We start from the raw sequence: 72,089 nt of genomic DNA, 5'->3' as shown, positions 1-72,089 counted from the left end.
GGACTCAATTGAGCCTAACCAGAGTTGTGTAGCAACTACAGAGATATGTAGAGCACTTGGAGGAACCCCATAAAATGGAAGATGAAGCCAAACAGTTACATATTGCCCAGGAAAGACTAAGAATCCATTTAGTCATAAATCTCTGGCAAATCAAGGGGCATGGCATCCCTACCTGGCAACTGTACAGAATCCTGGATCAGGAACAGGTTGTCTAAGATAGACCCAAGATTATGTAGCTGTAGTCAGATGGATCAAGTCCTCAAGAACTGACCCTAGACACAACTATGTAGACTTCACCAGAGGATCAGGTCCATAGTGGGAATTTCTTTTAGGTGCCTAAGTCCCATTGATTTCAATGGAATGTGCCTCTGTCCTATTCAAAGTTTGGCCCTTCTTTCTCTGCCACAGGTTTGTTGGGGGGGGGGGGGTTGTGCTTTTTTTCCCAGCTCATAAAGAGATATGTGGCCCTTCCTTGCACAGCTGTTTTGAGGATTAATTCATTAAAATACTTAAGAGTTTAAAACAACGACAATGTGTAACATTGACCCATCACAGACCATTATTTCAGTACAAGTTTATTTTTGGTTAAAGGAACCATGAATGCATGATCATTTTTGCACACAAGAGCTCTGATATTCCGTATGTATGGACAGAGTGCATCTTAAGAGTACTGGCACCAATCTAATGATTGCTGGAGGCACAACTGGATTATTTTCTATAGGAGGAAAGAGGGAAGAAATATGTCATGTAGACATGCAATCAAAACAAGTTAAGGACAGGTGAGAATCTATCGCAGCACAAATGACATGCTATAAGTGTTTGTATGTGTAAAAGAATCTCTTCATAAAAGGAAAGTAAATCACAGCAGCTTACACTCAAATGAAATGGGGCTATACTTTTCTGGTTTAGCATTCACTTAGCAAGAAGCAATCAGAGCATTTGAACAGCTATTAGCTCTCATCTCCCCTGTAATACATTCCAAATTTATATTCACTCACTTTAATGTGATTTCTTGTGCACACCTTGCCTGTCTGTCTAGCTATCTAGTGAAACAGATGGAGACTGTGTGTAAGTACCAGTAATTGAAATGGAGACTGTGTGTAAGTACCAGTAATTGAAGTTACACGGATTTGTGTATGTCATTCATGCATGTCAAATTAACAAGGGTTTAACACATAGTATATACTGTATGTCGCTTGTTGCTGATGGTATTTTACAGAACTAATCAATCTACTTTTAATATAATGGATTAGAGTTTTGAATGTATGATGGTATTACAATAAACAATAGTGAACGCTACTTTACTGCATTCTAACTTCCCCAGGTCTTTATTTCAAGAGAGTTACTCTTCATTTACTTGGGTCTAAGTTCTTACCCAAATGTCTTTCATATCTCTGAAAGGTTTCTGTAGGCTCCAGAAAGATAGTCCAGCTTTTGTTTTTGTTATTATGCAAAGAACTGGGTCTAGATGATGCAGTGCGCATTTACAAAGTGATTACAATTTGCTTTCCAGTTCTTTGCACTCATGTTTTACAAAGTCCACCTCTTCTCATTGTTTCCCCCCTGATTCAGTTGCCAGAATCACAGCCTGATAGGATATACAATGAGCTTCCTTAAGGATCTCAGGGATGAGGTACTCTCTGCTGATTTTTAAAGGCAATTGAATTGGATTACCAAACTTCTTGAATGGTCTTTCATGGAGGATAGGATTGTTGATAAGCCACTGGATCAAAATATGATCTTTTATTCTAACAAGTGAAGATTCAGGGAATAGTCATGTGTCTTGAATTAATTAGTCAACTGTTTGAAGTCTTCCTTCTTCTCCAATCTCTTCTACCTGCCTGTCTCTCATGTATGGAAATCCCATCATACGATATACAAGGCATGTCATAAAGGACCCTTATGTCTGCAGTGTTCACTACCCATTTAATGTCAAAATAATCTCAGCTCTTAAGCTTCTAAGCACCATTTCAAGGAGGACATGTGTTAAATCTTATTACCGACATATGCCAGAAAATCTATACGCAGCCATTTTTGGGTGGGCAGAGCTGTCATAGCTTAACTTGACCCAAGCACAGCCTGTTTTCAAAGTCTAGACAAAATCCTTGTAGTGTTTTTCTTTCCTTGATAATTATACATTCAATGGCACCTACAACCCAGGATAGTTTTTACGATGATATTTATTGACATTTGTTTTCCAGTATCATTCAGGTACATGAATTCAAAACACCCAAAAAGTCTACATGCAATAATATTATTTTTTAAATTATATATAGTTAAGCTTACTCAATTATTCAGAATTGTAAAATCAGTTTAAATACTTTGAGAACTTGATCGTTTTAATATTCTACCAAGAGCTATTTTTACTTCTTTGCTTTTCAGACTATAGATGATGGGGTTTAACATGGGGGTTAAGATACTGTACTGGATGGAAAAAACTTGATCTAGGACCAATGATGAAACATAGCTGGATTTCATGTACTGGACAAGGGCTGTTACATACAGTAAAGTTACCACAATGAGGTGGGAGCTGCAGGTGGAGAAGGCTTTTCTTCTGCCTTCTGCAGAACGTATCCTCAGGATGGTGGAGATTATATGGATATAGGAAACAAGCATGAGAAGGAAGCTGCCTAAACCAATGACCAGAACAGAAGAAAGAAGGGCTATTTTGTTGGCAAGTGTCTCAGTGCAGGAAAGCGTTAGTATTTGGGGAAGCTCACAGCTAAAATGCCGAATTTCATTTGGCCCACAGAACTCCAGCTGTAATACAGGAATTGTGTTGAGCAGTGAATGCATAATACTTATTGTCCAGGAACCACCCACCAGCTGCCTGCACACTCTTTTGTTCATTGTTCCCACATAATGCAGGGGATCACATATGGCAGCATAACGGTCATAAGCCATTGCTGAGAGGATTAAACTTTCACAACTAGCTGAAAAAAAAATGAAAAACATCTGGGTAAAGCAAGCATTGACGGAAATAGTTTTATTCATTGTTAGTAAATTCACCAAGATCTTGGGGATGGTGACTGAGGAATAGCAGATGTCAACAAAGGATAGATGAGACAGGAAGAAGTACATGGGGGTATGAAGCTGAGAATGAGCTCTTATCACCAGCATGATGACTGTGTTCCCTGCTAGAGTGATTATGTATATCACCAAAAACACAAAGAACATTACAATTTGGAGCTGTGGATCACTGGAAAGTCCCAAGAGAATAAACTCAGTCACAGTGGTTTGGTTTCCCATTCTCAGAGAGTGACCTGTAAGAAGAGGAATTATCATAACGACAGTCAAAGAATGTACATGAGGTGAAGAGAAACAGAGCTAGACAGATGAATGAGGTGACATTTTTTAACTGCTGAGAAGCAGGTTTCTACCTCACCAGAAATCTCACTTTTAAATAATTTGTTTTTACTTCCAGTTAAAAAAGAATAGCTCCCTGATTTTTCCAATCTCAATGTGCTAGGAAACCCAGGTTTGATGCCTGTATGCACATATGATTATAGCCATTGAGGTTCCAAATATCCAAACTCAGTCTGGCCTTTGTATTCTGAGTCAATGGTCTAAAGTGGGGAGATGCAAGGCCTGGACATCCTCTAGAGTCATGCTTAGGCGCATGTGACAAAGGTCCTGTTGAAAGGTCCGGGGCATACTCTATGACCTAGAAGTCTAATAGTTGCCTACTACTAAAATGAGCTTGGTAGCATCATCTCGGCATACAAATGGCCTAAGACAGCGGTGCTGAAATCCCTGTGTCACCTGGACATGCAAGTTTCAACATAAACAATAACTTGTCTTTCACAAGTTTCCTTCCATGCATGTTAAACACATCAAATATGAAAATTTATAGCTGTTCTTTGTTTCTGAAAAAAGGTTACAGGCTAAAACTTTTCAAGATGTTGGTGACGCTGTTGTTTTTCCTACTTTTTGGAAGGTCTTCTCAAGACACGATAAAACAGTGGTGCTCATCTGTTTGGTGCTGAGAGTTGGAGTAATGATGACAGTCAGTCCATAGACCAAATTCCACAAGCAGGGTTGATCAATAAGCAGAATCCAGCATTGGGATTCTGGGGCAAGTCTATGGGTATGATCCGGGACACTGTCTCAGCCCTGCATGCTAGATATGGCCCTGGAGCAATCCCATATGCTGGTCTGTCCCTGTGCATTGGCATGATGGGCAATATGATCTGGCTCACAGGGCTCCACACAGGGCCAGTAATTTGGCAGCAGGGGAGTGCTGGTGACATAAATTATTGAGTCTTTGGAAGTCAAAGCAATTAATGATGCAACTTCTTCCTCACCACCATGTTTTTAGGCTTATTGGCAGGCTGGATTTGGCCCATGTTCTCGAGGATGGGCACCACTAGTAAGAAAGATCCTTATTTTCCAATATTCCTGACCTAGAACTTTCTTTTAAAAAAAAATCTCCTTTTTGTCTAATGTTTAGCATCTACAACTGAGAGGCACCTAAGACTTTTATCTTCAGCAATACAGGTTATCACAAACTAATCCGGTCATCTGTTTGACCCCATTGCCTTTTTTTCCCCGGAGTCAAATATGGGTAACCCACTGGTTCCCATTAAGGCTAAATTTGATTTATTATAATATGTACTTCTTTATGTACAAGAAGAGGAAGAATACATTTCCAAATCCATTAATATTGTTGACTTTCCCTCCTTCCTTTTTTCTTAAGCCTTAGCTGATTGTATTCCTTATGAGCAAAGAAAAGGGATGTTTGAATTGTAAATGTTAGTTCATGTGAATACATTTCACAGTAGAACAGCACTGGAAAAAAAAAAAACAAACAGCTGACTGCACTGGATTTACACAGGTAGCTACTGTAAATATCTAAAAGCATGCTGAATTGTAAATAGGTTCCTGCATGGATTTTTGGTGCAGGATTGGGATCAAATCTATTTGAAACCACATGATTTACCTTGGTCACCTAACTGAAAAAAATGATGATACCCAAGATGTGTTTATTACATTCTCAAGACAAGTTATTCATTCAGTCAACCATGCATTCTTCCTTCTTTTCACTTCCGTTCAAAAAATCATATCTGCATATCTTAACTTGGGATATCCATTCTTCGAGTCATTGCCAGTACTTTGGAATAATCTCTAGTCATACTGATTATATAACAAATAGCATGAATATATATTAAATTCTTAACTTAAACCCTCAGTTTTTTGCCTACAGTTAGGCAATGAAGTAATTTAGTAGAGAACTCAGTGCTTGTTTTAGCCACATGCTAGCCAATAGCTCCAAAGGACCACCAGGGGGGAAAGAGGCTGAGAACCGCAGAGAAGCAGAGTCTGTAAATGGATTTTGTATGGAAGAATCCTTTTCATTGACATTGTCAAAAGTCTTAATAAAAAGCTAAACTAAATAGGCAAGGTTCTATGAGAAGATGTGATATCTTTTACCAGACCAACTGAGTAGTTGGAAAAAAAGTTCTTAGCAAGCTTTCTGGTGCAGTCACCCTTCTTCAGGTATAGGGAGTCTATGCTATTCTGAGACTCCAAGAAATGAGAGGAGCTGAAAGTGTGGCAGGATGCCATTGAAAATGTAAATAGGTAGAAATTAGGAAAGCAAAAGGTAAAGCAAGGAAAGGAGAGGAAAAGCTGGGAGAAAAAAGAAACCCAAGGTGAGTAAGGGAGGCTCTACAGTAGTAGTAATTCAAAGTAGGAAAGAGGCTGTCTGTGAAAAAGGAAATACCTAGAAATTAGGAAGACAAAGGGCAGTTGCCACATTGCAAATGCGATTACAGGCAGTCCTCATGCTTACGGTGGGTTATGATTCTGGAAAAAAGTGGCACTGCACAGACTAGACTTTAAGGATTATAGGGCCAGAGAAAAGAAAAGGGAACTTGACTCACCTGTGAGGAGGGAATCCTTGATTATGGCCTCTTCCCCAAAAAAAGCTTTTCTATTCTATGTTAAATGTACTTGGGGTGGCAGGGAAGAAAGTAACAGAGAGTGAGGCCCAAACTTGAGGAGACACCTATAAGGTGATTGCCCTTAACATTAAGCTCCCGGGTGCTTACTTTGCTAGTTCGGCACTTTCCTAAGATGTGTGAATTTTTGCTCCTTCACTCACAGGAGGGAATTGAATACAAGTATCATATATCCTGGATAAATGTTCTAAAAACTGAGCTATTGATTGAAAGAAAAGTGACATGACCTCCACCACTGGATATGTTTCATAGATTTCATAGACATTGGAGCTGGAAAGGACCTCGCGAGATCTTCGGGTCCAGGCCCCCTGCCATAGGCAGGAAGTCATCTGGGGTCAGATCACCTTAGCAAGATAAGCATCCAAACATTTCTTAAAGGTATCCAGTGTAGATGCTTGCACCACTTTTGGGGCGGAGTCTGTACCATACTCTGGAGACTCGGATAGTAGAGAAGTTTTTCCTCATGTCCAGTCTAAAATGGTCTTCCAGCAGTTTGTGACCATTAGATCTTGTCTTCCCTTGGGATGCGCTGGTGAACTGACGTTCTCCCAGATCCTGCTGCACACCCCTTATGTACCTCTAATCATGTGTGTGGCTCTCCTCTGGACACTCTCAAGATTCTCTACATCCTTTCTAAAGTGTCAGGCCCAGAATCGGATGCAGTACTCCAGCTGTGGCCTCACCAAGACTGAGTAAAGTGGGAGGAGAACTTCTTGGGTCTTGCTTGAGTTGCATTGGTAGATGCAAGCCAGAGTTTTATTTGCTTTGCTGGCTGCACCATTGCATTAGTGGTTATTTGGTGGCTATGTTTAAAAAGATGGGGGACAATATTGCTTATTTTGAGAAAAAAATAATGTGTGTGAGTGAATGAAGCAACACTCGGAGAACCATCAGTTGTAGTTCCCCAGGAGCCTTAAGTAGAAAAATACACCATTTCTGATTCATTGCAGGGTTCAGGCATGGGCCAGGTGCAGAACTGATTGTCACTATCGAAGCTGGGGCTGTCAGGGACAGCACATCCCCAAGGACTCATCATACATCTGTACAGAAAATATGGAATTGCATTTTTGTCCCCAGCATAGACAGACATACAGACAGTCTCAGGAGTTCTTGCTCTTGCTAGGATTCTGCACTACCTAACCTGACGAGTGAACTACTGATGTGAAGAGAATTATTGGAAGGACTTTGTCAAGAGGAACAAGAGCATCACAATATACCTTCAGTGAGCCATCAATGGGTTAATCTGTTTTCCTATCACTCCCCTCTCAATTGTAATCTTCCTTTTAACTATCTAGAAAACTCCAGGTTTTCTATGATTCAATGATTCTATGATTATAAACAAAGTAAATTCTCAAGACTGATCATCTTAATAGCACTTTGTATCTGAGACTTTTTTTTTTTCCCCTTGAAGATTGGTAACCAGAATTGTACATATTGTTCTACCTGAGGTCTTTTCAATATGCTAAACTACATTTTCTTTGACTACTTTAAATATATTTTTAAAACATACACACACATACTCTTATCATTCACACATAGATCCCCCTCACCCCAAAAACACAAAATAAAGAATAAAATAATAATCCACTCACCATGCATCCATACAGAAAACATGGAAATTATTTTTCTGTCCCCAGCATAGACAGAAAGGATTCCTTGATCTTAGTGGAGCTCTGTACTACCTAACTTCAAGTGTGAACTGCTGATCCTAAGAGAAAGGTTAGGATGGAAATTGTCAAAAGGAATAAGAGCATCACATTATACCTTCAGCAAGTCATTGGTTGGATCATCTCTCTGCCTTGCACTCCCTTTCACTTGTAAGCTTCTTTTTTTCTTTCTGTCTCACTAATAAAGCATATAAAAATACATGCTTGTCTTGGCCCTGGAAAAAAGTATTTCCATGTGTTGGGGATATCACTTGTAGATGCAATATATATACCTCCCCTGATTGTCCCTCCCCTCTTGGAAGTAAAGAATCAGTATCCTTCTGACTGACAATGAAAGATAATGTGGAAGACGAAATATGTTGCTACTACCTTGGGTATAAGGAGCTCTTCCATAACAAGCTAACAGTGCTTGCTCAACAACAGTTAAGGCACAGACCTAGATTTGCATAGTGAATCTCCAGAACTGTATCAGGAGATTTATGTGATATCTTTTTAATGCAGAAGTATCTGTGCATGCATCAGCCATTATACCTTTTGCCCCTTTGATGTCCTTCCAGAAGAAGGGAGTAAATCTGTTCAGTGTGTATGTGTTCATGTGTGTATTCACAAGGGGACAGATATGCCCCCTCCTGTCCAGGAAATGACTCAATTCATTGTGTGCATGTTTCTTTCCCACGTGCTTTATGTTCGTGTATGGGTAATAGAGAATAGAACATGTCATGTGAAGACTTGAGAAAATGTGGACTTATCCCATCCTTTGCCAGTCAGTTCTATACTTCTTGGATGGGATTCAATAGTTATTCCAAGCTGAAGGATGGCTAGTAAGGGCCATGCTTAATGTAGTGCTACAGGTTGCTTCCAAAACTGTCCGCAGTCCCTGGAGTGGACCGACACAGTGTTCAGGCCACAGTTGTACTGAAACAGTTCAGGGGCTAGCAGCTTTGTAAGCTGTGAGCTAGAACAGCCTGGCACCTGTCTAGTGCAGAGCAGTTGGCTTTGTCAGTCTATCAACAGTGGTGACAGGATGGGGGAAGGTCTGTGCTCATGGCAGTACTGGAACCTGCCACTGCTTCTCCCAGGGACCTTGTCCCCTGACCACTCCCTGGCTAGGGTGCAGGTACAACTGTGCCCACACTGGACCTGAGGGAAAGAGGATTACAGAGAATCTATGACGGTTGACTGGCCCAAGCACATCTCCTTGTGGCCCAACCCTTACCATGGGCATTAGCAACAGGAAAATTGTCCAGCTCCCTGGGCCAAACCCAGTGGCTCTGTGGGATGGATCTAATCCACAGGCTGTGTTGCTGACCCCTGTATTAATGCACTGAAAGAGGTGAAGAGGTGTGTGTGTGTGTGTGTGTGAATATTGGGCATAATGTGGGCAAGACAGGCTGCAGGTGAAGACATTGGACATTGCCAGCCCAGGGAAGAGAGGTCATGAGCAGGCAGTGCAACAGAGTGCCTATAGTGTCAAGACCTCTTGGTGCTTTGTTCAGGATAAGACAGCCATGTAGTGACATGGATGACACTTAGAGCACAGGGGCAGCTGAGACTTGCACATAGTTTCATAGTTGTCTTATAGTTGGTAGGGTTGGAAGGGACCTGAGCAGATCATCAAGTCCGACCCCCTGCCATGTGGGGTTGGACTTGATGAACATGCTGCCCCACAGCCATTGACAACTCCCAAATTGGCACCCAAGGTAATTGTTTTAGTCTCCCCACCCTAGTTCAGCCACTGTAGAGCCTTTGTACAGGCCACATTTTTTGCACTTTCCTGAGCTGCAATTGCATGACTGTTTGCATGAGAAGGCTTTCTGGATGCTTTAAAAATCTTTCTGGCCCATTAAATTAAAACTCCTCAAATGTAGTTTAGTATGGCTTAGGATCAGCAGGAATGAAACCATTGCGTCCATGGATTCATTGCGTGCCATCACAAAGGCACTCAAAGACATGTAATGAGCCTCTTTGTCCACCAGATGGTGCTGCCATTTCTTTTGAAGTTCATTCCTAGGCATTGATTTTGCTTTTGAATTGCTTCCACTTTTTTCTTCTTCTTCTTCTTCCATGGTTTACTGGCTCCCTGCTTCTACAACTGCATAGCAGGGCACAGGCACGTGGTGGGTAGGGTGCCCCTGGCTGGGGGGGGTAGTGCTGGACTGTCCTGCATTCCTGTAGCACCAGCCAGGGACCCAGCTTAATTCATTTGAAAACCTACTACATGTAAACACAGATGTGACGTTCCAAAATAAACAAGTTTAAATTTTATAAACCTATTTAATTTAATGAGTATTAAAACCCATGGTGTGTACAGGTGCCCATAGACAGCAACAACAGAGTGATCTATGGCCCCTGCTACACATTACATGTATTATGATATTTCACTGGTCAATTGCACAATAAATTTAGACTGGCCACATATTCGAAGTATTTAATGCACAATTCACTGCTTAATTCCACAATAAATTTAGACTGGCCACAAGTGCAAAGTAATTATCACATGGTAAAAATGAGTCTGCAGCAATAAAAAGAGCCAAGCAGCTATAAATTTATTCCTTGAAAGTGTGTAATAGCTCTACACCTGGTTTCTCCCCAGCTTTAATTTGAACATGTAGCAGGGCCCTCTGACTCATTGCTGCAATATATTGGCACAGCTGGGAAGCAACTGTAGTCAGCAGTGAAGGTATAAGCTAGGCTGTGATGGAAGGCAGGCTGTAAGAGTAGAGATCTATGATTTGGGGTAGAGAGATATCAGCCTATGAGGCCCCATGCCATGAGACAGCAGGAAGATGTCATCTAGGATTAATGCATACTGGCAGAGCAGAAAGTAGGGGTTGGCAGATAGGAGCTAAGATAACAGGGGGCCATACGTCAGAATGAATTAGCACTAGCAAAACTGTAGGGTAGGGGGGCCATGACTGAGATCTGAGGGGGAACAAAACCTTTGTGTTGGAAACAAGAGATAGCAAAGGGGATGGAGATGAGGACTTATGACACTGGCAGTGCAGGGAGGCAAGATCATAGGTAGGACAGGACTGCTTGTTATAAGGAATGGGCACTGACTGATCTCCATCACTGAGGCCTAGGGACCAGGAAAATGCCTGAAGATCACAACATCTCAGCGTGAAAACCAGTCTTGTGGGAACCTAGACTTTGTTTGTATGTCAAGGTCACTGCATTCAACCCCTGTACATTCCTTCCTTACATATGAACTAGATTAAATTTATGAAGGAAGGTATGTCCTATCACAGGTCTGGGAATAACCACTTGCCTCCTGGGAACCTGGGCTTTGTTTTAAAGTCAAGGTCACTACACTGCACCCCTGTACCTTTTTTCCATTACACAAGAGCTGGAAGGAATTTAGGAAGAAAGGCATCTCCATTCACAGGTCCCCTTTCACTTCCCGCATCAAAAACTCCTTGGCATACAAGCCATTCATTTCTTTCCTTTGCCTCACTGTAATCTTTGTTTCTTGACTTTCTTAGCAGTCCCAGTGGGACTGCACTTATACCTTTATTTCACAACCAAGTTACTAGTCTGATGACCCACAATGGGAACCATTAAAATAACAAGTAATTTTCTTTCTATCTCTAACCTTAGTCCCTTGAGAGGTTTGTCAAAATTCCCCATAGGGTCAAGATTTCAACAACTCGTTCTGATACTCCTCAGGGTTTTTCTTACAACTGATGAAGTTGGAATGAGCGGTGCGACCTGTTGTAAATCTCTGTAGAGCTACATGTATTGCATGGATTATTGAAGAGTTTTTTTGTTGTTTTTTTTCTTGTAGGTATGTTGCTAAGTAGTAGGGATTTAATGAGCCCAGAATATATTTGTTTCTGTATTTATTTTATCCTAAGTAAGAAGTGAAATTAATATGAATCAAACGAAATGGCCCTTTCCTGGCACAGCCCTGTCACTCCAATCTTGCACCAGGCATCAGCAGACATAGGGCCAAGCAACTTAAGGACAGACCCTTCCTTGCAGCATCTCAAATCAGTCACCAGGGGCAAAGCAACATGGCAGAAGTTTAGTAGGGCAGTTAACCAGACAGCTCATTAGAAAGGAATTAAGCAATGGACAGACAGATAGCAAAATGACTGTTTAAGCAGCTGGACAGATGATTATACAAATGGATGATTCCAGAAAGGTGGAAAGCTAGGTTTAGAATTCATAGATTTCATAGACATTAGGGCTGGAAGGGACCTCGGAAGATCATCAAGTCCAGCCCCCTACCTGAAAGGCAGGAAGTCAGCTGAGGTCATAGGATCCCAGCAAGATAAGCATCCAATTTACTCTTGAAGGTGTTCAGTGTAGGTGCTTGAACCACCTCCGATGGCAGGCTATTCCAGACCTTGAGGGCTTGGACAGTAAATAAATTCTTCCTTATGTCCAGCCTGAAACAGTCTTGCAGTAGTTTATAACCATTCGACCTCATCATCCCTTGGGGTGCTCTGGTGAACAAATGTTCCCCCAGGTACTGGTGGTCACCCCAATAAACTTTTAGGTGGCCATCAGATCACCCCTGAGCCTGCACTTTTCCAGGCTAAAGAGCCCCAGGGCTCTCAGCCTGTCATCGTAGGGTCTGCTTCCCTGACCTCTGATCATGCGCGTGGCTCTTCTCTGGACTCTCTCAAGCTTCTCCACATCCTTTTTGAATTGTGGACCCCAAAACTGGACACAGTACTCCAGCTGCAGCCTCACCAAGGCTGAGTACAATGGGAGAATGATGTCCCGGGATTTGCTTGAGAAGCATCTATGGATGCAAGCCAGAGTTTTGCTCACTTTACTAGCCACAGCATTACATTAAAAGCTCATATTCATCTTGTGGTCAATCATGACCCCCAAGTCCCTTTCATCTGTAGTGCTAGCCAGCATAGCACTGCCGAGCATATAAGGATGCTGCAGGTTTTTCCTCCCAAGGTGGAGAGCCTTGCATTTTTGGTGTTAAACGCCATCATGTTCTCATCTGCCCATTTCCTGAGCCTGTCAAGGTCTGCCTGGATTGCACTCCTGTCCTTAGGTGTGGATGCTTTACCCCAGAGTTTGGTATCATCGGTGAACTTGGCCAGTCCGCTTTCAAGCAACCTTGGTTAAATACCCAACAATTCCATTTGCGCCTTTAGGCTAGGGACAGACATTCAAAAAGCCTGAATTGATTCAGTCTTTGCAGGTTAGTCTAACCTGCAAAAAATGAACTGATTTGCAAGTGCACAGACATTCACATTTAATTTTGGAAATGCAAGCACATGCCTGCAGTGGCCCAGGCTAGAAGCCCAGGGCTGCTAGAGCAGCCCTTCTTTCCCCTTGCAGCAGCCACTTAGCTGACTGGGGGGCATGTCCAGGCCCCCACAGGGGCTAAGTATCACTGTGGAGGGGTTTAAACCCACATTCTGGCCTGTAGGGATCCCAGCCAGGCTGGGTGTTTATACACAACACATTTTTTGGCTCCAGAGCCAGGGCACAGCTTCAACCTGTAGCCTAAACACTCTGGGTAGGTGTGTGCAAGCAGAGGATTGCAGCTCTTGCATGGCTTCTTGCAATGGTGACAACCTGGTCTGGAACTGAGGCAGAGGCATGATCCTTTGGCTATGCACCCCTGCCCAGAGCATGCAGGCTACAGATCATGGCTCTTCCCTGGCTCTGGAGCAAGCTGCCCCTATTGCAAGTTCCCAGAGGCTCCAGAGAAGCCCCCTGTGCTTTTCTGCCATGCACACTTCCAGCACAGCTGCAGCTGATCTCCATGACAACCCCAGCCTGAACTTTCTTTCTCAGGTGTGGATGGGGTCTTCATGGAGACTGACCTAAGCCATGCAGGCAGGGGTAGCTGGGAAATGGAGTCCACAGCCAACTGAATCAGGCCCATGGGTTGGACTTTGCCCATCCCTGATCTAGAGTCATACCTTACAAGCTGTGCAAGAAACAAGGAATGTTGCAATTGCCAAACATAATGAGACAGCAGTCTTGTCTTTTTTCATCCTGTCTTTGATGTAGCAAGAAATAGATGGTATAGAGGGATAATAAATATCCCCAAAAAGGCAATGAGGAAATCAGATAGATATGGAAGTTTGTTTATATACCTACTTTGAGGGGGGAAGTTGTTTTTGTTTAACGTTAATATACCTGTCTTTTTAATATTGGTATGCTTGAATATTTTTTTGGTATACCACTAGTTTGAGCAACACTCAGTAGCACTGTAGTGAAGCAGTTAGACATAGCTTAAATATACAGTTTTATTGTACCTTTGAGACAAGCCTTCCTATGGCATTCATTGTCAATGTTTTAGACTTCTCTTATGTCAAAGTAAATAGGACTGACCTAGAAATCGAAAAAATAATTTTTCAACCTCAAGTTAGACAGACACTTGGCTCGGGTATTTGAGACAGGAATGATCCTTCTTTGAGCATGGAGCTAAAATAGAAGACCTCATGAGGTCCCTTCAGGCCTATGTTCCTATCATCTTGAATGAGAGCCAATAATTATTTTCCCTTTCAAAGGGAGTTGGGATCCTAGCTCCCACTGACATATTTGGAAATCCTTCCAAACCCTTTAAAATTAAGGGTTAAACATGAAGAGCTCAAATTTCATTCTCAAAGGTGCCTACTGGGCAGATTTAGATATGTAATTTCCTAGTAATGCAGAAAATAATGTAAGACAAAATTCATTTTGACAGAAGTTAGGTGGCCAGATGCTTTGAAACATTCAGTGGGAGCCAATTTCTGTCTTTGAGCACCTACTTACTTAAAAAAATCTGAGGCAGAAAAAACTTTTGAAAATGTAACTAGCTTTTACAAAATGAGTCAAAGGAACCTAAATACTTCTTTGAATCTCTCATTTTGAAAGAAAAAAATCTTATAAAGTCTCACTCCATTTACTGGTGTGACATACAGGTAGACAGATATTCAAGTTAGGGGGGAGGGAAACATGTAGGACCTGATTTCGAGGTACTGGAGACCCACAGTGGGAAAGCAAAATAAGGGTAAAAAATGGAAGAAGGACATAGCTTCATGTCCCTAATGCATCTCACCAGCCCCTTCCTCAGCTGTATAGGTAGGGGCAGGGGCACATTCAGAAGGAAATATATACTGGCCTAAACTTACTTCATATTGATGAAAGGTTTATGAAGACTCCATCAAAATATTCCCTGTTTTTCTGTTTTGCCCTCCCCCTCCCCTCATTTATTTGTTCACTGTTACTAAATGTGCGGTGGGGGGAAAGTGCACTGGAGGGGCCTGCTGCCATGACTGAGCAAGCTGAGGGCCGGCCAAGTAAGCAGCAGAAGAGACGCTACTTCATCGTTGTGGGTGACTCCTTGCTGAGAGGAACAGAGGGACCCATATGTCATCCAGATTCCACGGCACATGAGGTCTGCTGGCTGCCCAGAGCCAGGATCAGGGACATCATGGCAAGAATTCCTGACCTCATCTACTCCTCTGACAACTATCCCATGGTCCTCATCCATGTGGAAACAAATGATGTGGCCAGGAATAGTCCAGACCATATCATGAGTGACTACAGGGTTCTGGGGACCAGGCTTAGGAAGATGGGGGCATGGGTGGTCTTCTCATTGATCCTCCCAGTCAGCTGTCACAGTAGGCATCACGTCACCTGTGTCAGGGAAGTCAAGCCGTGGCTCTGGAGTTGGTGCCATCATGAGGGTTTTTGCTTCCTAGACCACGATCCACACTTCCATGCAAGGGACCTCCTGGGATGCAATGGGCTTCATCTCTCCACAAAAGATAAGACTCTCTTTTCTTACAGGTTGGCTGACCTCCTACATCAGGATTTATACTAAGTATGACAGGGGACAGGGAGGGAGGAGATGGAGAGAGGCTAGAACCTACAGACTGTGAGACATACAGCAGTACACCCCAGGTAAGTACCAAGGGGCCCTTCTGGCATCAGAATGGGGGGTGGGGCATCAAAGGCACCATTTGGAGGGCTCAAGTGCCTCTATACTAATGCTAGGAACATGGGAAACAAGCAGGAAGAACTCGCACTTCTGCTTGCAGATAATAACTTTGATTTAGTGGGGCTAATGGAAACCTGGTGGGACTCCACCCATGACTGGGCAGTATACATTGAAAGCTACAGGTTGTACAGAAGGGACAGAGTAGGGAGGAAAGGGGTGGGGTGGCTTTCTATGTAAAGGAGCATTATACATCTACCCTAATCAAAATGGGATCAGAGGAGGAGAAAGCAGAGGCATTGTAGGTTAGGATACAAGGAGATTGGGTTGAAAGGGTCTTGGTGGTGGGGGTCTGCTACAGACCACCACACCAAGAGAAAATCTAGACTTGGAACTCTTGAGGCAGCTCTCAGAGGCTGTACAGTCTAGGGACGTGGTTGTCATGGGGGACCTAAACTACCCTGACATCTGCTGGGAGCAGCAGTCAGCCAAATCCAACTGTTTACATAGGTTCTTAAACTGCATGCAGGACCTTCACCCAATGCAGGAGGTATATGGTCCCACTGGGGGGAATGCCTTACTGGACTTGGTGTTGGCTACAGGGGAGGACCTGGTAGGAGAGCTGCAGATTCGTGACCACCAATCAATCAAATTCACCAAATGGCATAGGTTGGGTAAGATAAATAGTAGGGTGGAAGTGCTTGACTTTAGGAAGGCTGACTTCAGTGTCCTTAGGAGTCTAGTCAATGATGCACTGCAGGAGAAGAGTATTGGTGAGATGGAAGTCCAGGAAGGGTGGTCATTCCTAAAGGAATTGATCCTTCAGGCACAGAGGGAGACTATCCCAGTACAAGGGAAAAGTGGGAAAGTAGCCAAAAAACTTCCTTGGCTAAATAGGGAAATCCAGGGGAGCCTAAGGACAAAAAAGAAGGCATATAGGTGGTGGAAGCAGGAGTAAGCTACCAAGAAGGAGTATACCTACTTGGCCTGCACTTGCCGGGAGGCAGTTAGAACGGCCAAAGCAACTACAGAGCTGAGGCTGGCAACACAAATTGAAGACAACAAGAAGTCTTTTTTTTTAGGTATGTAGGGAGTAAAAAGAAGGTGTAAGGCAGGATAGGACCCCTACTGAACAAGGAGAAGCAATTAGTGACAGATAGGGGGGACAAGGCTGAGCTATTCAATGAGTTTTTTGCCTCAGTGTTCCTGAACAAGGGTCAAGACAAATCTCCTAATGGGTTCTTAGATGGGCACCAGCCTACCAACTGTTGATGCTGACTTGGTGCAGTCATTTGGATGGACTGGATGTGTTCACATCTGCAGGCCAGATGAGCTACATCTGAGGGTACTGAAGGAATTTGCCAGTGTCATAGCAAAATCACAGGCATGGCTGTTTGATCAATTGTGGTGCTCGAGTCAGGTCCCAGAGGACTTGAAAAGGGCCAGTGTGGTACCTATTTTCAAGAAGGCGAGGAAGGAGGATCTGAGTAATTGTAGGCCAGTCAGTCTCACTTATATCCTTGGAAAGGTCTTTGAAAAGATTATGAAGGATCATATTTGTGGGAATCTAATGGGAAAAATAATACAGCAGGGAAACCAGCATGCATTTGTAGCAGGTAGATCATGCCTGACCAATCTGGTTTCATTTTATAACAGGGTCAGTAAATGCTTAGATGCAGGAGTAGAGGTGGATGTCATTTTCTTGGACTTTAGCAAGGCCTTTGATACGGTATCTCATTCTGTTTTCATAAATAAATTAAGAGGCTGTGACACAGATGTTTGCAAGGTCCAGTGGGTTGCAAATTGGCTTTGTGGTCACACCCAAAGAGTGGTAGTTGATGGATTGGTATCAGCTTGGAAGGATGTGGGTAGTGGGGTCCCACAGGGTTTGTTCCTTGGACCTGTACTCTTCAATATCTTCATCAGTGACTTGGATGTGGATGTGAACTATACTCTGTCTAAGTTTGCAGATGATACTAAATTGTGAGGTGAAGTGCACACTCTGGAGGGTAGGGAACTGGGCGGTACATATTGAGGGCTATAGATTGTATAGAAAGGACAGGTCGGGGAAGAAAGGGGGGGGGTTGCACTTTATGTCAGTGAGCAATACACATCAACCCTCATCAAGACAGAATCCGAGGTTGAGGAAGTAGAAGGATTGTGGGTTAGGCTACATGGGGGGCAAGGAGAAAGGGATTTGGTGGTAGGGGTCTGTTACAGACCCCCACACCAAGGGGAAGAAATAGATGCGGGGCTCCTGAGGCAACTCTCGGAGACCATAAAAGCTAAAGAGGCAGTAGTCATGGGGGACCTAAACTACCCGGACATCTGCTGGGAGACGCAGACAGCAAGGTCCCATCGCTCACGCAGGTTTCTAACTTGTGTACAGGACCTCCACCTGACACAGGAGGTGCATGGTCCCACTAGGGGGAATGCCATACTGGATCTGGTATTGGCAACGGGAGATGACATGATAGGGGACCTCCAGATCGGTAGTTATCTGGGAGACAGTGATCACCTTATAATAGAATTCAACATAAGACGGCGAGTGGGTAAGGTAACTAGTAGGGTGAAAGTGCTAGACTTTAGGAAAGCTGATCTCAATGCACTCAGGCGCTTAGTCAAGGAAGCACTGCAGAGTAGGAGTTTTGATGGGATGGGTGCCCAAGAAGGGTGGCTGTGCCTAAAGGAAACGATCCTTCGGGCACAAAGCAAGACGATCCCCGAGCGAGGCAAAAGAGGGAAAGGGGCCAGGAGGCTTCCATGGCTGACCAGAGAAATCCAGGGCAGCCTAAGGGCCAAAAGGGGAACACATAAAAAGTGGAAACAGGGTGAGATCACTAAAGATGAATATACCTCCTCTGCTCGTGCTTGTAGGGAGGCAGTTAGGCGGGCCAAAGCTACCATGGAGCTGAGGATGGCAACCCAAGTAAAGGACAACAAGAAATTGTTTTTTAGATATATTGGGAGTAAAAGGAAGGCCCAGGGAGGAATAGGACCGCTGCTAAATGGGCAGAAACAATTGGTGACAGATAGGGGGGACAAGGCTGAACTCCTCAACGAGTTCTTTGCCTCAGTGTTCCTAAGCGAGGGGCACGACAAGTCTCTCAATGGGGTTGTAGAGAGGCAGCAGCAAGGCGCCAGACTTCCATACGTAGATCCTGAGGTGGTGCAGACTCACTTGGAAGAACTGGATGCCTTTAAGTTGGCAGGCCCGGATGGGCTCCATCCGAGGGTGCTGAAGGCACTGGCCGACATCATTGCAGAGCCACTGGCGGGAATATTCGAATGCTCATGGCGCACGGGCCAAGTCCCGGAGGACTGGAAAAGGGCTAACTTGGTCCCCATTTTCAAGAAGGCGAGGAAGGAGGACCCGGGCAACTATAAGCCGGTCAGTCTCACCTCCATCCTTGGTAAAGTATTTGAAAAAATTATCAAGGCTCACATTTGTGAGAGCCCGGCAGGACAAATTATGCTGAGGGGAAACCAGCATGGGTTTGTGGCGGGCAGATCGTGCCTGACCAACCTAGTCTCTTTCTATGACCAGGTTACGAAACGCCTGGACACAGAAGGAGGGGTGGATGTCGTATACTTAGACTTCAGGAAGGCCTTCGATACGGTATCCCACCCCATACTGGTGAACAAGTTAAGAGGCTGTGATGTGGATGACTGCACAGTCCGGTGGGTGGCGAATTGGCTAGAGGGTCACACCCAAAGAGTTGTGGTAGATGGGTCGGTCTCGACCTGGAAGGGTGTGGGCAGTGGGTCCCGCAGGGTTCGGTCCTTGGACCGATACTCTTTAATGTCTTCATCAGTGTCTTGGACGTGGGAGTGAAATGTACTCTGTCCAAGTTTGCAGATGACACAAAGCTATGGGGAGAAGTGGATACGCCAGAGGGCAGGGAACAGCTGCAGGCAGACCTGGATAGGTTGGACAAGTGGGCAGAAAACAACAGGATGCAGTTCAACAAGGAGAAATGCAAAGTGCTGCACCTAGGGAGGAAAAATGTCCAGCACACCTACAGCCTAGGGAATGACCTGCTGGGTGGCACGGAGGTGGAAAGGGATCTTGGAGTCCTAGTGGACTCCAAGATGAACATGAGCCGGCAGTGTGACGAAGCCATCAGAAAAGCCAATGGCACTTTATCGTGCATCAGCAGATGCATAACGAATAGGTCCAGGGAGGTGATACTTCCCCTCTATAGGGCGTTGGTCAGACCGCAGTTGGAGTACTGCATGCAATTCTGGGCGCCACACTTCAAGAAGGATGCGGATAACCTGGAGAGGGTACAGCGAAGGGCAACTCGTATGGTCAAGGGCCTGCAGACCAAGCCCTACGAGGAGAGACTAGAGAAACTGGACCTTTTCAGCCTCCGCAAGAGAAGGTTGAGAGGCGACCTTGTAGCTGCCTATAAGTTCATCACAGGGGCACAGAAGGGAATTGGTATTTATTCTCCAAGGCGCCCCCGGGAGCTACAAGAAACAATGGCCACAAGCTAGCAGAGAGCAGATTTAGATTGGACATTAGGAAGAACTTCTTCACAGTTCGAGTGGCCAAGGTCTGGAACGGGCTCCCAAGGGAGGTGGTGCTCTCCCCTACCCTGGGGGTCTTCAAGAGGAGGTTAGACGAGTATCTAGCTGGGGTCATCTAGACCCAGCACTCTTTCCTGCTTATGCAGGGGGTCGGACTTGATGATCTATTGAGGTCTCTTCCGACCCTAACATCTATGAATCTATGAATCTATGGAACAATTGCAGGCAGACCTGGACAGGTTAGAAAAGTGGGCAGTACACAATAGGATGCAGTACAACAAGGACAAGTGCAGAGTGCTGCACGTAGGGTGCAAAAATGTCCAACGCATCTACTGGTTGGGAAATGACCCTCTCAGCAGCACAGAAGTGGAAAGGGATTTCGGAGTCATAGTGGACTCGAAGATGAACATGAGTCATCAGTGTAACGAAATCATCAGCAAAGCTAACCACACTTTTTCATGCATCAGCAGATGAATGACAAATAGATCCAAGGAGGCAATACTTCCCGTCTATGCAGCATTGATCAGACCACAGTTGGAGTACTGCATCCAGTTTTGGGCGCTGTACTTCAAGAAGGATGTTGATAGACTCCAGAGGGTCCAGAGGAGGATCACTCGTATGGTTAGGGGCTTACAGGCCAAGCCTTATGAGGAGAGACCTGGACCTCTTCAGCCTCCGCAAGAGAAGGCCGAGAAGTGATCTTGTGTCTGCCTACAACTTCATTAGGGGGATGCAGCAAGGGATCAGAGATGCTCTGTTCACCAGGGCGCCTCTTGGGGTAACAAGAAACAATGGTCAGAAACTGAGAGCGCTCAGATTTAGCCTAGATATCAGGAAAAGCTTCTTCACAGTAAGGGTGGCCAAAATTTGGAATGGGCTTCCTAGGAAGGTGGTGCTCTCCCCTACCTCGGCAGTCTTTAAGAGAAGGCTGGATAGGCATCTGGCTGGGGTCATCTGACCCCAGCACTCTTTCCTGTCTAGGCAGGGGGTCAGATTCAGTGATCTGGTGAGGTCCCTATTGACCCTAGCATCTATGAATCATTAATTATCTGACAGTGTAAGAGGGGGACAGCAACTTCTGTTATGCACAAGAAGAAGAATCACCAGAATGACTGCTGTGAGAGTAAAGCAGCAACTGAGATGAGGATTGCAAACCTAAGATTAAGATGCCTCAGTAGGGTGGGGCAACAGATCAGCTTCAAACAAAAAAATGTAACTGAGTCACTGGACACAGGCAACAATCAAAGGACCTGGATAAGGACTTGCACAAGTGTATCGTCAGCTGCCAGGAAGGAAACTGCTGTGAAAAGAACTGTGATGGAAGGAAACTCCAGTGGGAGCCCAACCCATTACATGGAGGGAGTAACTTCTGGGGGACGCGGGCAATAGAGAGAACCCACTTGAGCAGTGTGAGAGATGTGAGTTAGGTAGTGCCATGACAGATATTAGTTCCCTCCGAGCGAGCAGGATTCTGTGTGTGTTAAAGCAATGGCTCTTTTTATTTTTGTTTGTGTCGATGCCCAGGTGGAGCTGCCTCTTTCAAGTGCTGGGCTGACTTCCCATCCCCAGTCAGATTTAGCACTGGGGGAGGGGAACTGAGCAATTGGGCTCAGTTACCTTTTTCAGTCCCAGGCGGCAGCATCAGCTTCCCTCCCTCATCTTGCAGGCGGATTGGGGACCCACAGCCCCAATCTGCCTGCCAGATGAGAGAGGCTGTTTTGAGTTTCCCAGTTATAGCTAATGAGCGAAATGTCAAAATAGCCTCACCGTTTTGACAAAGAAAAATGGAACAGCTGTTTCAAATCAAAATGAAATTCAAATGAAACACTTTCATTGAAACCTCAGAATGGTGCCGTTTCACACAGCCCTACTAGGCACTAGACAAGATGTTCACCTATGGGTCCTGATCATCCTCCCAAGGTTTATTTCTCCAAACATAACATCAAAAGTGTGGCAGGCAGCAGAAGGAGAAAGACCCTAGGACCAAGCAAGCAGGAGTAGATGGGCTGTAGGTGCTGCTACTGTCTTTTGTCCTCCTTATGCTACAGATGGCTTCCACCTACTTTAGTCTGTGCTACCTCTCGTGATAGGATATACAATATGGTTCCTCAAGGATCTCAGGAATTAGGTGCTAAGAATTAATTTTAAGTCAAGAGCATTTCATCTCCTAAATTTCTGAGTCCCATTTAGGAAGGACAGCTTATTACTAAACAACTGAATACATATATTTTGGGATCTATACTCAGCCAGTTTTACTACTACAGGTGTTTCATATGGTGATACATATTGAATTAATTATTATTTGGACTGCTAACAACATAGGCTAATATTCAAAATAAAGTCAGGCTTAACAGAGATACCTTGACTTGATCTACACAAGTTTTAAAGTCTAGCTAAAACACTTCTGTAGGCTCTCTCCATGTGATACTTTCTGCATTCAGTGGGATATACAACCAAGGATATTTCTACCAAAAAAAAAAAAAAAAAAAGGAATTGCCATTTATGTTCTATCATCATCCAGTTACCAGTTTGCCATACCTCTTTATTTTCCAAAGTATTTATTTGAAATTAAAAATGTTGAATATTACTATTTATAATTGCATGTTTTACAAAAGATGGAAACTTGTTTTTTTTTGAAAATTCTGCCCACAGCCATTTTCACATCCTTATTTTTTAGACTATAGATAATGGGATTTAACATGGGGTCAAGATGCTTTACTGGATGGAGAAAACTTGATCTATGATCACTGAAGAAATGGAACTCGGTTTCACATACTGAAAACCAGCTGTTGCATATAATAAACCCACCACAATGAGGTGGGTTTATTATATGCAGGTGGAGAAGGCTTTATGTCTCCCCTCAGAAGAGCTTATCCTCAAGAGGGCAGAGATGATATGGATGTAGGAAACCAACATAAGGAGGAAATTTCCAAAAGCAATGACCACAAGGGAAGAAAAAAGAGCTATTTTGTTGATCAATGCCCCAGAGCAGGACAGTTTTAGTAGTCGGGGAAGCTCACAGCTAAAATGCCTAATTTCATTTTGCCCACAGAATTTCACCTTTAATAAAGGAACCGTATTTACCAGTGAATCCATGACACTCATTGTCCAGGAGACACCCACTAGCATCCTGCACACTCTTATGTTCATAGCCCCAGCATAATGCAGGGGGGCACACATGGCAGCATAACGGTCATAAGCTATTGCTGGGAGAATGAATAATTCACATGTACCTGAGAGAAGGAAGAAGAAGATCTGGGTAAAGCAAGCACTGACAGAAATAGTGTTATGCTTTGCTAATAAATTCACCAGCATCTGGGGGACAGTGACTGAAGAATAGCGGATTCTTCAACAAAAGATAGATGAGACAGGAAGAAATACATGGGGGTATGAAGGTGAGAATCAGCTCTTATCACCAACATGATGACTCCATTCCCCACTAGGGTGATGAGGTATATCACCAAAACCACAAAAAACATTTAAATTTGGAATTGTGGGTCATTGGAAAGTCCCAAGAGAATGAACTCAGTCACAGTGGTTTGGTTGTCATTCCTAGGTAGTGACCTGTAAGAAATGCAAAACATTCAGAATTAATATAGCCACAGTGAAAGGAATTTCTGAAAGACAGAAAAAAAGTATAGACAGAGACAGATTGGCTACATGAAATTTTCAAAAACAGGTGATGGGTTTGAATAACCAAACTGACTGAGAAGCAGGTTTCCAGTTCCTAGGAAATGTCACATTTTAGAAATGTGGTTTTGGTGAAAGTCATAATATTTTTCCACTAAACTTCTCAATACCAACATGATTCCTACCATCCAACATGATGCTAAAGGACCATGGTGCTTCACCTTTGTTTTCCAGAAATCAAGTCTCTTTTTCTGTGGCAGGGAACCTAGAAGCTCTAAGTGACATGGCTGTGGCCAAGGTTCCTCAGCCTTTGTATACATTTTGCTTTGGATCAGAAAGCTAAGCTTCATGTAGAGCCAGACCTCTCACAATTATCAGGATTGTGGGTTTATACCAAGCAACATACAAGATGTATCCTGATGATGGTCAAGAAGTGTGCACCTTAGAATATCTGGGTACCTGAACCACAGACAGTTCATCTGATGGAAATTTCTTCATATCAAGGCTTAAGTGCAGACCCACTGGGAGTACAGTTCTTGGAGATGGACACAGGTATGCTAATGCCTCCTGGCTCACAAGGACGCTGCCTATCTCACAGTAGAGAAGCGTGGAAATATCTATTTTCCCACACAAGTATGACTGACCAAACATATCCATGAGGAACTTGTCTTGGATTCTGGAAAGAGAAATCAACCCTGAGATCATCTTTATAAGTGTTGAGCTGCAATGGACAATGATTTTCCTGTAAAACAATTCAGCAGAAAAATGAAGACAACTCTTTGCCAGTTCATATATTCAGTTTTGCACTCCAAGTAACTGAACAAAATAGAGCAAATTCATTTCATTCTAGTATTTTCTACAACTAACCAGGTGTCACAACTTGCCCAGTGATTTTTCACATATTCAACCTCTTGTGAGCAATCCAAAAAGAAAGCTTTTGGAGACATTGCCCACACAACCATTCCAAAAAACACAATCCCATAATATGTACTCTAAAACCATTGGAAGGGATTGCAAGTGTTGGGGGTGGGAGGGGTTGTGGAAGAAGCTAGATTCAAAATAATCTTCCAATTAGTGTGGTTATACATGAGGAGATGACTTCCTAACCATGCAGAATCAATGCCCAGGTCTCTTCTCTTTTAGTGGGTGGTATCAATAAATATGGCTCATTTTATCATTACTGCAACTTTACAGCAGTACAACTACCAAGATCTAATCACTCTGAATGAGAACCAGCTAGAAGTAGACCAAAAGTTCAGCTACCTAGGCTCCACAGTGACCACCAGCCTCTCACTGGATGAAGAACTTAATGTTCACATTGGAAAGGCTGCCACCACCTTCAGCAGACTAACTAAAAGAGCATGGAACAACTCAAAGCTTATCATCAAGACCAAAATGCTAGTGTATAAGGCCTGCATACTCTGGGATAAATGGAATTATCTCAGAACAAAAGTGGTTTTAAAGCTGAGGTGCATGAAGCTTTGTGTATAATAGGTCTGCAATTAACCAATGCACTGTTTTTCTGAATTAATCTCAAGTGACCCTGTATTTATTTATTTATTGGCTATCTCTCCATTCTTTTTTTCTGTAAGATTAGCAGGCCACATTTGTGATGAATTAAATTAACTTGGAAGCTTAAATAGCAAACTTTTTTTTTTTCATGTGAATACAATTCAGAATGGAACAGCTTTAAAACGCCCAGATCAGTGACCTGGATCTTCTCAGACATCCCCTTGTACACACTGGTTGACCTATAAAATTGAAGGCAGCTATTTGTGTGGATTCTGCTGCAAGATTGGGAACAATTGTGTTTCATCCCACACTGATTTTTCCCCTAACTTCTTGCTTTGAACACATATCTATAATATTATTATTTGTTAAGCTCCTTCACTCCATCCTAAAATGCAAATATTTATTTAAAGCAAGAATGCATTCTTCTTAATTTGTTCTTCTCTTTCATTCCTATTTTCTGACTGTATCTTTCATTATATTTTAGCTTGGTCTATAAATCCAGCTCATTATACTATACAACTAGGATTAATTTATTTAAAATTATTAAGTAAAACCATGTAAATGTTTCCCTGAAGTTGGGAAAAAAAGATAGCCTGTAGGGAACTACAGAGTAATTTTGTAGGGTAAGGGTCTCTTCTCTTACAGGTTGACTGATCGCATATGCTGGGTTTTAAACTAGGTTCGTCGTGGGACAGGGATGTTGATGACAGGGAGAGTTCAGGGATGATGAATCTCAAGCCAGGTGCTGGAACAGTCCAGGTAAGTAACAAGGGCCCCGCTAAGCATCACAATGGGGAAGTAGTAAGGGCACCTATCAGTGGGCTTAGATGTCTCTATACTAATGCTAGGAGCATGGGGAACAAGCACAAGGAACTTGCACTCCTGCTTGCAAATAAAGAATTCTACCTGGTTGGGCTAACAGAAAGCTGGTGGTATCCTACCCATGACTGGGCAGTGGGTATCAAGGGTACAGGTTGTACAGACAGGACAGAGTGGGGAAAAAAGGGGGGGGGCATTGCTCTCTACGTTAAGGAGCAATATACATCTTCTGTAGTTCAATCGGGCCAAGATGAAGGGCAAATTGAGGTACAATGGGTCAGGTCACAGGAGGGGTTGAGGAGAAAGGAACTTGGTAGTGGGGGTCTATTACAGACTCCCTCACCAGGGGGATGAGTTAGACCTAGAATTCTCGAGACAGCTCTCAGAGGCAGTGCACTCAAAGAACCTGGTTGTCATGGGTGACTTAAAATTTCCAGACATCTGCCTGTTCACAAAAGTTTCTAACCTCCTTACAGGACCTTCACCTATCACAGGAGGTATATATTCCGACTAGGGGAAATGCCTTATTAGACTTGCTACTGGCCACAGGGGATGACTTGGTGGGGGATCTGCAGGTACAAGGTAACCTAGGGGATAGTGTCCACCTCTTGATAGGGTTCACTATCTGGAGAAAGGTGGGGAAGATAATTAGTAGGGCAGAAGTGCCAGACTTCAGGAAGGCAAACTTTGAGCAACTCAGGAGATTGGTTAGGGAAGGACTGACTGGTAAAAGCCTCAGAGAGATGGGAGTCCAGGAACAGGAGGTGTTTCTCAAGGGACTAATCCTGCAGTCACAGAAAAGGACCATCCCAGTATACATAAAAGGGGGCAAAAAAGCAAAGAAACCCTCTTGGTTGAGCAGGGAAACCCAGGAGAGCCTGGAGGGGGAAAAAAGAGGCCTACAGGCTGTGGAAGCAATGGGAAGCCACCAAAGAGGAATATACTTGCTTGACTTGAGCTTGCAGGGAAATAGTGAGGAAAGCCAAAGAAGAAATGGAGCTTAGGCTGGCAGCAAAAGTTAAGGGTAACAAAAAATAATTCTTTAAGTACATAGGAAGCAAAAAGAAGGTGCAGGGTAACTTAGGGCCCCTTCAGGATTTCATAGATTTCATAGACATTAGGGCTGGAAGGGACCTCGGAAGATCATCGCGTCCAGCCCCCCGCCCAAAGGGCAGGAAGTCAGCTGGGGTCATAGGATCCCAGCAAGATAAGCATCCAGTTTCATCTTGAAGGTGTTCAATGAAGGCGCTTGAACAACCTCCGGTGGCAGGCTGTTCCAGACCTTGGGGGCTCGGACAGTAAAGAAATTCTTCCTTATGTCCAGCCTGAAACGATCTTGTAGTAGTTTGTGACCATTCAACCTAGTCGTCATCCCTTGGGGCGCTCTGGTGAACAAACGTTCCCCCAGATACTGGTGGTCACCCCTGATAAACTTGTAGGTGGCCATCGGATCACCCCTGAGCCTGCGCTTTTCCAGGCTAAAGAGCCCCAGGGCTCTCAGCCTGTCATCGTAGGGTCTGCTTCCCTGACCTCTGATCATGCGCGTGGCTCTTCTCTGGAATCTCTCAAGCTTCTCCACATCCTTTTTGAATTGTGGAGCCCAAAACTGGACACAGTACTCCAGCTGCGGCCTCACTAAGGCTGAGTACAGGGGGAGAATGACGTCCCGGGATTTGCTTGAGAGGCATCTATGGATGCAAGCCAGCGTTTTGGTCCCTTTACTAGCCGCAGCATCGCATTGCAGGCTCACGTTCATCTTGTGGTCAATGATGACCCCCAAGTCTCTTTCTTCCATAGTGCTAGCCAACATAGCACTGCCGAGCCTATAAGGATGCTGCGGGTTTTTTTTTCCCAAGGTGGAGAACCTTGCATTTATCGGCGTTGAACACCATCAGATTCTCGTCCGCCCACTTGCTGAGCCTGTCCAGGTCAGCCTGGATCACCCGCCTGTCTTCTGGTGTGGATGCTTCCCCCCAAAGTTTGGTGTCATCGGCGAACTTGGCCAGTCCGCTTCTGACTCCAGTGTCCACATCATTAACGATGAAGGATGAACTAGGGCAACTGGTAACAGATAGGATGGCCAAAGCAGAGCTTCTAAATGCTTTCTTTGCATCCATGTTCCTGGACATGAATAGAAATATGCATCCCATTGGGACTTTAGGTAAGCCAATAGATACCAACCCACCACCTGTTCATGCTGACCTAGTAAAGGGGCACCTGGAGGCGTTGAATGTATTTAAGTCAACAGGCCCTAATGATCTTCATCCTAGGGTACTTATGGAATTAGCTGGAGTCATAGTGGAGCCACTGGCACAGCTGTTTGAGCACTCGTGGTGCTCAGGACACGTCCTGGAGGATTGGAAAAGGGCCAATGTGATCCCTATTTTCAAGAAGGGGAGGAAGGAGGAACCAGGTAACTATAAGCCAGTTAGCTTCACCTCTATCCTTGGCAAGACCTTTGAGAAAATTGTTAAGGATCACATTTGTGGGGGGCCAACTGGTAAAATAATGTTAAGGGGCAATCAGCATGGGTTCATAGCAGGCAGATCCTGCCTGACTAGCCTCGTTTCATTTTACGACTGGGTCACAAAATGCTTGAATGAAGGAATAGATTTTGATGTTATTTACTTAGATTTTAAAAAGGCCTTTGACACAGCATCACATCCAGTTCTTATAAGTAAACTAAACAGTTGCAATGTAGATTATTACATAGTCTGGTGGGTAGAAAATTGGCTTATGGGATGCACCCAGAGAGTGGTGGTGGATGGGTCTGTCTCTACCTGGAGAAATGTAGGCAGTGGAGTCCCCCAAGGCTCTGTCCTGGAACCAGTACTATTCAATATCTTCATTAGTGACTTGGACGATGGAGTAGAAAGCACTCTGTCCAAGTTTGCTGATGACAGCAAACTATGGTGAGAAGTATACAAACTAGAGGGTAGGGAGTGAATACAGGGTGATTTGGACAGGCTGGGGAAGTGGGAAGAACAGAATAGGATGCAGTTTAACAAGGATAAGTGTCATGTGTTGCACCTAGGGAGGAATAATCATCAACACTCCTACAGCCTGGGAGGTACCACTCTAAGTAGCACAACTGTGGAAAGGGACCTCAGAGTCATAGTCAACTCCAAAATGAACATGAGTCACCAGTGTGATGAGGTAATAAGTAAAGCTAACCACACCCTTTCTTGCATAAGTAGGTTCATCACAAAGGTCTAGGGAGGTGATGCTTCCCCACTATGCAGCATTGGTCAGGCCACAGCTTAAGTACTGTGTCCGGTTTTGGACATCACACATCAGGAGGGATGTGGATGGCCTGGAGAGGGTTCATAGGAGGGTCACTCATCTGGTTAAAGGCCTACAGAAAAAACCCTATGTGGATAAATTGGGAGACCTGAACCTCTTCAGCCTCCAGAAGAGGAGGCTGAGAGGTGATCTAGTGGCCACCTACAAACTCATCAGGGGGGTCAGCAAGAAATAGGGGATACAATGTTTACCAGGGCACCCATTGGGGTAACTAGAAATGGCCACAAACTGAAAGAGAGCAAATTCAGACTGGACATCAGGAAAAAATTATTTACGGTGAGGGTTGCCAAAATATGCAATACGCTTCCAAGGGTGGTGGTGCTGTCCCCTTCCTTGGAGGTATTTAAAAGGAGACTGGAAAGACACCTGGCTGAGGTCATCTCACCCCAGCACTCTTTCCTGCCCAGGGCAGGGTGTCAGACTCAGATGATCTAATTGGTCCCTTCTGACCCTAACATATATGAAACTATGAACTAAGTAAACAAAACCATATTTTAAAATTCCTATTCTTTATATGTTCTAATGCAGAATATGAGATCACACACACAAAATGGTGAGATTTCTGTAGCTCTCTAATTTTCAATTGTGAAAACCAGAATTTTTTTGAAGGTCTGAGTGTAGTTAAAATAATAAAAAAAAGCAAAAAATGATAGAAGGTTCAAACAAACAAAAAATCTCAGCAATAGCAAAACGTTATTGGAAGAATAAATGGTTTTCTTTGATGAGAACTAACTAGCAGTGAGTTGTTAGCTTTAGCTATTTGTCTTTTGTTTTTCAATCCATGCTTTCAAGTTCCCTCACAACAGAGACTTGTTGGGATAAAGGACTACACTCTTCATGGTATTCAAGCCAACAGCAAAATTTCCATCTCTTCTGTTGAGTCTCTGCCACTAAGCAGAACAGAATTCAAAGCTAAAAAGAGACCAGAGAGAGCAAATGAGAGAAGGAAAAAGGGAGTGTGACTCTATAGAGGTATACTATGGGGATTCACCTAGGAGGAGGGAATCCTTGTTTCTGGTGCCTGAACAAGGGAGTGCTTCTGTGTTTTCCATGAAATGGTCATTGGAAAGAAAAAAAAAACAGATCAGTCCTGACTGTTCAGTCCAGAACTGAGGAGACACCTACAGCACACTAATGGTTTAAATGCCAGAGTGGAACTGCATTCTTTTATGAGCTCCTAGATAAACAGATTTTGTCATCTAAGTTCCGGAAATGCCACTTCTGCCTAGGTGGTAACTATTTCTCTGGTGTACATCCCTATGCACATGGATGGCTACCTATGTCCTAAGAAGTAGAATGACGCAGCACTGCAAAAGTGACACTTTTTCAACTGATATAATCATGGACATAACCCAATCTAGGCGTCCAGAAAAAGAATGAAATGTCACCCTAAGCTTCAGCCTCATAACTTGGGTGGTTTGAGTGGTCTCTAGTGGAGTGTGAGTTTGAGCCCCTTCAGGAAGATAAGGCAATTTAGTATTGGTGCCCCATTTCATGGGCAAGTATGCTAAACACAAAGCTACTGATTAAAAGGAAGGTGGTACCAATACCACCTCCGGTTATATTTTAAACAAGATTGTGGACACCACTGGGTTTTGTGAGTTTTCTCTGTGTGTGTTCAATGTTTTCTGAGAGCACCCAGTAGATTAGACTTTGCTGGACTTCTCAGCAGAAGAACATATAACAACTTAATCCTGACTGGATTTAGGCATAACTGAACTGAAAACTGTACCTAGCCTAAAGCTGTCTGGACCTAACACAGAGGTTCAATTCTAGGCACTTGGGAAGCTTTAAATTCAAACATGAAAATGCCCCTAGGGTCCAGGCAAATCCAGACTTGGGTAGCACCTAATGGAAGCTTTCATGGAAGTTCTCACGCTTGCACCTACATTGCACCTTAGTTCTAATCAAGGCACAAAAGCTCTTTTGTGGATCTGGCCCAGAGGACATAGGCTTGGAAGGAAACCGGGGATCATCAAGTCCAGCTAAATGTATTTTGAACACATCTATTATATATTCCCTGCCTCATGCTCAGCTTACACAAATTGATGACTAGTTCATACACCTTTTTGTTTCATATTCAGACACTACCCTTCCATTTCACAAGCTCTTTTAACTCCCTTGGTTTTAACCCCTCTCCCCAGTATAGTTGCAGAAAGCCTCCTATCACAATTATACTGTTTTACCCTAGGATAGACAAGCAAAATGTTTTAGACCATCCCCATAGTCATCCTGATTTCTTTGTGTCTCTTTCCATTTGAATTCATTTTTCTTTAAGATCGGTAGCCAAAATTGTATACATCCTTCCACATGAGGTCTTTCAAATACCTTATGTTACATTTTCATTCTAAAATGTGTCACACACACACACACACACACACACACACACACACACACATTAATATATCTATAAACGTATGTATATCCTTGTGTTAGTCTCGCTGAGGCTTCCACCCACTACACTAAAGAATAAAATAAAACTGCACTCACCGAACATCCATGTAGAAAACAGTCAGTGATGTATCTCTCTTAGCAGAAACAGAGCAACAGATTCTGATGCTCTCACTGAAGTTTTACACTATTTTACTTAAGGAAAGGGGATGCTGGTGTTAAAGGGCCTCTTTTAAGAGGGAAATAGAAGGAGCAACAGTAACAATTTGTAAACTCAGTGGTTGCTTAGTTTCTTTGTCTCTCTTCCTACCTCTTGCCCCTCACTTCCTTTCTCCCTATCTTTCTTTCTGTCTCAAAAAAAAAAAAAAAAGAACAAAAGAAGACATGCTGCTCTTTAACCTCAAAAAAACTAAAGACAATGGAGAATTATATTTTACATTATCCAATATAAGCATGCCTTTTATGGCACCTCCCCTTTGGAAACCAAGAGCCAATATGTTTCAAGCTCTAAGATTAAACATTGATTGATGAATAAATATTTTTTAGTGCCTCTGGGATAAAGCATCTCTTGTGTAATTAACTAACAGTGTTCTCCTCAGCAAAGGGCCAATTTACAAGCCAGAATATGAAATACATAGATTGATGTATCTGTTTTGACTCACTTAAAAAAATCATTTATCTGTAAATAATTGGCAGGTGATCTTTTTTTTTTAAAACCCCATGGCGTTTCACCACTTTCTCCAGTTTCCTAAAAGCAAGTGTTGATTGGTCAACTCCATTAACACATGCAGATCCTTGTTTGAAGATTTGAAGAGACAAATAGTCAAAGTACTTCAAATTCAAATGTCCAGTACTGAACAAATGTGCAAGGCTCTCCCAGCTGCACTGATTTACAATGCCCTGTAATGCTGCATGGCTACGTGTCTAATGAACAGGCATCCCAGTATGCCTCTTGGCCATAATCTCCTAGAGGCTTCTGGAGACAGAAGAATGGCAGCAGCAGAGCTATACAGCTCCCTACCACTGGGTGACAGGTAATTTCCACAACAGAAGGGCTGGTCTTACACTTTTCCTTCACCATGAGAGCACACAAGTGACCTGATCCTTACCCTACAGGCTCTCATAAAGCAGATCTGTGAGGTACTGGCTTTTACCTCCTGTTCACAGTGGAACATCTTGCCATACCTGGCCATGCTTTGTTTCAGCCTATCTGTTGGCTGGTATGTTGTGGCCTGGAAGCAGGAGACATTTGAGGGAAGATTTCTCAGGCTGTTCTATGTTTCCTCTGTCAGGGAGCTACATTCCAGTGGGACAAGAACTAAGGGAAGGTGCCATTTTTGTAGCCACTTCCAGTCTATGACTATCTGTTTCAGGGCCAGAAAAATAAGCAGTGACAGGTAAGTCTAGAGGATCGGAAACAATGAGCAGCAGCCCAAGAAATTCAGGATGCCTATTAGATGGGTGTGTCATCTATGACACAAAGCGCTAACATGAGGATGGCCATGAACATGGGTACTGGATGCCTATTTCCATTGGGAAGCTGGGATCTCATTTACCCTCTGCTGAATTGCCACCCAGGTTGTGATGGGGAATTGCTTACCCCCTCTCCCCCAACGTATAGTATGATCTTCTGTCTAACACAGGATCCAGAGCTTCTTCACTTTAATTGTGATTAAAGTCCAATAGATGCATGTAACAGATAGCCTAGAACTCTCTGTTTCTTTAGGAAAGAAGCAGCCCAGCAAAGGAGCACTGCAGGGAAGGCAGGGCACAGCAGCTGCAGGCCACCATGGCAATGGGGCAATGAGGCTAATCAGCAACACCTGCAGACAGTCCAGACAGTCTGCTGACCAGAAGCGGGTAGGGCTCTGGGATGATATAATCCTAAAGTTTAGGATAGTGAGCTAGTTTCTCTTGACAGCCACAAGCTGAAGAGCTCCTGGCTGCAGGGCTCCTGGTTTAAGTTAGTTTTACTCCAGCAGATTAGTTTAGGACTCTAAGAGTTGTATATGGAGGTCCCATTAGTGCCAAGGGGCAAGCGATTGTCTTGAGCCCTGCCCAGGAAGACTCAAGGCTCGAGCAACTATTGATCCCAGAGAGGAGCAAAGGGCAAAGCCTCCAAGCCAGAGAGGGACCTGGAGCCTGGCATACAGTAGCCAGGGGCCCAGTGCCCAAAAGGGCCAAACCAGATTTAGTGCCTCAAAACCAGGTTGGATACAGCGGCCCCAGACTATAGAACTAGCTAGTCCACAAGACTTCCTGCCTTGAAACCATAGACCTTGGGATGCTGACACTCTTGAAGTATCATGGAATCCTCCTTAGGGGTGATTCTAGGAAGCCTTCTACCCTGGAATTCTTAGTCCCCATGGCTGTGGGATTGTCCTCATGGCTAGCTGCCTACAGATTAGGAGATTGGATTCCCAGCCTCTCCAGAGAGTACCATATAGTTGATTTCCATGGGAAAGAAGACCCTGAAAGCTTGCCACCTAGTGTGGATGCCTCAGATCTACAAAACATAGGTGACAGGACAACTGTATAGGAGGATTTCTGCAAAGAGAACTCCTTGGGTTCCCAGGACAGTCCACATAGCTTGGTTGCCTCAGAGATAAATTGAGTTTGAATAGAATGAGGTCATTAACTCAAAGGAAGTCTACAGAGTGGGGCTTTCTAATTGCTGTTGACCATGGAATGAGGACTTGTATTATTCCTTCTTCAGAATATGGAGTGCTTGGCTGAAGAGCTTGAGCGTCCATGGTACCTTGCCATGGGGTGGTCTGCAAGGGTGGGTGGTCCAAGGCCATCTAAACTGGAAGTCTGTCTCCTTTCTTTCATGAACCACATACCTGTGGTTGTGGTACTGAGCCTGGAACGTCTGGGCCTCCTGGTCACGGTTAGTGTGCCTGCCTAACTGCTATGGAGTCACGTATCCTAAAGGCCAAGGATTCTTTGTGCTGGTCAATGTGCATAACAGGATTGCTCCTAAGCTATGTACATGATCTCTGATAATGACACCATTAACACATACAGAAAACTTGGATCCCTGGCCATGGAGTAGTATGCATAGTTAGGTGCTTTGGAGCCATGTATCTTGTGGGTGTTTGGTCCCAGACCCTGGGACAGTATTCTAGTGGCTGAGACCTTCAGCTCCTGGAAGCCCAGGAAATCTGGCCATGCTACAGCCTGTATAGGTGCACAGTCCCAGTGACCTGGATCTTGAAAGACTTGTAATCCCTTTCATGAGCTAGTCCACATTGAAAGCCTTCCCCAGAGCACTTACCCTAGACACATGTCTTCTATGCCTCTGGAACAAGCTACAAATTGAAGCATCCTTGGAACCACAGACCTCGGAAATATTTTATTGCATTTTATGGACCAATCTTCATGGCTCTTGGACCTGTATGTAAAGACCATAGAAACCTGTCCCAGTATAATCCAGACAGCTTCAGAGCCACTGGCTGCCAGTAGAATTTTATTCCAGACAACTGTTGTATCTGCACACATTTCTAGAAACAATTGAAACTTAAGAAAGTGAGAAAGAGCATCTTATAATTGTACCATTATTGTGAGCTACATGAGACAGAGCTATTGAATGCTGGCTTATAGGGTATTTTGTGTTCCTTTTTACCATGCAAACTAAACTAATCTACAAAGAAATGATAGGTTGTGGTTAGTTTTGCAAAGCAGATTCTTTCAAGGGGAGCTTTTACAAACACAAAGGGGATTTTTTCTCTGGGTGAACCTCTGTAAAAAGAGTCAGTTTGGGTGTCAGAGTTTCTACAAATATTTGGTGCTAACATTTCTGGAAGAGGTGTTTTCCTGCATAATGTTTGTGGCCACCTCTCTTCTAGGATGTAAAAATATTGCTTAGGTAGGGTGGTTACATTAAGGCAGAGTGCATACACATCAGTGGCTTTTCCTGCAATGAGAAGCCAGTTTACAAGGCTCTGATTTTTTTTTACAGTTAGAGAGAGCTGAACACTAATTAAATAAATATACATTGGTATTAAACAGTAATTCAAAAGATACGTTTCATTGAGTTTGGGCGTATGCATGAGAGAGAGGGAATGTACATGAGAGAAGGAGATTTGCTATCATTTGTTTCTGCCATTTGCTTTGAATTTGCATTCAGTTTCTTGCGTGTTTATTAAAACACATGGTTGTATTTCTGATCTTGCTTGTCACCTCTTACAAATTATTACTCAATGAGATAACTGATGTCATTAAAATAATTTAGAAACAATCAGTCTATGTTTGACTAGACATCAAATGAATGTTGTATTAAATTGGTCCCATGAATAGCAATAAGCCAATACAAAAGGTGCATAGACCCCATACAGATGTCCTCTGGGTCCTTTGGCTGTTTATATTCCCTTCACACAAAATACTTTAATCACTCCCTAGGCTTAGCCCCATCAGAAATGGAAGCAGGGGAGGTGGTAACCTTCCATGATGAAGGATACAAATCTGAAGGGATCGCTGCGCTTTTTAAATAGAAGGGGAAGAGCACATTCCAAGCAAGACTGTAGTACCAGCTCAACTCTTCAGGAAGGGACAGGTGTATTTACTGGGTGCATCCAAAATCAGAATTAGGAAAGATAAGAAGCTCTGGTGAGGAAGCAGAACCCTGGTTAAGAAATTGAAGCCAATCAAATGAAGTTTGCAGTATCCTGGGGTTACTGATAGGTGCTAGCTCGGTAATTGCATTATTGTACCATCTTCCAGAGAGGGGAAGGGAATTTCTTTGTGCATATTAGCAATTTTCAGTCTCATATCCCCATTCAATGGTGTGTACAGAAAACTGAACAGTGGTTAGGGTGTATTGAGACCTCTGCATTCTGCTGGGCAGTGTCCTGTCTCTCTCTCCTTATACTTGCTCTTCTGCTTCCACTGACAGTCTCTTGAATTAACTTACACTTACCATCCTTTCACTAATATTAATGAAGAGGCTGTCTTTTCCTTTTTGTGTTTGCATAGTGCCTTGACCAGTTAGTCTATAATTAAAGCTTTAATGATCAATAATAATAACAATAGTGGCTCTACTAGTATATGTTAAAAGAAAACTGATCAAACTGTACATTCACAGGGCTTAGCAGGTAGTGTTTTGGCTCACAGAAATTCACTCATAAAGTCTAATTTTCTGTTGGGGAAGGAAGCTTAGGATGTCCTAAACAATTTTATTTTTGTATGGAAAGTGTGTTTACAGATCAAAAAGGCACTGGCAAGTTTTGTGAATCTCAGACCTCTGCGTGTCAGAATCCATATTGAGATCTGGCAAGCACTGTCCAGCAGTATTAGCTCTTTGGAGGAATTTGGGATTGGGAAATCAAGATATTATCTCTCAGTCAGATTCAGTAGGTGCTTTAGACAGATCTGAGATGTCTTACTGATTTACAGCAGACAAGGTTCTTTGGGTGAATCAGATATCTTTTATTCGACCAACTTAAATGGTTGGGGAAAAAAATAAGATACTTTCAGGTTTAAAAACCCTTCATCAGGATTTTTGCTCACTGATTTTCAGGTTCCTGTCTGCAGAGATATGCCCACGGAATATCCCAGGAAGAGATTTCCCAGGTCTGTTATTACACTGCCATGCCTTGACTCAGGGCACACATTGTGGATTCCAGGGGGGCATGTATCTGAAAGCAAGGTATCAGGGATTGCCCTGTTTTCAGTTGTTCTGCAAGACTGGGCCCCTGAAACCCTGGGTGCAGCAGGGAACTGACCTAACAGGATGACAGGCAATGTCTGCATCTCCCACTGAAGCAGATCACCTGTGCCAGAACACATCATGGGACAGCTGAGCCACTTAATTTGGAGACATCTTTTTACAGCATTGGTATCATCTGCAAATTTGCTAAAATGTGTACTCTGTCCCATTGTCCATATCATTAACAATGGTGTTAAATGCTGCTGGACCCAGAAAGGACCACAGGGATCTCTACTTGTTACCTCCTGCCAAATAGACTTTAAGCCTTTGATGACTACTTGTTGAGTACAATGATCTAACTGTGTATTCAGTTTACAGTATTTTTGTGTATTTCCTTAGCCTGTTACCAAGAATGTCATGGATGAGTGTCAAAAGCCTTGCTGATGTCAAGGTATAGCACATCCAATGTTCCTGCCCCCATACACAGAGACTGTCACCTTATCATAGAAGGAATCAGGTTGTGCAGGTGTGACTTGCTTTTGGAGAATCCATGCTGTTTGCTACTGGTCACCTTGTTCTCCTCCAGGTGCTTCACGATAGATTCCTTGAGGATCTGATTCATGACCTTTCCAAGTATTTAGGTCAGACTAACTGGTCTGTAATTCCCCAGATCCTCCTTCTTACCTTTCTTAAAGATGGGAAAATATACTAACAGTCTTTAGTCCCCCTTTTCCAATAATCTAAGAATGAGTAATGCCCGTTTTCAGTCATCTAGGACCTCACCTGGCTTCCAGAAGTACTCAAAGAGGATAACCAATGACTACAAAATTACCTTAGCCAATTCCTTCAGTACACTAGGATGTATCCCACCCTGACCTTGATCACCTGAAGATTTGGAAAGAGGCTTTTAACACTGTGGTGGCTTCCAAGACATATTACAAGTTGATGATTTTCCTTGCCACAGGATTTAGACTGATTGTACATTAGATCACATTCTTCAAGCATTAAGAATTTGAATTTCTCCAGGAATGAAGGTTTAGGCCCCAAAGCCTTACTGAATTGAAGAATACAGGGTGTGTCTACATATCACCATACATTGATATTTTGTTAGTGAACTGTGTTTTAATATTTGCTATGATGAAGTAGTAAAACATGACACAGTGACCACCCATACTGCGGCGTATGGGTGGCTAATGCAAAGATTCACCGGCTATATCACTGTGCTGGCACTTTATAGTCAGGGAGCGCACCACTATACTGATGTAGCTGGTGATCACACGAAGACACGCGTGATTGTTGTATTGCCATTGCGTGTCACTATGTCACCATAGGGTGACATGTAGATGCACCCACTGTTAAAAACTTGAGTATAAACTGATCTTTGGACCTTTATTTCTATCTCTATTCAGTAAAGAATTTAAGAATAAACTTACTTTTATAATATTAAATAGAAGATTCCTGTCTGAGCTACCAGCGTAGAAAATCTAATGCTTTTTGTGACAAGAGGTAACTGACTTAGGCAAACTGGAGCTAACCTACTGCTTAACTTTATAGGCTAACTGATCATCACCACATGCATGTGAGTTTATTGCTGAAGTAAGAGAGAGAGGGGTTTGAATATGCAAAAAATATAAAATAACATTATTGTTCAAATCTGCTGAGTCCATAGTTCCTAAAGCAACCATTTCTGACACTTAGGGGAAAAAAAATAACAACTTGCTTTCAGGATAGATGTTGTCATCTCTTTGTTACTCATTTCCCTTTTAAGATTAGAAGTTTGATGTTATTAACTTATTTTTTCTGTTACTTCTTTAAGGAGTGCCATTAACTTTTCTTTCATGTTGACCGCAACTGGCACTAACAAAATTGCCAAAGGAGAACTCATCTTCTATGAAGAACAGGCACTGAATCAGGAGAGAGATTCATCTTTTAATAAAGTCACAGGCACAATGAATGAAACAAAGGAGCAGAATGAGGGCATCCTAACAAGAGTGAACAAGTCTCTTTATAAACAGAGGAAGAATAGATGGGCAGCAGAACTTGTATTTTAGCCTCTGAAAAACTTGGTGAAATTCACATTGGATATTTCAGGTTCCGGGAGATATAGTCATTTGACAGGTAAAGGGGAAAAAAAAAAAAAAGAAAAGGAACCCATTATTTTACTCAGTCTATGCACCCCCATTAATCCAACATATAGTTTGTGAAACATTAAATGGCACAAAATGTTTAGTAAAATCAGTATATAAAATATACAGTTTTCATAGTGCTAAATGCAAGGTATACAAAGAATTCACAAGCACAAGAGCAGGTAACTCATAATTGCATTAGATGTGAAACTTTAAATGCATATAAAATTGTGAGAGTTGATAATTAAATCTTCAAGATAAATATTAACTGAATATCTATCTATACTCTATATATTGCCTACTTAGTTTTTTCAATATGCACATATATGTATTTTGGCAGTAGTTTTTAAAGTTCAGTGGTAAAAAAGCTCAATTCCTTTATCCCCTTTAGGAAAAATAGGGTCTTTATTCTTGAGAAATACTTTCAACCTCTCTTTCAGTGCACATGTAAAACCTGCCAAGTTTATGTCTTCAACATAAGAAACCAGCATCCAGTTTTTAAAACAAAATATGGTACTTTGGAGCCAAGGTCCCTTTCCAGATTAGAAAAAAAATGGGTCAGCATGAATTGAACAGGTGCAGACTTCACTTTTAAGGGGACTGGTACTGTGTTAATGCCGGGGGAGGGGGGGAATAACTCTGTATAATGCAACGTGTAATGAGCTCAATCAAACACCATTAATATCAACAGGACTTTTGCAGTTCATTTAATTAGGAGATCACATTTCATCCTTAGTTATTGCCATTCCTTAAAAATACTCTTTTATAGAGACAGTGTAATACGCATGAATTGTTCTCTTGCATGTACTGATACTGTTGTTGGTATTCTGGAACTATTTAACCCATAAATGCAGTGTTACTTATTTTCATTTTAGTTATCATGTTAGAAAAGGGATTTTAACAGTGTTTGCAGGACTGAGCCCATAAAATCAAAGTTCAATTAAGTTTTAATGGAAGAGGAACAAGCTAGTAAAAAGCTTCTTTGACCAAAGCAGTATTTACATTTCTTTCTCAGAGCTAAATTTTGACACCCTTGCTATGACTGGATTGTACCACAGATGCTTTCACTAAGTTCATTTACATTACTCAAAGGATAGAAGAATGCAGTGCTGGGATAGATAAAGCCTCTTAATACAGCCTCGGATGTAACTGATTTGAGTCATGTTCTGGACTTTTCCAGCTGAGGAATCAGAGATAACTGGATGGGATGCCAACTCCCTTCTCTTCTACTGGCTAAGAAAATTGGCAGAAATTCACCCTGGTAATGCAACAGATTGCTAGGCTTAGGTGGATCTTTGACCTTTTCTGACTCAGGGTGGCTTATCAAAGAAGGTTTCAAAATCTGTCCCATGGTGAGTAAAAACAGCAATATATTATCCCACAGCACTTAAAAATTGTAAAAGTCAAGGGATGGCATGATAATTTTTGATGGCACTACAAGGTATAAGCAGCTTTCCCAAATTAGAAAGACAAAGTCTCAAAACTAGATTTTTCAAAGGTATTTTAAAATACCTAAAGATTCAGAAAAGTACAGTGTGAGATTTCAGAAATGTTCATATACTTTAGGTGGCTAACTCCCTGTTGATTTGAACAAGAATTAAGTAAATTAATGCACCTTTGAAATGTCCTATTAATCATATAACTATGTGTCTTTAAGTATAATGTCCACATTATCAATAATTTTGTGTATTTATTAACTATTTCTTGATACAGATGAGAAACAGAGAAAGAAGTCTTGAATCTTAGGCAAAATAGTAGTTAGCAGTTAAAATGCTAGTATTGTTTAGTATGCATAAAAAGTTGGGTAGGGCATCTGGGGCCCTTCCCCCCCCCCCCCCCCCGGAATAGGGCACCTGAAGCCAGAGCGCTTTCTGTCTGGGATGGCTGGAGAGCATGGGCTACTATGATTTATTTATGTATTTATTTATTTATTCATTTATTTATTGTGGCACAAAGAATACCTTATGTCACAAGGAAGCTACCTGGCCAGATCACAACCTTACTGAGGATATTCAGTGTGTTGGTGGTCTTGGGTATCCAGACCTAAATCAGAAACTGTGTCTAAGTATCAAAAACTACCCTTACATAGATGTCCATAAGGGAAATAAAATTCTATTAATGCAAAAGCTTAAATCCTAAAGAATTACTTTAAAATTATGGATATCTATCTATCTATCTATCTATCTATCTATCTATCTATCTATCTATCTATCTATCTGTGTTTTCAAAATGTATGAAAATTAATAACACTGAATTAAAATTAGAATTTTAACTTTAAGTCTTAAAAATTAAATTTTGCAGTCTGTGTGTTTCTCCTTGGATATCTTCCATGGCAAGCCTAGAACAGGGGAATCAAACATCCATCATGAAATTCATCCTTCTGGGATTTGGGAATCTCCATGAACTTCCAATTCTTTTATTCTTGCTGTCTGTAACAATCTATATTGCAACCATGGCTGGAAATTTCCTCATTATTGTGTTAGTTGTGACTGATCAGCACCTTCACACACCCATGTACTTCTTTCTGGGGAACCTATCCTTCCTGGAGACCTGCTACACATCCACCCTCCTGCCAAGGATGCTGGCCACTTTCCTGACAGGTGACAGAACCATTTCTATTACTGGCTGCCTTACACAATTTTATTTTTTTGGTTTTCTGGTGACCTCTGAATGCCTCCTCTTGTCATCAATGTCTTTTGATAGGTATTTAGCCATATGCAAACCACTGCATTATGCAACTCTAATGAATCACAAGTTGTGCATAATACTAGCAGCTGGCTCTTGGATAACTGCACTTCTGGTCAGCGCCATTATCACCTTTTTCATGGCACAATCAATTTTCTGTGGACCTAATGAAATTAATCATTTCTTTTGTGACTTCACTCCAGTTATAAAGCTCTCCTGCAGTGACACTTACTTGGTAGAATTTGTAACTACCCTCCTGGCCTCTCTATGCACATTTCCTTCCTCCCTATTAACCTTGATGTCATATGCTTGCATCATCACCACTATCCTGGGAATTCCTTCAACCACTGGGAAGAAAAAGGCATTTTCCACCTGCTCCTCTCACCTTATTGTCGTGACAATTTACTATGGGACCTTAATGGTTGTATACATTTCACCCAGAAATGACAAATTAAAGAACTTGAACAAAGTTCTCTCTCTCTTCTACACTGTGCTGACTCCCCTGGCCAATCCCCTTATCTACAGCCTGCGGAACAAAGAAGTTAAGGAAGCTTTGAAAAAGACTGTCATTAAGCCTTTGGCTTTCACAGGAACTTGAGGAATGTAAGCATCCAGCCTCCACTGGATATCAAAAGGAGTTGGGTAGCTAACCCTCTTAGGCTCCTTGAAATTCAGCCTTGAGTATTTTACTTTTACAAACATTGAAGCTCATAGATTTAAAGACTGTGACCATCAAAATATTGTCATCCTCAAACATGAAAAATCATGAATCGGCACTTTGAAATCATGAGACAATGACAAAAACTATGATAGCTCTTTGTTTTCCTTCTGGTTTTGGACCCTTTAGGATGCACTCATTTTATTTTTCCAATGTTTTCTTGACCAGGAAAGTGAATAATTTTTGTTTGTTTGTTTTAATGGAATCCAAGAGTGTCATAGGATCAATACCTTGATGATGTGGTAGCTTTTAAATAAAGGGGTGAAAAATCAAATATAAAAATAGAGAGATTATGTGATATAAACACAGATTAGAGAAAGAGAGAATGCACACAGGAGTGAAGAGAGTACAGAGGGCCTATACATATGGCGAAATAGCACCAGTATATTTTTCACTAGTTTTGTACATTAGGCTCTAGGAGAAAGTGATGTCCACTTATCTCTGGGGACTTGTTACAGAAGGTTTTGTAACAGTACTTCATCACCAGGTACTTGGGGAGCAAGCTTGTATTGATCAAATAGTTACTCCTGAATAACTGTGGACTTAAGAGATCTACACCACTGTAAATTATACCAGTATATAGTCACAGCTTGTTAGCATTGTAATTGGTGGTGGCGGTGTTATTTGCATTCATTCAATAGGAACATTGCCCCACTTTACTATAGAAACACCAAGTAGAAAACACTTGTCTCGATGCTTTTGCACCAATGAGTGCGATATATAATAACCAGCTCAGATAGGGATAATATTGAAAGATGCAAGCACTCAAGAGTTTTCTTTAAGTCCCTTATTAATGTCCTTTGAAACATTTTTCTTTCCCCTCTGACCTCTCTATTTCAGTGACCAACCCAGATCCCAAAGTTTAAGACTAGAAGCCATCCTCCCTGGTGTCCTGTGTGACAGAACAAAAAGCCCTCATCCACAGAACAGTGACTTCCACTTCTTGTCATATTCATCAGATTGAAGCTTTGACAAGAAGCAGTCATACTATAGTATTGCTCCAGGCTGGACAGAGCCTGCTATAGCATCCTGTGCAAGGAAAGATGGGAGAATCAAGAGTGTGGGTGGGAGGGAGTCATGGTCTAAATCATCGGTCATAGGGAAGTAGATGATGAGGGTTTTGGGGTTTAGAGGAAAGAGAAACAGGGACTGGAAGAAGAACATGCTGCAGCTCCATTCATCACTTTCATGTTCTTATCATCAATCATTCCACCAGATTCATTAGATTTTTTGTGTGGGTCTAAATGTATTGCTAAATGTAATCACAATTGGACCATGCAACCAAGTATAGTTTTCAGATTCTCTCTTTCCTACTTGTTCTCCTGTTCAACAAACTTATAATTTTTCCATATAAAGAAATTATATGGAACCCCCAAATTACTTGGGGATTGTCTTATATTCAGGGTTGTCATATTTGAATAAATACAGTAATAAATAACCCATCTAAGTTGGTATATCCTGGCAGGCTACAATTAGATCTGGACAGGTTATAAGGGTGGGCCAATGAGAACAGGATGGGTTTCAGTACTGACAAGTGCAAGGTACTGCACCTGGGGAGGAAGAACCAGCAGCATGCCTACAGGATGGGGAACTCCCTTCTCATCAGTGCAGAGGCAGAAAAGGATCTTGGAGTCATTATTGACTCCAAGGTGAACATGGGCTGACAATGTGGGGACACAGTCAGGAAGGCTAAACGCACCTTGCCATGCATCCATAGATGCATCACAAGCAGGTCCAAGGAGGTGATCCTCCCCCTCTGTGTGACATTGGTCAGGCTGCAGTTGGTGTACTGCACTCACTTTTGGGCGTCGCACTTCAGAAGGGATGTGGATAGCATTGAGAGGGTCTGGAGGAGGGCCACTGGCATGATTAGGGGGCAGCAAGGCAGGCCCTACGAGGAGAGGCTACAGGACCTGAACCTGTTCAGCCTTCACAAGAGAAGGTTGAGAGGGGAACTGGTGGCCATCTATAAACTGACAAAGGGAGACCAGCAGGCAATGGGACAGTCCCTGTTTCCCCGAGCACTACCGGGAGTAACAAGGAATAACGGCCATAAGTTGGTGGACAGTAGATTCAAGCTAGACATCAGGAAGCACTACTTCACAGTCAGGGTGGCTAGGATCTGGAACCAACTTCCAAGGGAAGTGCTGCTTTATCCTACCCTTGGGGGTCTTCAAAAGGAGGCTAGATAGACACTTGGCCAGGGTCATTTCATTCCAGAATTCTTTCCTGCCCATGGCAGGGGGTTGGACTTGATGATCTGCTCAGGTCCCTTCCTATCCTACCAACTCTGAAACTATGAAACTATGAACTAAATAAAGACCCAGACCCTTTGCTAAAATCCCCTACTTAATATTTGTGGGAAATGTAGAATGCATTTCCCTGGGGTTGAACTTTAACTAGAGCTGGTTGAAAAAATCTAGTACTTTTGCCTAAACCCTATTTAAGTTTACATATTTAAATGGCATGTAACTGCAGTTTTTGGTACTTGCACACTCTTTGGAATTCTGTTCATTCCTGTGACAAATTGAATGCTTCTGCAATGCAAACTGCTTGAACTAAAAGGGAGAAGAAAGGGGGATAACCTCCTACCTTTAAGCCAAAGACCTCCTACATTTAGGTTGGGACACTTCCTCAGACAGCAAAGGATCTGGGTTCCAACACCTCTTCAACCAGTGGGAGTTGGAATGGGTTCTTAGATGGGCATCAGAGAGACACCAGCCTACCAACTGTCGATGCTGACTTGGTGCAGAGTCACTTGGATGGACTGGATGTGTTCAAGTCAGCAGGCCTGGATGAGCTGCATCTGAGAGTACTGAAGGAATTGGACGATGTCATAGGAGAGCCACTGGCACGGCTGTTTGAGCACTCATGGCAATCGGGTCAGGTCCCAGAGGACTGGAAAAGGGCCAATGTGGTCCCTATTTTCAAGAAGGGGAGGAAGGAAGATCTCAGTAATTATAGGCCAGTTAGTCTCACCTCTATCCTTGGAAGAGTCTTTGAAAAAATTATGAAGGATCATATTTGGTGAGTCCAGTGGGAAAAGTAATACAGCAGGGCAATGAGAATGGATTTATAGCAGGTAGATCATGCCTGACTAATCTGGTTTCTTTTTATGACCAGGTCACAAAATGCTTAGACGTAGGAGTAGAGGTAGATGTCATTTATTTGGAATTTAGGAAGGCCTTCAATATGGTATCTCATCCCATTCTCATAAATAAATTAAAAGGCTGTGACTTAGATGATTACACAGTCCGGTGGGTCGCAAATCAGCTTGGGGGTCACACCCAGAGAGTGGTAGTGGGCGGGTTGGTAGCAACCTGGAAGGATGTGGGCAGTGGGGTCCCACAGGGCTTGGTCCTTGGACTCTTCAATGTCTTCATCAGTGACTTGGATATGGACGTGAAGTGTACTTTCTCCAATTTTGTGAATGATACTAAATTGTGGGGCGAAGTGAACAAAACAAATGCAGAGTGTGGCACCTAGTGCATAAAAATATCCAACACATCTACTGGCTGGGAAATGACCCTCTCAGCAGCATAGAAGTGAAAAGAGATCTCAGAGTCATAGTGGACTCCAAGATGAACACAAGTTGTCAGTGTGATGAAATCATCATCAAAGCTAACCTCACTTTATCATGCATCAGCAGATGCATGACTAGTAGAACCAAGGAGGTGATACTTCCCCTCTATGTGGCATTGGTTAGACCACAGTTGGAGTACTGCGTCCAGTTTTGGGTGCCGTATTTTAAGAAGGATGTGGATAAGCTTGAGAGGGTCCAGAGGAGGGCCACTAGTATGGTTAAGGGTTTGTAGGACAAGCCCTATGAGGAGAGACGAAGGGACCTGGATCTCTTCAGCCTCCACAAGAGAAGGTTAAGATGATATTGTGGCCACCTACAAATTAATTAGGCACAGCAAGGAACCAGAAATGCTCTGTTCACCAGGGTGCATCTTGGGGTAACAAGGAACAATGGTCACAAAGTGACAGAGAGCAGATTTAGGCTGGACATCAGGAAGAACTTATTCACGGTAAGGGTGGCCAGAATTTGGAATGGGTTTCCAAGGGAGGTGGTACTCTCCCCTACCTTGGGGGTCTTTAAGAGAAGTCTGGGTCATCTGACCACACTTTCCTCCCTAGGGCAAGGGGTTGGGCTCAATGATCTGTTGAGGGCCCATATGACCCAAGCATCTATGAATCTATGTGGGGTACTATTGGGGTGAGGGAGAGTCCAGGTGGAAGTGATCTCAGGTCATGATCCATTGGAAGGAGCATTCAGGCCATCCCCTTTGAGTCGCTTTTGGTGGATTATTTGTTGAAGTCCACATACTCCACCACATCAGAGCTGAAGTCCAGCATCCCATCCTCTTCACTGGCAAGCTGGACACGGTTGTCAGCACAGGCCAGGATGCTCAGCTTATGTCTCTGGATGCTGACCCTCTGGGGCCTTCCACCATTGCTTGAAGGAGTTCAGTGAACAGGATGAAGATGATAGGGCTGAGTGAACGCCCCTACTTGACTTCTATTTGGATTGGGATGTCATGTCTTGCCCTCTGATGACTAGATGGTGGTGGTGTAGCTACTGCAGAGCTCCTGGATAAGGTCAATGGCTCTGTCCAGCATGCCAAGTTCCTGGAGGGTGTTGAAGATGTGGCAGTGGAACATGAAGCCAAATGCACTGGAAATGTTCAGCCATGCCACCTTGCACTCACCCTTTATTGGAGAGGAAACCTTTTTGGCCTTCCTCTTAACTGCCTAGTTGGTGATCTGTCCTGCCATGCAGCTGGCATACAGCTTGTACATGGTGGACTATAGGGCGATGGATCTCGAGTTGCTCAGGTTATGTTGTTCATACTCCTTGTGGATCAGTACCTTCATTGGCTCCTTCCAAGAGCTGGGTGTGCGGCCAAACTCCCTGCACTGGTTGAAATTCAGCAGCAGAATGAATCACCTTGGGTATTGTTTGTTCAGCAGGCTATACTGGATGCTGTCTTTGGGCATTGTGTCCCTTGTCCTACTCAGCTGGGCCTCCACTTTGGCATGAAGTCTGATTTGATCCCCTCCACAGAGCTAATGAGTGCCAGGGGTCTGATGGGTGTGGGGTGACACTTTCCATCTGGGGGTTGAAGCTGCCATTGATGTAGGTGAACAGTGTCTCCTGGGGGACCCAACAGAAGGATGAGGGTCCCTCCAAGATCTCTTGCATCACCATGGGGTGTTGGACCAGTACAGCTTTGAAAATCTGGATGTTGCCACTTGGTCATATTGCTGTCACTGAGGTCTTCTTCTGGGCCAGTTCTGTAGCAGTGCTGGTCTGGCTGCTTGGCTGCCTCTTGTGGAAGAAATCAAACTTCACGTTGTGGTTGTATTAGAATTGGCAGAGCCATCTAGGCTTATTTAAAGCTATACAAGTGATCACAGGGAAAGTTCTCAAAGGAACTCTGACCTCTACAAGTTTACAAGCTTATTTATACTTTAGGCAGCGAGAAAAGATGCAGGGTTCAGACAAAGCAAACTTGAAAGAACAAGAAGGATGTTGGTCATTTGTTTGTCACACGTAAGCAGTTTATTTATTCAGGAAAAAAAACACACTATGTTTTGGGAACAGTTATCAGCTTCTGGTTCAAAGGAGAGGAGGAGGTTAAAATCTGCACACAGAGCTTAAAATAGCAAGACATGAAGGTTTTTTCTTATCTCAGAACATTTTAAAACACATAGCATCAGCATCTTTTTCTCTTCTCTTTCTCTCTCTTTGTCTCTCCTCTTAGTCAAGTAAGAGGCCTGGTTAAACTTATTTCCACACTCTCCACTGGGGTTTCCTGGGTTGGGTGGCTGTTGAGAGCTCCTTGGTCAGCTTGTTCAAGGTTTAAAAGGTCTGGAAGCTGGCAGACTCAGAGAGCTCCTCCATTCAGATGGCCTGACAGGGTGTGGCCAGCCTCTGTGGAGGGCTGGGCTCTCTCAGCTGCTTGCAGACATCCTGGGGAGGTGGACTGGTGGTGCCAGGTGTCTCTGAGGCTAGGTGGTCTGGGCTGCTACAGTTGGTCATGTCCTGTTGGGATGCAAAGGGTGGAGGTTTGCATGGCGTGTAGCTGGGGCAGAACTTGCTGTGGGTGGATCCCTCATTGCCTGGTCTGTGGCTGCTGGTGAGGTCACTGGGTGTGTGGGCTCCCTATTGATAGGTTATACTACCTATTTTTGGATCTACAAAGTTGGGCATTTGTGGCATGACAAAAGGCATGGATGTCCATTTTCTTGGGCTTAACTGTTCTCTGAGATGGGGAAGCGGGGGGCCTCCAATATAATGATGGGGGGAGTGCTACACAGTGTCACTTTCCCCATGGGACACAAGAGGGAGAGAAAAGCCATACTAGTTTGTGCTAGAAGCTGGTCTCCCTCTCCCAGCCCTGCTGGGTTCCAGCCTCTATTTAGTAGGATATATGGGTCATATGGCATGCTGGGTGGTCAATTTAACTTGCCTTACCATCTAAGCAGTGGTGCAACATTATAGCTTGGGACATCAGAGAACAGCCTGCCCATTCCACTACTCTGGCCTTTGTGTCAGGATGCCCCATGTGGGGCATGTAGTTTCCCAGTTATCTGTGTGATGCATACCATGTTTAGGTGCCAGTGTCCTTAGGTAAATCCCAGGCACAGTTTCTAGCACTTTGAGGGAGATGCCTAAGACCTTACATTGTTTGGTCAGTACATCACTGTGAGGGATGGAGGGGGGTGAGAGGAGGGAGCACAAAGGGGCTAGAGCATGTTCTTGTCAGGAATATTCCTCTCTGCATCTGCTGAGAGCAGGCCCAGGCCTTGAGTTGCCTGCCCATGTGTAGACTGATTGGAGAGGAATGCACAAGGAGGGTAAATGTCTGCTCTTACCTCTGTGTGTAAAGCTAGACACATTACATTTATCCTCCTTGCATGACTAGCTGCACCCTGAAAGGGGGTGTTGGCTATAGCCATGTTGGTCTAAGGACCTAGGCAAACAAGGTTTCACAGATTCATAGATTGTTAGGGGTGGAACAGACCTCACAGATCATCAGGTCCAGCCTCCCCACTCTAGGCAGGAAGACAACCTAAACGTTCTTTGAGTAAATGTAGTATATTTTATTAGACCAACTAAATAGTTGGAAAAAATATCTTTACAAGCTTTCAAGCACAAATATCCTTCTTCAGGCATAGAGGGAGCCTGCTGGTATTTGTATGTATGGAATAAATGGGCCACCTATGTGTCCATGGGAAAGGTATAATGGAACTTACGCACCTACCATTTACCCAATCTATTTTATGTGCCTGGCAGGGACAACAGAATTCTGGCCTAAGTTTTGTTTTTTTTGGAGGGGGGAGGGGGGTGGGGGTTGTAGCTCTGCTTATAACTTTTCAGACATTTCAGTAGATTAATGAGTGACGTCAGTAAAGTCAGTCATGAAGGGGCACCAGGGATGATATGACTACATCTCAGCAGGGGAAACAACAAAACCTGAATTAATCAAGTAATCAATCAATTGACATGAAATATTTATGCACTATGTTTACACACACACACCTCTGGGAGGTTTTAAAGTAGTTAAATGAATGTGTATGTCCAAATCCATATAATTTTCATTTAGGGCACTTTGCTTGTAGCAGCTGAGACTGTGGACAGATATAATATATGTAGCACTTCCAAAGTTTATTTAAGGTTGTTTTAATATTTTCCATGGAAAAGTGATTCTACACCTCACCTCCTCTCTCTTCTGCCCTCCCTGTTCCCACCACAATCACACACACACACACACACACAATCTGGAAATCTTCAGGGGGAGGGGGGGAATGGAAAATAGAAATGTAAATGAGAATCTTTTTTTTTTTTTTTAATCCCACCCGTGTTTTCCACAAGGTCCAAAAGAAAGTCTTTTTTTACCATCTCGAATAGGAGCAGTAAATGGATCCTCTGGTCACCTGGGTTCCCCTGCCAAGCCTTTCTCACTAACTTAGGTTTACAAGCAGTCATTTACAGGGGGGATTTTCAAAGAGGTGAATGGCAGTAAAGCCCTCTACTGGCTTTTACAGTCATTTATGCTTTTACAAACTGCCCTCTATTGTTTTTTGAGAACAAATTATCCTGCCTAATGTTCTTCTCAAGGCCTCCTTTACCTCCTTATTCCTCAGACTGTAGATAATTGGATTCAACATAGAGGTCACCACTGTATAGAAGAGGGCAAGGAACTTGTCAGTCTCTGTTGAGTAGCTGGACTTGGGCTTCAAATAGGTGAAGATGCCAGAGCCATAGAAGAGTGAGACCACAATAAGGTGAGAAGAACAGGTAGAAAAGGCCTTTCTCCGCCCCTCAGGTGATGGCATCCGTAGGATTGAAGTGATGATGTAGATGTAAGAGACCAGGATGAGCATGAAGGGAGCAGTTATAAACAGAAGAGCCACCATGTAAACAGCTATCACATTCATGAAAGTGTCTCCACAGGCTAGCTTCAGGAGAGGTGGGATGTCACAGAAAAAGTGGTTGATCCTGTTGGGCCCACAGTATGTTAAACTAAAGACATAATTGGTCTGGCCCAAGCCCACCAAGACCCCCACCATCCATGAGGCTGCAGCAAGCCAGGTACAAACCCCCTTGTTCATGACAATGTTGTAACGCAGTGGGTTACAGATGGCCACATAGCGGTCGTAGGCCATAGCAGCCAGGAGGCAGCACTCGGTAATACCAAAAAGGGTGAAGAAGTACATCTGTGTGGCACAGCCCTGCAGCGAAATCCTTTTGTTCTCTGATACCAGGCTCACCAACATCTTAGGCACAATGACTGTGGTATAGCAGATCTCTAGGAGTGACAGGTTGGTAAGAAAGAAATACATGGGTGTATGAAGGGGTTTATTGGTTTTTATTATAGATGTGATGACAATATTCCCTGTCACAGACATGGTGTACATTGAGAGAACCATGAAAAAGAGTAGAGCCTGAAGCTCCACTTGTTTGGAGAAGCCCACAAAGATGAACTCTGACACCAAGGTCTGATTGCCTCTGCACGATGGCTTGGCATATTTCATCTGTAGAGGGAGACAGCAATGGAAACCTTGTAAGCATACATAATAAGGCACTGATTTAATAGTTTCATAGCTGTTAGGGTCAAAAGGGACCTCAATAAATGATTGAGTCTGACCTCCTGCTCTGGGAAGGAAAGAGTTCTGGGGTCATATGACCCCAGCCAGGTGCTCCAGGACCCTCCTGTTAAAGCACCACCTCCCTTGGAAGCCAATTCCAGATTCTGGCAACCATTATCATAAATAATTTCTTCCTGATATCCAACCTAAATCTGTTCTCTGTCTGTTTGTGGCCATTGTTCCTGGTTATTCCAAGGGGTGCCCTGGTAAACAGAACATCTCCTATTTCTTGTTGCTCCCCCTCCCCTCCCGATGAATTTGTAAAAGGCCACAAGATTCCCTCTCAGCCTTCTCTTTTGGAGGCTGAAGAGATCCAGGTCCCCCAATCTGTCCTCATAGGGTCTACTACCTGCAGGCCCCTAACCATATGAGTGACCCTCCTCTGGATCCTCTCAAGGTTATCCACATCCCTCTTGACGTGTGGCACCCAGAACTGGATGCAACCCATAGCCTGACCAATGCCACATAGAGGGGAAGTATCACCTCCCTGGACCTGTTTGTGATGCATCTGCTAATGCATGATAGAATGCAATTAGCTTTACTGATTACTTCATCATATCAATGACTCATATTCATCTTGGAGTCAACTGTGACTCCGAGATCCCTTTCTGCTGCTGTACTGCTGAGAAGGTCCTCCCCTAGCCTATAGGTGTGTTGATGATTCCTTCTCCCTAGATGCAGCACTTTGCTCTTGTCTTTGTTGGACTATGTCCTATTCTTTTCTGCCCACTTTTCCAGCCTGTTCAGGTCTGACTGGATTTGATCCCTTCCCACTAGTGTGTTTACTTTACCCCTTAATATTGTGTCATCCTCAAATTGGGTCAGAGTGCTCTCCACGATTTACCTTTCATTTACCTTTCCGGTCAATATATAAAAAGCAGTCTAATTAGGAGCCAGAACTTTTAAAGGCAAACTAAGGAACTTGGATATGTAATTCCCATAAAAATCTGATAATCTAGGTATACAGAAAAGTGAAACCATAACATAGATTTATTTATGATAACTTCATCCTTGTGATTTAGCTCCATCCCAATGTATTACGAAAGCTTAATGGGAAATACTGTGTCCCTTTCAAAAAGAGGGTTATTTGAAAAATCAGAAGTCTGAAAAATGTTTGTTTTTTTTTTCATTTCAGCATCTTTAAATAAGAATAAGGGAATGGTCAGAATGTTGTGGTCAGGATCACACATATATATGATACGGTCTTCCCCTTTTACTTTCTATACATTGTTCTGATTAACAATTATCTAAAATCATATGGAATTGTGACAGCTGAAGTCCTATCCCAAATATATTAATAAGAGCCTAATTCCAAAGCCTAACCACTCTAAACCCAATTTAAAAATGCATTACTAACAAGAAAATGCTAGTGGCAAGTTAATCTATATTATGCAGCGAGTATGAACAGATTTACTGTAATGATCAGCAACAGCTCATTGTTTCAACATTTCTTCAGATTTTTAGGGATTGAGCCATTCAAATTCTCAGTCAAAGGAATTTGTAAGGAACACATTAGATAGTCTTGGTATAAGTACTCCCATGTTATATATACCTTCCATTATATAAAGCTAGGAACTGAATATTGTTGTTGTAAATGTGCAACTAAAATAATAGTAATTCTGGGTCATCTTGTCTAAAAACAGGCTTGCAAAGCTAGAGGGCATATGTTTGCTGATTTAACAAGAAAACCCAAGTGCTTGACAATAGTAATACAAATTAAGTATGGTAATAGAAACACATTACCACAAGGAATGGCACTTAGTGTCAAGAGCTGAAACCTAACTGATAACCTCTTGAAGACCATCCTAGTGAAACAGTGAATGTGGAATGGAAACTTATCATACATTCTTAGCCGGAGAGGGGGACCTTCCTGGCCAACCTCTTTCATTAACATATACCTAATCAAAGGGTAGATAGATGCATGGCATTAATGATTGTTTATCTTTGATTGTGAATCTAGGGAAGACTGGGAAGTGAAGGACCTGAGAAACTCAACAACCAGCAAGAACTCAGGGTCTACCTGGGGTCTACCCCACACCCATCTTCCGAGGTGTGAGTACATTTTTAAATTCCCATTGCCAGATCTGAAACTAAGTTAAACTTAGGTTAACTTTTCAATGAAGTGATTGTCTTGAGAAGAGACAGGCATGTTCTCTCTTAATTCTAGCACCTGACCGAATAAAGTAAGCTCCCTTTGTCCTAATTTGGGGATAGAGGGTTTCCCTTCAGAAATGACTCCTTCAGCTCAGAGTTTTCCCAGAGAAATGGCAAGAAGCACATACACCCTGCGTTGGCAGAGAGTTTGCAGAATTGGGACATAGAGGCAGGATGCAGAATCAGGACAAAGAGCCAGGGCTATAAGCCTCTACTGCTAACTGCCCCCTTCAAAGCCATTAACAGCTTTTATGTAGGTTATTTTATCATTATCAACCAATCTCTAAGTATTTTACAAAGGAAGCCTCATATTACAGATGGGGAAATTGAGACATAAATAGATTAAATTACTTGAACAAGTTTACTGAGCAGACCAGGGGCAGGAATAAAAAGATGTCTACTAAGTCCCAGTCTATTGTTTTCTCCATTAGTTCTTTAATAATTTGACTTCTATGATGCCCTGCTCAACAAAGGTTCAGGGGGGTAAGAATAAGAAAACGACATAGCTTATAAAACAGTTACTCTTCTACACCTCACTTCTTCATATTGGCTTTAATAAGAGCTCTGAGATAATAGCCAAATCTTGCAGTATGCTCTGAGGGTGGCCTATTCTTTGATATACTCTGAGCAAAAACAAAGATCAGGAGAAGTGGCTGTGTCAGTTACACTTTTAAGGCTTATTGTCTCTGCTGCAAGTGGTTAGATTAGATTCATCCTTAGCATCACCATCAGAGCTGGAATTACTTTACTGTATGAGACTGTGGTCTGTAAGTGGCCTGCTAGAAATATAATTTAGAACCACACAAAAGACATTGGACATAGACTTCTGTGAATTTGAGAAATGTTTTATTCCTGGACAAAATATAATGTTGACATTTCCATGGGAAAAAAAAAAAATTCTAATAGGCCAGTTATTTAGGCTCAAGTAAAACATGTTTTAATAAAAAATGGCAGACAAGGGTCTTTGGGTAGAATTCATATCTTTTATTAAACCAGCTAAATAGTTGGAAACAATGTTCTTTGCAAGCCGTTGGGCAGAAACACCCTTCTTTAGGCATAAGGAAAGTCTGTTGGTGTTTGTGTGCTTTCCTGGGTAGAATAGAAGCCAAAATGCAAAATGCAAGTCTGTGAAAATGAAAATCCGTAGCACTAAGGTTCAAAGGAAATGGGAGACAATGATGGGGGGAGGGGGAGAAGGTGATAAAATGTAGTGGGTAAAATGTTGCTAAAATGCAGACAGGCTACCTGGGGTTATCAGGTGGCAAGCAGGTTATAATGTGCCATAAATCCAATGTCTACTTATTTTTGCCAATTTTTTTCAAGTTTTTACAAAATGCCATTTCTGACTCGGCTATTTTTCCCCCCTTAAATATATTTAGCTACTTCAATTTTCAATTTGGAAAAATGCCTGAATATAAGAGGTGTGAATACTGTCAGCTAATTAAATGCACATCAAAGGCCAGTTTCTATCTCACTCCTGTTAGACAAGTAAGTAATTTAGCTGCATTAGTGTGATTCTCTGCCACCCTTCTCAATTCCCTGAAAAACAGTGAATGCCAAAGGTGGGCCGGCCCTTCTCCTCTTTACTGCATTTTTTATTTATTTTTTATTTATGTAAGGGTAAGATGACAGCATGTTACAAAAGTAGATGGATTTTCATGGACTTGAATGGGATAGAATACAATGACACATAGATAACTAAGGGCATAAAGAAGTCTAAAAAATGGAGTAGGATCTGACCCTATGTCCACAATAGAGTAGCTGTCCATCGCACAGTGATATAGAGTCCTGGTCATAAAATATAGTTTATCCCACAAAATAGTAGCTTTAATAAGGCCCATGCCCTCATTTTTTTTAATCAAAATTCCCATCAGGTAGATCCCTTGGATTTTATAGCTGTAGAATGCTGTACGCATCAACCAATTTTATTTTGAACTGAGAGGATTGAAAACCAAATGCCTGTAAGGTGAGAACTTTCTCTACTAAAACACTTCAAACCTTTGGGCATGACTTTGAAGAAGCTAAAGAGTTCAGTCTAGATTAAAGAATACACTTTAATACAAAGAGATCTTAGAAATTTAAGGAAACAAGGCTAAAATGACAAAAGAGCATCCAGTCTGACTTTCTACACAGGCAAGCAAGAGAATTTTACCCAAGAATTCCTACACTGAGAAACTAGTGCTTAATAATATGAGGTTGAGATAGAGAATAGCTTTTGGAAACATGCTAGATTTTGATATAAATATTCCAAGTAGTTGAAAAAGCACCATACCTTAATGTATGTTGTTGTAGCTATTAATTGTCTTCACATGAATGTGTCCTATCTCTAGTCTGTATTTAGCTGGCTTCAAATTCTAGACATCGGATGTTGCTCTGGTTTTATCTACTGGATTAAAGGGACCATTGCTAACATAGGTCTTTGTAGACCATAATCAAATAACTTCTTAACTTTCCCTGTTATAAAGTAAGTGGACTGAGATTCTTTAGTCTTTTCCTACAAGACTGACTTTCCAGACTTCAAATGATTTATGTGGCTCTTCTCTGAATTGTCTCATTTTTTTTCTGTTTCCTTTCTGAGATGGACAGCAGAAGGGTGGTCTCACCCATGAGAACATTACATCTATTTAATTCATCATCAAAAGGGGAGGAAGGAAAGGAAAAGAAAATGGAGGAAAAAAAGACTTTGTTTGAATTAATATGGAAATGTACCTAATGTGCATCTCTAGCCAAACAGAAGAAAAAGAAAAAAAAAGAAGCCATATAAACACATTTCAGGTCTTAAGATAGTATTTGAACAAAAGATATTCCTTGCTTGTCAAATTCAGGTTCATGAATTTTCCTCTGCTTTGCCAGTGATTCTAGCAATGCTTCAGTTTAAATCATGGTGGTATCTGTCCCTTCCTTATCCTAGTGCCTTCTTAATCACATTGCCACATGATATGGGAACCAAGACATTTTTGATCCTTGCACTAACCTCTGAGAATAGAACCATCCTCCTTTCTGGTCAAAGGCTTGCTTGTTGATTGAACTGGAGCATTTCAGCATCTTCGCATCCCCATGAGGACTCATCCTCACTAAAAAGCACAAGAGACACTTCCTCTGGGGAACATAGAGTTAGACAGATATGTTTCATTCCCTGGAGTTAACTCCCTGAGCTGCTGTTGTAAACTACAATCTAGGAGTTGGAATTTTTTTTTTTAATCACATACAGATTATTAATTTACTGGGAATTCTCTAAACAGTGATTACTGTTGACACATTTTCAACATGGTGTGTTCCCTCTCTCTTCCCTCTATGGACTTAATTGAGAACATGAGGAAACACAAAGGCTGAGATTCATGTATATTAATATTACACATTGACCCACCAAACTTTCTTTGTATTTGTCCCAGGAATGTAACTTTAAATGGTTGAATATAGTTCTGAGGATCACTATCACAATGGAAGACTTGAAAATATTTTAGTGTTACTCAGGTTTAACTACCTAGGTGCTGTATACAAGAAAATGGAAGTGGTAAATGCCTCCAGGAATGAGTCAGAAAGCCCAATGCTGCAGGGGTATGCACAAATTAAACTTTTTTTCCCCCTCCAAATGCCTTTAAAGTGCTCTAAAAAGTGAGAGTACAGTGCACAGCAATAATGCACTACAAATCAGCTTGAACCACAACAACATTGACATGGTTTAAACAGGAACAACTTTGAAATAATTCACTGTGAAGTGCTTCATGGTACATTTGTATTGTTCAGCAGAGAGTTGGTCAATCAATTAGCATCCCACAGTGCTTTACTTGCTGTCGTCGTACAACTCCAATGTGGCTTTTCTAGGATTCACGCCTAACAACACTGCCCAGGGGTCACAGACCATGCCCTGCATGTGAACCTGCCTTTTTTTAAGATATGCATGAATACATGCAGTGTCAGACATTTTCTAGGTCATCACTTTGGGCAGTTGAATGCAGCTTATTGTCAAGCAATCACCATTACTGGCCGCATGACACCACCACCTACACCTGAATAATGTCAATATCTGTGGAAATCTCCGCCACCTGGAGGTGCACAAAGGTTATGAAACTTTTCCATCTGGGGTGAGGACAGATCCTGAAGGTCCCTCAGATTAATCAAAACCAAGCTGTGGGCAAAAGGCTTGTGACAGAGATGGCAGCTTGCAGCTACAACTAGAACTGATACCAATGCAGAGCCAAGGTGCACAACAATGATACCACCTGTGTTTTGGATGTCCAGAGGGGTAATATGCCTGCATTACAAAGAGTTCTCACAGGGGAGACTCCACTGAGTCGCCCTCTGTCACTGATACTGAGGAGGATACAGAGTTTTCTGACAACAATGATGACATACTGTAGGACTGTGAGGAGGTCACAGCCAAAGCTCAAGCCAAAACACCATTCAAAGAGGAGATGGAACATCCCAGTGAATCCATCCTCCTGTTTGGGACAGCCAAGCAAGAGGTGTACCAGTCTTTGGGACCGGACAGTTTTGATGGTACCACTCTCAGGGAGAAGTGGCCATAGCCAACAATCCTGCTAGCTTTTCACGCATCTGTTCCCCTATCATCACAACCAGCTATCCTGTTACTAAAAACCCTATCAACAACCAAACAGTCCCCATCATTAATGTGAAATCTTCCTGCATTTAGTCAACACTAACTACACCTTTCAGTCTCGCTTAACTTTTGTCAACCCTACCAAGCTCAATGTTAGGTGGTGGGGAGGGGTTCAGTACTTCACAGGAAGTAATCAGGAACTAATCAGATCCTTCCAATATACTTCTTTGTGCTTGCTCCCTTGCTGCAGCATCAAAAGGTCTCACTGATTTTGTGGTAGAATGCTAGAGAAATGCAAGACTCTTAAAATCTTGGTTCAGTGGTGATACCTTTTATTAGACCACATAAAATACTAAAAAAAGGTTTTGTTTGTTTTTCTTTGCAAGCTTTAGTAGAATGATGAAATTTGGGACCATTGATTGTACATTTCTTGATCTGTCCAAAGAAAGACCAAATTTGAATGTCAACCTTTGAACCAGCACTCAGAAAAATGTCACCTGTCTCTGCAGCATAGCTGAAGAGTAGAAGGAACCTAAAACTACCACTTCCTTTGTGTCTCTCCCCAGTTCCCATGTGCAATTGCCATAGAATGTAAAAAGCCTAATTTCTTGGGTTTTTTGCTTTAATTCTCCTTCAGAGTTCAGTTTCACAGTTAAGGGCAGAACCAAGGATTCCTGGGATTATCTGTGTTCTAGGCTCTTAGTCAAATGGCCTCCTTCCTCTTTGCCTCAAAGAGAACAACTCAACCAATCTGGTACAGGAGGGTATTTACAATTATTTTTGTGTTTGCATGGTTACAGTAAACAACATGAAACAATCTGGCCATTTATATTAGTTCCCTAGAGATAACACCGTGGCAAGCTGCATAGAGTGTCTACCAGTTCAGGAGGAGAAGCAGCTTGTGTAGCAGTCTGCAGGTGGGACCCGAGCTGATTATAAGGTTAAGTGGCCCAAGGAGCTTGCAGGTGGTGGCTAGGGCTGATTGAGGGTGTCATCTGACCCATGAGGAGGCCTGGGCTTAAGGTGGATATAAGCCCAGGACCTGAGCAAAGCTGGCAGTAGAATCTTGGAGCTGGATGAAAGAACCTCAGTATGATGACTACAGTCCCAGAAGGTTGGCATGGAGGGTAACATCTAAAGAAGTCTGGAAGGGACACAGTTTCTGGAGACCCAGTGTAGGAACCAGAGCCCTGAGAAAGGGGTTGACTGTATGGGGGCCTGTTGAAGGGTCTGGGGGAGCACAGAGAGAGGGAATGAGTGCATGGGGGCCTGATGAGTGGTCTGGGTGAGCCCAGAGAGAGGGTCTAAGTGTATGGGGAGATATTGAGGGGGACCAGAGAGGATGAGACCAGCAACCTGTTGATGGGTGAGACCAGAGAAGTGGGCTGTGTTTGTGAGACCAATGAGGGGCTCTAGGTGAGCCCAGAGAGAGAGAGAGAGAGAGAGAGAGGCAGTGTGAGAGATCTGTGGAAGGGCCCAAGAGGCTGGACCCAGAGGTGAGAGAAGGCTGACATCCAGAGGGCTGATCCTTGGAATCTCAACTGGCCCATGTGGGGCCAGGGACCAAGAGGAGTCAAAATGTTGAAGTAGACCACTACAGAGACTACCAGAGCCAGGGGAGCCTGGAAATCTCAACTGGCCCAACCTGGGGCCACACTCTGGGAAGTACAGACTGAAGCTCCATATGTGGCCACAACTGAGAGTAAGGGGTCAATGGACATGCAGCCCTGGATGAAGAAGGCTGATGCAGGGTCCTCTGAGGAGGAGGGTTAAAGAGAAAGGGTATGAGAGAGAGCTGGGGCCAGGAGGCTCATAGATCTGTGAGCCAGGATCAGTACAGAACATCAAGGGGGAACCCATGAGGGGCCAGGGATAAGATCAGGATGGCCAGAGCTTGGTTCTGGGTAAGAACTGAAACTACTGAGACTACTGGTTAGCATAGTGGGGCTGCCTGTGGCAGGACAGCCTTCACAAAATGCCATCCATGAGCGACCCCTGGGAAAGGCAAGTATGGGGCACCTGAAAGTCTCAGTTCTTACTGCCTTGTGGGTTACCCTGAGGAAGGGAAGGCTAAGGGACCATACCCTAACAGAAAAGGAAGAAAGAATGAGACTAAATAGGTCCAGAGGACCAGAGAGGGGCTAGGAAGTAATCAAAGGGGACTGGGAGCCCATGGAGAGGCCAAATGAGAGGCCAGCAGGTCTGAGGGAAGAAGTTCAACCAGGATGACAACTGTGAGGTTTAGAACATTGTATAGGGGTGGAACAGAGCCACACATCTGGCCCATGAGGCCCTGACAACAAATCTCGTGGTCATTACAATAAGACCAAGGCATTCTCCCACACTTTGATGGCAATTTATATCAAAACATGGTGGGCGAGAAGGGTGGACTGCCCATAGAGCAGGGTAGAAGTAGTTTGGGTTTGTTTTTGGGTTTTTTTGGTGGGGGGTGAGAGGCAGGCTTCCTGCCCACCCCTGGAGATGATACCCTGTCACAAACACCTCCAAATTTCTAAAACATCAGCTCTCCTGCTCATACCCAGTAAAACTTCTAGGCAGTTAAGTGAGCCATTTTCATAGATTCATACATGCTAGGGTCGGAAGGGACCTCAATAGATCATCAAGTCCGACCCCCTGCATAGGCAGGAAAGAGTGCTGGGTTCAGATGACCCCAGCTAGATGCTTATCTAACCTCCTCTTGAAGACCCCCAGGGTAGGGGAGAGCACCATCTCCCTTGGAAGCCCGTTCCAGACCTTGGCCACTCTAACTGTGAAGAAGTTCTTCTTAATGTCTAGTCTTAATCTGCTCTCTGTTAGCTTGTGGCCATTATTTCTTGTAACCCCTGGGGGGCGCCTTGGTGAATAAAACCTCACCAATTCCCTTCTGTGCCCCCGTGATGAACTTATAGGCAGCCACAAGGTCGCCTCTCAACCTTCTCTTGCGGAGGCTGAAAAGGTCCAGGTGTCCCAGTCTCTCCTCATAGGGCTTGGCCTGCAAGCCCTTAACCATATGAGTGCCCCTTCTCTGGACCCTCTCCGGGTTATCCACATCTCTCTTGAAGTTTTGTCGCCCAAAACTGCACGCAGTATTCCAACTGCGGTCTGACCAGTGCCCGAAAGAGGGGAAGTATCACCTCCTTGGATCTGTTTGTCATGCATCTGCTGATGCACGATAAAGTGCCATTAGCTTTTCTGATGGCTTAGTCACACTGCCGACTCATGTTCATCTTGGAGTCCACTAGGACATTTGTCCTTGTGTCTGAGTTTAGGGATCATGTATAAAAGGGGTGCTCTGTCTCATGGAGCCAGGCAGCTTCTGCTGCTGGTCAGCAGAGCAGTAAACAGATAAGACATGTGCCTGCCCAAGGTATTCCTCACTCATTTGAGGACAGCCAATTCTGATATCATAGCCAATGGACCTTTTGTGAATACTGCATTCACAAAATTTGAAAAGAAATTAAAAAGTTATGGACTAAAAACCCAGGGGTATGCTCAGAGATGCTGATGATAAGGAAAAGGATATCTGTTTGAGGAGATACAAGTTAGGATTCTTTGGGGGAGGTATATTTTCTAATGGACTTTAACAATATTGGCTGGGCTGAAATTTCCTCTTGTGCATCAGGAATATTAGAACAACCTACAGATACTTTGTAAACATGTGTATTTGGATATTGCACTTCTGTATCATAGAAAATGAGGGTTGGAAGGGACCTGAGGAGGTCATCTAGTCCAACCCCCTGCTTAAAGCAGAGTCACGCACAAGTGTATAATCCCAGCCAAGACTTCTTGAAGATACTTTATTTTTATAGCTCCAACCTGTTTGAGAGAATCTCTGAGAGCAGCTCTAATTAAAGGACCCTCAGTGTCATCTTGAGCTCTCCCCCTATGGCTTGTCTTCCAACACCTTATCTTTTTTCGCATCCCCCTTTGGACCCTCTCTACCTTCACCACATTATACCTAAAACATGGAGCCTACAACAGCACAAAGTATTCTAGAAGAGGCTTAATCAGCACTCGGAGTAGTATTAACACTTCTTGCACATAATGCTGTGATTTTATGCAACCAGAAGTTACAGTAGCATGTTTTGTGACTGCATCACCTTGTTCATTTAATGCTGAGTCTGTGATCAACCAACCTTCCTTCTGTAGCAAAACCCCCAGTTATTCTGTTTGTTTGTTTTTTTAAATGCATTCCCTCCCTTTCCCCAACCATTTCTGACTTTTCCTCTCCCGCTCTATTCCCTATAGATAAGTATAAGTGAACTAAGACGTAAGATAAGCTTCAGCATTTTATTTTGGTAGCAAGTTGTATTTGTTTTGTTTTTTCTCCTTCTTTATATTATATAATGATTATGTTTATATTGATATGTACTGTTCTATATTACTGTTTTACTGGTACTATATGATTTAGGCCTACATATGTAAGTTAGCTTAAGTCATATCAAATTTCCATTTTGTTTGTCAAGTCTCTATCCTGTCCCCAGGCCCAGCTGTGTAACCCATGACTCACACCTACCCCTCCTATGTCTGGGGTGACATTGGAATCATTAATAATTTCATGGGATATTTCATTTTCTGTTGCTTTATTCATAACAGTCATGCAGACTTAACAGGTTTGGGCTTCTCTTAGCTAAACTGACTGGGATTGATACAAGAAGGATAAGCAGGAAGAGCTGGACATAAGATTGCCCTAGAAACAGAAGAAACATGGGGTTCTGGGTGTTGTGGGTTTTATGTAAATGCATTTATTTATTGATTGGTATTGAGCAAGGAAACCTGATTTAGGGGCATGTGGTTTTGCTGTTAGCTTTAGTCCGGTCTGGTGGTTGTATCAGAGAATGTGCTTCATACTAAACTGAATATCTGAAAACATTATGTATGCAGAATATTTTATAGGCCTTATTGCACAATGTCGTGCAATGTCCCTGTGACTTAGGGGGGGACGGGAGCACACATTAGTGGCCAAATGCAAAACTGGATTCTTCTACCCATTAGAATGGGGAGTGGGGGAGGAAGGGCAAAGGAGGGAGATTTCTTGTTCTTTCTTCACTTTTAATTGTTCCTCCAAGTGCTCAGTTCTCTATGCTCAGCCTGAAGTCAGAGTAAAACTATGTTCTCTTCTTTCTCGTAATCACCAATAAAACCTTTTTGCCTGAAGAGCCAAGATCTTAGTGATCTCTTTGCCATAAAATAAGCTTCATGATTTTATCTCCATGATATCTGCACCATCTCAACCCCTTCTTTCTGCCCAGTGCAGCTTCATTCTTTCCCAGTACAAATTCACTAACCCCTGTGCAGCCCCAAATCCATCACATCCTACCCTGACACCAGGACAGCCCTTTCCTCTGAGTACTTTTTTTTTTTTTTGCCTGCCATCTAATGGGAGAAACAAGAGAGAAAATGGATAAATAGGGAGATAAGAAGTAGGGAGGTGATATCCACTGCTTATTACACAAGTGATTCTGGTATAAGAGTCTCTCTAGATTTGATTTCTATGGTTAAGAAAGGATCATGAAAAACTGGAGAGAATGTAAGGAGATAAAAACCCAAGCAAAAAAACCCCAAACAAACAAAAAACCCAACCCCCTCCCCACCGAACCCCCCCCCCCCAAAAAAAAACAACCCAGTAAGAATATGACAGTTGATGTTAATGTTTAAAGAGCTAAATGTGTATATTTTATCCCAACTGAATATTTGGTCCAATAAAATGTTTCACCTTAAGAAATCCTTTACTCTTGCATAATTTCTGGATCATCTTAACTAGAACATCATTCTTATACTATCAGACATATCATAAAGAAGACTGAGACTTTACTTTATTGCAGTGTCTAAATGCATTAATTGAATGGAAATACTAACCACAAAGGGCTCTTAAATTTATGAGGAGGGACCAGATCCAATGTGGTTTTGGAGGCACCTACATTTCATGATCCAAGGCCTAAAATGTAGTAGCCAAATCTTGTTTCATTTTCAAGGCACCTAAGCAATACTTAAGGATAAATGTTGTAACCATGTTGGTCTAAAAGTAAAAGAAGTCAGTGTGGTAAAGGTGATATCTTTTATTAGACCACCTACACATTTTTTGCAACTGTCTAGTTTGTTTAATAAAAAATATAAGCCATACTTAGGCATTGATGTACAATCCTATTCCACTGTGAGTCTCTGAAAAAAAATGTAAATGCAAACATGGGGAGAGTTACTGGAAAACAGGACTAGGTCCTGTTTGTTCTCTGCATTGTGTGATTTGGCACTAAATCCCTGTTCGCTCAGTGTGCCTAGACAGTCATTGTCAGACATCTGTGGTTTTTAGCACTTACAATTTTAGTATGTTGTTTCACATAGCAGGGGAAAAATGGGGAAACCTTCCCAACCTTTATTCTAGTATCCTGGTAGAAGGACACTTGCCCAGAGAGCAAGAGATACAGCTTCCAGAACTGCCCCATGGAGAGCAGGTTGGAAACTGAATTGCTTAGTTGCTCTAACCATCAGGCTATAGGCCAGACATTGTCCAGACCTCTCTCCAGCAACCCCCTTGAAGCTGACCCACTGGGAAGTCAAGGAAGGGAAATATTGAGGCTAGGAAACAAAATACGAGGTGGAGATCATGAATCCCACTGAGATGGCAATTGTACATGAAAGGAGAGGCCAGTACTTTTCCTCCAGTACTGTTTGTTTATTTATTCCAATAACTAGTAAATGCACAATTCAGTAGAAGAGATCCAAGAGAAGAGCTGGAAAGGGCTCAGGAACTGCTCATGTCCTGAGATTTAGGAAACAGGAATGGCAGGTTCAACCCATCTCTGGGTGAACGGGTCTAAGGGACATGTCATATTTTACACTTAGAACTTTTAACTGCACTTAAAATGCTACTGTTGACATGTTCACACAGTAAGATGTGATAAATGTGATTGTGTCATAGCAACGTTAAGACTTTTTGTGAGAGGAGCATCTCAAGACTGCAATGAGTAACACATGTTCAGCTAGTGTCATACTACTCCATGGAGATAATGCAAGCACAGCTTTCTGATTCTCAGTCCCAAACCCAGCACCTCACTGGAATCTCACACCAGTTTTGTGTGGAGCTGGGGCTGGGACCAACAATCAGCTGATTGTTGGTCCTAGCCCCTGAATCACGCCAGAGTCTTGAGTGGGATGGAATAGGATTGTATTTGGTGCCTAAGCACAACTTAGGTGATTTAGAAGTGAAATTGGATTAAGTTACAAAAAATAAGTGAGAAGTCCCATCTTCATTTGAATAAATAAGGGTCTCAAGCAGAGTGGACTTGGCACCAAGTCCATTTGGGCATCTAATAGGTAGAATAGGCAATGGTCCTAGGTTTCTTGGCTCACAAGTGTTTCAGTTTGATCGGGCTCAAGTGCCTAGAACATTGTACACTCAATGCATAGGTTTAGCCATCTTCAAAGAATGAGTAAGTGTAGGCAGAAGATGCTCTCTAGAGAGAACTGGTACAGACAGGTACCTCCAAAGAATGATCCAGGCTTCATATATGAAATACATAGCAGAAGAGTGTGCATTGATTCAATTTGTACTTCAGTTCAGCTTGTACTTCAGTTTTATGCAATTCACAGCACCTAGTTCCACTTGTGAGGGTCAGCACCCATTTGACCAGTAGGAGAAGTTCAGAATGCTTACTTTTATGGGAATGATGTTACTCGCCGTTTGCCAAAGAACATAATGGTTCAAGCATTCACTCCAGACATAGGAATCCTGAGTACTATTTCCTGTTTGACAAGAGGCAACATAGGACAGCTTTCTATATGAGGACTAGACCCTATAGCCTAGTGCAGAATTTCTCAATCTGTGGGTCATGACCTAAAACCGGGTCACAAGAATATTTCAAAGGGTCACAAGCTACAGCAGGGCAGAGGGGTGGCTGGAAGGCACCTGCCCCTTCTAATGGGGGAAGGAGATGGAGGAGATCTGTATGGCTAGGCTGGCAGCACCAGGGCTGGTACCCGTGCTCATGGAGGTTGGGTGGCTGGGAGATGCTACTCAGGGGAAGGGAGGGACCATGACCAGGCTGCCTGGTATGGCAGAGCAGCCTCAGCACAAGAGGGTGGAGGGGGGTGTAACAGGTCTCTTTTCTTCCTCCCGCCAGCCTGTACTGGGGCTGGACTTTCTCTGCTACTGTATGCATGAGCTGGACCCACTGCACTTCAATTTGAGTGGGATGGGGACAGCTGGGGGCCCCTCTGGCAGGGGTTGTGTGTCATCAGCATGGCCTGGGGGTGGGGGCAGGGGAGTGAGGGACATCAGGAGTGAAGGATAGCAGCATGGCCGGGGGGGTGGGAGGCAGAAGCAGGGGACTGGGGGTTAGGCACTGGCAGTGCCAGAGGGGTATGGATCAGGACAGGCCATGGATCTTTGCAAATGGGTCTCGGTAGGGAAAATGTTGCCTAGTGAATATGGTACTTAAATTCAAAGGAGGACACCATGATGCTATTACATAGCCACTATGTTACAGAGCCAGTTTGTATTATGCATGTATTCTTGGGTACCCAATAGTTATAAGCACTCACAGCTTCAGTTACTGTGGCTTCTTACATAGTTCCAACAAATTACCTTGAACAGGAGAGCCATCTTGCAGATGAGGAAAATGGTGGAATTGTGGACTAAATGCTATAATGCCATGAGTTCATGAAGCTTGAGGTGGTAGTTGTTCATCTTATATCTTTGTGTTGTATAAAATTACATCAGAAGCCTTGGGCTTCATGCCTGGCTTGTGACTAGCAGAAATGAAGTCCTGAGTTTCTGGACACCTCAGACCCATTTTTCTGGAAGACATTTTAGTTTCCATCCCAAGAGCTAACAAGGAGGCAGGCTGGAAAGGACAGCTTTTTCATTACCTCCTCAGAGTACTGTGCTGGTAGAATTAGTTGAGACTTGCATATCTGTTACCTCTTCTTTCAGTCCATTTGTAATATTGCTATATAGACCATTTTGAAATATCCTGGTTTATGAGCATCCTGGTTTATGAGTTGAAAAATTGCCAACTGGCAAGCTATGCAGATTCTTGATTCACACTACTGTACCTAGGAGGTGAATTGCCCCCAGAGCATGTAAGAGGAAATGGCCTCATTTCAAATTTTGTAAGGACATATATATCACCAATGACAACAGCAGTCATTAATTCATTGCCTTTTTGGTCATCGCCAAGTACTTCTTCAGAGCATCTCTTATGGCCTCTTTCATTTGCTCATTCCTTAGGCTGAAGATGAATGGGTTTAGGAAGGGTGTCATTATGCTAGACAGAACAGAGAGAACTTTGTTGAACTTCATGAAATCAGTCTGTGAAGGTCTGACATAGACAAACATGGTGATACCAAATCCTATTGAAACAACAGTGAAATGAGAGGCACAGGTGGCAAATGCTTTCTGTCTCCCTTGTGCAGATGGGATCTTAAGTATAGTGGAGATTATGTAGATGTAGGAAACCACAGTCAATGACAGGGAGCCAAGAAGAAGAACCAGAGACACCACAAAGTCAGTGAACTCAATAAAGCGGATATCAGCACAAGCCAGGTGCAGCAAAGGGGCACTGTCACAGAAATAGTGGTTGATCACATTGGGGCCACAGTATGGCAATCTAGTTTTCAAGATCAATGATGATAATACCATGAAGAAACCTCCGACCCAGGAGCCAATGACAAGTTGAATGCATATTTTTTCAGTCATTATGGTAGAGTACCTTAATGGGCTGCATACGGCGATGTACCGGTCATTGGACATGACAGCAAAAAGGATGAACTCTGTTGTGCCCATGAGGAAATAAAAATAGCTCTGACTAAAGCATCCAGCAAAGGAGATGGTTTTCTTTTCTGAGAGGAAGTTGGCCAACATTTTAGGAACCACAGCAGAAGTCATGAAGATCTCAATGAACGACAAGTTACTAAGGAAATAGTACATGGGGGAATGGAGACGGTGATCAATACATATCAGCAGAATGATGAGGCTGTTTCCTAATACAGTCACTAAGTAGATAAGGAAAAAGATAACGAAGAGGATTATTTCTACCTCAAAGATATTTGGGAACCCCACCAAGATGAACTCTGTCACACCTGTCATGTTTTCCATATCCATGCATGTTCCGTGCTTATATCTAGAAAAATAATCATAAAACAATTGATGCACAATAGTACTGTGTCTATTTTGTAAATAAAAAGTTTAGGTTACATCTTGGTATATACACAGCAAGGATTTAACTCATAGATTTCTAGCATATTAGAGCCATCCTGAAGACCAAAAGTTTGAAGACTATGAAGACTCAAAATGTGTTTTAATTTAGAAAAAAAAATCTTGATAACATTTTAAGGGGAACAGGGGGAGGGAACAGGACAGAGAGAAGGAACCCTAGGATAACTCAGGATCAACTTCAGAAAGTTGGGCTTAATTGGCTTGCCTTCCTGAATTGTAGTTTCTCTCTTCTCAAATGAATGCCCGAATCATTAGGCAATAATCAAGGAAAGACCAGTATAATGATTCAACAGTGAAAATACTAAATCAAGTTAAATCAACAGGGTGTTTGATTTTCACCAGTCATTGTTCTACATACAAAGACCACAAACAACCAAAATACACAGGACTAGGCTTGTGCATAATATAGAACAGCCTCAGTTATACTAGTTATACAGGCAGACCTATGGTCTCTCAGACCTCCCCCACAACATACACACTGAGTAGTGATGTATCACACACATTGACACAAGGCCTTTTTTTTCTCCCTGATTAGCCATAACACTACACTGGATGATATAAACCAAGCCAACAAAAACACTCTTCTGTTAGTACAGCTAGCATAGGTATATTCACTGGAGCACATGATCTTTATACACTCCCGGACGCATAGCGGGTTTCAAGGATCCTTAACTCTACGCTCCCAGTTTTGATGGCATAGCTATGTTGTAAGGATCTCGGAACCTGTATCTCATATTTACACAAAACTTAACATAGCTCAACTCTCGGTGAAGTTACTATAACCTTCAGCTGAGTAAGCAAGAAGAAAGAACAGTAGGACTTAGGGTGGGGAAATGAGATTTTTTGTCATGTAATTCCCTTACCTCTTTCATAGTCCTAGCTTTAGAACATAGGTTCTTATTTGGTCTTTCCTTAGCCAAGCTCACTAAGAATTCAGTGAGGAAGGTTGTATAGGAGCATAGGACTGGGAGAGACTTATTTCTGGAATCAAATCCTGATCCTGTTGTCACAGGCTACCATAATTTATTTCAGAAGCTCATTAAGCTCCTTATTACTATAAACGTTAGATGACTAAGAAATAAATTCTACTTTAATGTACATGATTAGGGGGATGTAGCCTCATTGTTGTAGGTTTTGGTACTTCTGCACAGTTTTTGATAATCTAGGCAAAGATAATCATTTTGTGTGCCTAGTGCTATAAGTAAAACAGAGGCAGGTACGATAGCTTAATGATTGTGGCACATACTCCCAAAGCAGGGGATCCAGGATTTAGCAAAATGCCAAACCGTAATTTAGGTATTAACCAGAACTCTCCTCCTGAACCTGTCCCACTGCAACTTTCATTTAACTTTCAATGGGTAAAAAAGGCAACTTTAGTAAGACTTCTGCATTTCTGTGAGCAGGGTCCTGGGCTACAGCTTGAGGTCTGCTGCTTCCAAGAGAAATATTCAGCATATTGAACTACAACAACCCTACCTTGTATGCTTCCTCCTGACTGTATGGATCTCCCTTTCTTGGTTGCCTAGTGGGTCAGTCTGAAGGGGCAGCCTGAAAAGGAGATCTTGGTAATGCCTAGCTTATGGACTCATAAATAATGCCTTTTGCTTGAAAGCAAGAAATGCAGGCTCAAATTCCCATTAGATGAAGGGACCCTAAAATCTGGGTCTCATGCTCCCTGGACTACTGTTCTAACTATGCTCCTGGGAAAGAAAAAAAAAAAACATGTAAAGTGAATTGGGTTTTAATTTTATATATATTTCAAGCCAACTCACATGCATGTATTCTTGTGTCAGCATTGCCCCTTTTCTCTTTTCCACTCCTGGTATTTTACACTAGTTTTACATGAGTAGTATTATCTTAAATGCATAACCCAAGCCAGTCAGTTTTTGAGACAATGGAAATAAGTGCTGGGGACATTATGACTTGGTTGATGTATATTAAATATTTTACATTAGCTCCTCCAGCCTTTTAGGATTTCTTTTCCTTCATTTTGTCTTTCTTTTATGCTCATATATAACCAACTTTATATTCTCTTTTTACATCCATTAATGTATAGTACAATTCAGACAGACAACTTGGTTAGGACTAAGTGACATTATGATCCTTCAGTAGTCCTCAGGATTTCAGAATGAAGTATAAGGTAGAGCTGAAACTTGTACTGGGATGGAAGGAAATTACAACTTCAGCACAACATAATACTCTGGACTATTTAGCTTGTTTTCTGTATCATTTAAAAGAAGGATTTATGTTTCCCACCTTATCTATTCATATTAATCACAGATATTTGGTATGTCCATACCAGCTGCATGTAGATGGCAATTTTTGCAGCCAGTGCTAAACTCTGTTCTGAAATATCTACATTATTAGCAGTACCATAAATAGCTAGTGAAAGGTTGAAAGAGGTATGTCTACACATAATACTGTCAGAACAATAACTGTAGTATAAACAGATTTGTATTCTCTTAATATTTAAGTTTATGTTTATGCTAAAAATATCATGCCACTTGAATCTCAGTAGCATTGCCTAATCTTAATCAGTTTTTGAAAGAATCAGTGGCAGGATAAAACTCATTCTAAAATAAAATTTAATCATGGGTTGGATAAATGGTATAGATGCAACTACATATCTGACTATGCTTTTACTTAGCCTTTGAATAGAAAGTTAAATAGATGGACCTTGGGTTTTGGTCCCATCAGAAAGAATGACAATAAAAAACACATTTGTGGTTAGATTGCCACTCACATAATAATCCAGGTAAGCCAAAAGTTGTCTTCAAAGGCAGTCCCTGAGTTTATTTCAGGAAGAGACATTTACAAAGGAAAAATCTCCAGTAAAACATTTTCAAATTAATATACAGACTGAGTAAAAAGTTCTTAGCTGACATGGATTTTGATTTCACTACTAACTCTCCTCAGGAGTACTATGAATTATAACTTCCTGAAGCATATTTTCATCTTAATTTCTATATCTCTTCACTTTATAGCACCTATATGCTAAGCTACAAGCTGGTTGGAGCTACACTAGTTGTCTATATCAATTAAGCCAAATATTACCTGTTGAAGGCAATTATCCTGAAGTCCTGATTGGAATCTCAATTGTGATAA

General features: G+C 42.7%; 4 protein-coding genes across 4 annotated transcripts; 1 reads left to right on the top strand and 3 right to left on the bottom strand.

The window, feature by feature from the left end:
- Positions 1-2,313: 2,313 nt before the first annotated feature.
- On the bottom strand, positions 2,314-3,285 carry LOC102560398 (olfactory receptor 8S1-like). Its single transcript, XM_006268517.3, has one exon. The coding sequence runs from the start codon at positions 3,283-3,285 to the stop codon at positions 2,314-2,316; it is 972 nt and encodes a 323-aa protein (XP_006268579.3).
- A 38,658-nt stretch (positions 3,286-41,943) lies between these two features.
- Positions 41,944-42,774, top strand: LOC106738938 (olfactory receptor 6B1-like). The gene has a single exon (XM_019489814.2). The coding sequence runs from the start codon at positions 41,944-41,946 to the stop codon at positions 42,772-42,774; it is 831 nt and encodes a 276-aa protein (XP_019345359.2).
- Positions 42,775-50,961: 8,187 nt separating this feature from the next.
- On the bottom strand, positions 50,962-52,629 carry LOC102559943 (olfactory receptor 10C1). The gene is made up of 2 exons (XM_006268516.2): positions 52,620-52,629; positions 50,962-51,911 (listed from the first exon to the last, which is right to left on the bottom strand). Exons 1-2 carry the CDS (start codon positions 52,627-52,629, stop codon positions 50,962-50,964), a joined length of 960 nt encoding a protein of 319 aa, XP_006268578.2.
- A 15,287-nt stretch (positions 52,630-67,916) lies between these two features.
- LOC102559715 (olfactory receptor 6M1-like) lies at positions 67,917-68,870 on the bottom strand. The gene has a single exon (XM_006268515.3). The coding sequence runs from the start codon at positions 68,868-68,870 to the stop codon at positions 67,917-67,919; it is 954 nt and encodes a 317-aa protein (XP_006268577.3).
- Between the last annotated feature and the right edge of the window lie 3,219 nt (positions 68,871-72,089).

This window comes from Alligator mississippiensis, chromosome 7 (assembly GCF_030867095.1).
Source record: "Alligator mississippiensis isolate rAllMis1 chromosome 7, rAllMis1, whole genome shotgun sequence".
NCBI lineage: Eukaryota > Metazoa > Chordata > Crocodylia > Alligatoridae > Alligator > Alligator mississippiensis.
The sequence above is the reverse complement of the archived record's forward strand: the minus strand, read 5'-3'. Positions and strand labels throughout refer to the sequence as shown.

Coding starts and splice junctions, on each gene's coding strand:
- LOC102560398 (XM_006268517.3), bottom strand. CDS start 3,285: ATGATAATTCCTCTTCTTACAGGTCACTCTCTGAGAATGGGAAACCAA.
- LOC106738938 (XM_019489814.2), top strand. CDS start 41,944: ATGGCTGGAAATTTCCTCATTATTGTGTTAGTTGTGACTGATCAGCAC.
- LOC102559715 (XM_006268515.3), bottom strand. CDS start 68,870: ATGGATATGGAAAACATGACAGGTGTGACAGAGTTCATCTTGGTGGGG.